The sequence below is a fragment of the Carcharodon carcharias genome, chromosome 2 (genome assembly GCF_017639515.1).
Source record: "Carcharodon carcharias isolate sCarCar2 chromosome 2, sCarCar2.pri, whole genome shotgun sequence".
NCBI lineage: Eukaryota > Metazoa > Chordata > Chondrichthyes > Lamniformes > Lamnidae > Carcharodon > Carcharodon carcharias.
This window is the reverse complement of record NC_054468.1, coordinates 180,858,243-180,919,190: the sequence shown is the minus strand read 5'-3', so window position 1 is coordinate 180,919,190 and position 60,948 is coordinate 180,858,243. Positions and strand designations below refer to the sequence as shown.

General features: G+C 42.8%; 1 protein-coding gene across 5 annotated transcripts; it reads right to left on the bottom strand.

Moving 5' to 3' along the window:
* Positions 1–437: 437 nt before the first annotated feature.
* On the bottom strand, positions 438–29,576 carry taf1a (TATA box binding protein (TBP)-associated factor, RNA polymerase I, A). 5 transcript variants are annotated; one of them, XM_041208562.1, is made up of 12 exons: positions 29,276–29,430; positions 21,183–21,383; positions 19,455–19,615; positions 17,021–17,190; positions 15,611–15,724; positions 14,743–14,941; positions 13,198–13,325; positions 10,829–10,987; positions 8,945–9,011; positions 8,638–8,761; positions 4,605–4,759; positions 438–1,092 (listed from the first exon to the last, which is right to left on the bottom strand). In XM_041208562.1, the coding sequence occupies exons 3-12, from the start codon at positions 19,579–19,581 to the stop codon at positions 977–979; spliced, it is 1,359 nt and encodes a 452-aa protein (XP_041064496.1). In that variant the 5' UTR covers positions 19,582–19,615; positions 21,183–21,383; positions 29,276–29,430; the 3' UTR covers positions 438–976. The 5 variants fall into 5 exon arrangements, with proteins under 5 accessions (XP_041064496.1, XP_041064507.1, XP_041064485.1 ...); XM_041208573.1 differs by lacking the exons at positions 21,183–21,383; positions 29,276–29,430 and adding an exon at positions 29,437–29,576; XM_041208551.1 differs by lacking the exon at positions 21,183–21,383 and having other exon boundaries at positions 29,276–29,438.
* Positions 29,577–60,948: the final 31,372 nt, after the last annotated feature.

Sequence of the window (60,948 nt, the reverse complement as noted above, 5' to 3'; positions counted from 1 at the left end):
TATCAAACCCATCAATTCCTGTCAAAATCCTAATCCCTCAATCAAAATCACCCCTTGACCTTTTACATTCCAAGAAATATAAACCTAGTTTATGTAATCTTTAATTTAACCACTGGAACCCTTGTAACATTCTGGTGACTCTGACCTTTCAAAACTAGTGCATTTTTTCTAATGGTGTAGTGTCCAGAACCGTACACAGTACTTCAGCTGTAACAAAATCTCCCCTTTATACTCCAGCCTTCTAGACATAAAAGCTAACATTCCATTAGCCTTTTTGATTATTAGGAGCTAGATTATGAATGTCAAAATCCATTGCATTTAGCATTTAAACCATTAGTTTTGGCTGAGCTTTATGAGCCCACAGTGCCGCCCCAGGCTTCCCATCTGCCATCCCCACCAATGCACGACACCTCCCCCAATAAAAATCACTAAAATCATTAATCTTGTGATAGAACTGGTCTTTTCAGACAAGCACTATTGTTTTATTTAATTATTTTTTTTGTCATAAATACATTATTTTGTACATGTTTCATTAGAAAAAAAAGTTCAATGTTTGCTTGCAAACTATTTATGGGTTTGCAAAAGTACAAATTTGTCAAAGTTACACATTTTTATAGCTTTACATTTAGCATTTTTATATACAACTGTTATTTTACGGAATGTTCTTCAAAACAATGCCTCACACTGAAGAAAATCTGGGCCTGTTGGGAGAAGCAGTAGCTCAACCCTCCTGATGCCGCCCTCACTTTTCCTTTCCCCCATCTTCCCCGCGTCACACTCCTCTTTCCTCTTAACAAAAAGGAACATGCTAGCCAATAGTTCCTAAATCAGTGCAAAAGATGAAGCAGCAGTTCTCTTACAAGTGGAGTTAAAACACTTTCGTTCCCTTTTAATTCAAAGAGAGATTTCAAATGTTAGAAATTCTTGAAAATTTCAGTTTCAAGTTTTATAAAGTGGAAATGCAAACTCCCACAATTTAACATTCACTCAGCTGCAGCAGACTGTGATCCTTTACATATTGCTTCATCTTCTTCATCTTTGCATTCTGAACTTTATATCCCAATCGGTAAATGGTGATGAAGTATTTGCAACCTGAATGAGGAGATAGAAACAGATTCAAAATGTTGGAAGGATTAGTTAAGTTCAATAAGATGTATGCACAAATCTTTATTAGCACAGAAAATAGAGGCCAACAAGCCCAAGCTGCTCTTCTGTAACCCACAATAGCTGGATCACTCCCACTTCATTCCAAGGTGAGGCTCAGGAAATAAAACACTCGGAATTTCAGAGTTTCAGAAAAAAAAGTTATGTTACTTTATTCAAATGTAAGTACTGAGAATTTCCCATGCTCATTAACCCAAACCTTCAGTGTAAGAATACAGATGGATAAGACAGGAACGCAGTCTGCTTTCTAATCATTCTTCCACTCTGACTGTGAAAGCCATAAGTAGTAAAAAGATTCATGCAAAGAGAGAACTTTTTCTGTATCATTTCAGTAGCGGTGTCATCCAAAAAATATGCTTACGTTACCAAAATTGCTTATGGCTAGTTACTTCAAGTTTTACGTGTTACTTAATTACAAACAGCAGGATCTGAAGGAGAAAATGCTTTGGCAATCTGCGTCGATGTCGATAGCTGGTTAAATAAATTGATCTTTAGACTGCGAAAAGACGTTTACAATTGTAAAATAAACAGGATGTTACATTTTATTTGTCCGTCTGATTTACAGTGTAACATATTTTAGCCACAATTTAGAGATAGATTTGTTGCAGACTCTGTATTTCAGTTTTACAGTTTACTCAATTGTTTTTAAAACAGAAAATTACTTCTGGGGTTAGTTTGTTTCCTCAACCAATTTTAGACATATGCTTTGACATCCTATTATTTTTCCAATCTGCTCTTATAACGAATTTTATGATCTTTAGCAAACATCTAATCTAATTCAACTGATTGACTGGAACGTTTGGAAGGGGAAGGGTGAGGGGAACAAAGGGGGTGGAAAAGAGAAAGAAAGAGGGCAAAGGTAACTGGGGACGGCATGAAGATGGTTAAAATAATAAAAATTATATATGTGATGAGATGATGACATTTTTGAACAAAGGCCTGAGGTAAACTGCTCCACAGTAGGAGGTGACGAGAAAAATCAAGCATTTTTCAGTATACGAGGATGTTGTGAGAAGCAAAACGAATAAGACAGTACAATACATTGCAGAAAAATTTAGAGGGGCACTAACTTCAACAAGATGGCTAGGAAGGACAAGGGCTATTGCCATAGAGAATCAAGAATGTTGAATAAAGTCAGGCCATGAATAATGTGGAGATGCAGAGCAAAGCAAGAGGACGTAGCAGACATGGCTAATAAGAACCGGATGCCTCAGAGATGTGGTGATTTATGATGCAATAGCTTGTGTTTGGATGATGATCACAATGGCAATAGACATGGAGAAAAACAGATTAAAGGCCATTGCAATACAGGAATGCTCCAGGAGATTCTACCCTGTAGTTCACCTCGCTTACCCATGGGCCTCTTGTGTACATACGTGGCTGCAACCTGTAGTCAGGGCAACTATGCTGGGAATTATACCCACTAATGGAACTAAGTTCCAAAGCTCCACAGCTCCACTGATCTGTGCAGGTCTGTGAAGATCCCATGACTACCTCTAGATATTACTTATGATCACAGTAGCCTTTCCTGGCACTTTGCACAATAAAATAGACATAGGGAGGAGAAAAATAGATGGGTGGGGGAGTGTGTGTGTGTGGGGAGAGAGCAGGCATGAGAGAGCGCAAGAACAGGTGAAAATATAAGCACAGTAAGGTGGTTGGGAAGGGGGTGGGGAAAAATTATATAAAATAAATTTATAAAAGGAACTCCTAATTAAAAGTGTTAAAAAGAGCTCTCTATGACTCAGTTAAATGTAGCATATAATGGACCAGATTATCTGATCCCTGCTGATGAGTGTATTGCTGCTGTCTCCGGAGATCAGTGTGTGCTTTACCTTTTGAGCCGGGACCTCCGATCCCAGCTGGAACATTGAAGGCTCAGCGCATTGATCCAGGAGAACACTGGCGAATTGAAAAAGTGCAGAGGACACGCCCATTTTTACAACGTCAGCTGCGATATTCAGGCAAATTTTTAAAGGACAAGCCTTTCAGTGGGTGAATGGGTGGCTGGGTGGTTGGTGGGATGGGGGCAAGCAGTCAGGTCAGGGGTGGGGAGCGGTAGTCAGGTCAGGTGTGGTAGTCAAGTCAGAGGGTGCAATTGGGGGTTGGTTGTTGTGGTGGGTTGAATTATACCAGGAAAAAAAAGGGTAATGTTTCCTGTGCAAGTATCTGGGTAAGTAACATGCACCTAGCCCAAGTCTCCGACCTGAAGTCAGTGGAAGAGACTTTTGCATCGTCTCCAAATGGCACAATAAGCCCATTATAAGTTTAAATGTCCTGGGAAATTACAGCAATTGGTATTAAAGACCAGAGAGAAAGGGAGGGAATACATGTGGTCAGCAGCAACATCTGTGAGTAGCACATTTGTGACTGCAGTGAGTAGATTTATCTTAAACATCCATTTTTTGAATATTTAAACTTTTGTGGCTTTAAATATATTTCTTTAGAATTATAATAAAATAAGGACTCTTAAAATAATCAGACGTACTAGTACATCCAACGTTTAATTATAAAAGAAATTGCCATTGACAATTTGCCACTTACCAAATGTTTCAAACGTTAGCAAATGGCTGTGATTTCAACCCAAAGTAAGTAGATGGAAGACTGGCTATAAATGAGGGCTCAAGCAACAAGCATAACCTTTTGCTGCAACTCAAGCATAATGACTGTATAGTTCCACAAGAGTTTAAATATTAGTTCCAGCTACAGCTGACAAGTTCAGGCCTTCATTCACAAGGCTTTCAGAAGGATAATACAACTTCAGTTTGAGATTCCATGAGCTGCACATTTTGCTTCTCACCACTTTTCTAATTTAACTATTCAAAAAGTTTGAGCAACAACATCTTGTAATTATAGATTTAGTGCCTTTAACATAATAAAACATTCCAAAGCACTTCACAAAGGCATTATGAAACAAAACATGGCACTAAGCCACACAAGGCACTATTAGAGCAGATGACCAAAAGCGACAGAGATAGACTTTGAGAAACGTCATAAAGGAGGAAGAGAGGTAGAAAGATAGAGCTTTAGGGAAGGAATTCCAGAACTTAGGGCCTAGGCAGTCGAAGGCATGGTGAGGTGAGGGTGTTCAAAATTGGTGATGCTCAAGAGACCAGAATTAGTGGAGTGCAGATATCTCAGAGGGTTTTGGGGCTGGAGGAGATTACAGAGTTGGGAGGGGCATGGCCAGGGAGAGATTTGCAAACAGGGATGAGGATTTTCAAGTCAAGGCATTGCTTAACTGAAAGCCAATGTAGGTCAGAGAGAACAGGGTTGAATGGGATTTTGTTAAGTTAGGACACGAGGAACAGAGTTTTAGATGACCTGAAGTTTTTGGAGTTTATGTGGGACCTTATCTTTATCACTATGGGCTTTAACTTTGCAAATAAGTCTGACTCCACATACATAATAATGGCCAAAAAATAAGATTTTTAATTTACCTTTCCCCGTTAGGATTCCTGCAATAACTGCTTTCCTACAAGCATAGCTCTCATTTTCTTCAAAATCCCTATGTGCTCGAAATTTGCTGAAATGAAATGCAGGCCACCAATCTTGTCTTAACTCCCATTGCTCTTTGATCCAGTCAGAGTGACCCCTAAAGGGACAGAAAATAACAACACTAAAATATGATCAAAAAACATCCAAATTGTTTATGATATTAAAATGAGCCAGAAAGTCATGGCTTCAAAGCTCACTCCAAAGCCTTGAGCACATAATATACACTGACACACTATTAACATGACTATTAATTATTTATAAGGCAACTTTAAAATAACAAAACATCCCAAGGCCCCTCATAGGAGCGTTACACGACAGAATGTGCCACTGATACACATAAGATTATATCAGATTTGACCAAAAGCATTGTCAAAGAGATAGGTTTTAAGGAGCATCTTAAAGGAGGAAAAAGATTGACAGAAGCAAAGAGATTCAGGGAGGGAACTCCAGAGTTTAGGGCCTTGGCATTTGAATGCTCAGACACAAATTGTGGAGCAGTTAGAATCATTGACGTTCAAAAATCCAGAATTAGAAAAGTGTAGCTAACTTGGAGATAGGGAGGGGAAAGTTTACTTCCCAATCTTCCAGCCCTCATCAGTGTACTCCAGGCCCTAACCACTCCCATGAGCAGTGACTGAGCTCAGCTGCCCCAGATTCTTTGCCGTACTTAGACCACAACCTCCATAGCCCATTCTTCAGAATTATTCTGAAGTCCAGTCCTCTCCCATGCCCAACCATGCTGCAGAACCCCTCCTCTCATATCAAATCCCAAACCTCACCTCCCCTGCTCAATAATCACACTTCAGAGCTAACTTCTGTCTCAATTGCCCATGCTGCTGCACCTCATTGCCCTGTTCTGCATACCCTCGCCTTAAGGTGAGAGATAGGTACAGCGTGAATAAGAGGGATATATGTGAAAGCTAGAGTAAAGTTAGGCTTAAAGAAAGGAGAGACTCTCAATACCAAAAAGGTGAAACCTTGAAGAGTGTGTAGGACAGCCGTAGGGAGAAGCTGGAGGGTGCGTTGGGGTGCAGGGGCGAAAGAGAATAGATGAAGATTTTTAAAAATACTAGAAGAATTAACAAGAGGGGAATTAGAGATGTGAATACATGGAGACTTTTTTTTGTCTGTATGCATTATTACTAAAGATCACCTCTAAATGTTGCACCAGGCAAATTACAAAGTCCCACCAGTCAATTTAATATCATGGAAAATGCATTTATATTTTCAAAATGTCTCTCAATCTCCACTACGGGATTAGAACAGTTTCCTGGAGTTGGTCCTAGTAGCAGCAGCAATAAAGGGTCATCCCAAATGTGCAATTTGAATATCACCATTAAAACAGATGGTGATAACTGATGTGGTTAATTTTTAAAACATTTAAGTTTAAATAATGCATTTTAATTATTCTACAGATCCAGAAATAAAACCACCAAATTTGAACACATCTTGAATATTTCATCTAAAATTCCTATTTCAATGTTTTACAACTTTCCTCCTCCTCATTACATTCATTTGCAGATAGCTGAAGACGGCACCAGTGAGTTCCATACGCAACAATTTCAAGAACTGAATATATAGACATGGAAAAGCTAGAACTCCTGTTGTTGGTTATTTTTTATACTTTTTGTTCTATTCTGTATTTATGCAGATAAGTTGCTTTCACCATTTAAAAAAAGAGTCTGGATCCAACTTTGTATAATGTGCCTCAGTGTAGAAACATTGGGCAGAACTTTGCCCCTGGCGTGCTGGCTTGGTGGGAGCGGACAGGAATCCGACTGCAGCCCGCAATCGGGCCCGGAATGCAATTTCACGCTGGCGGGCCAATTAAGGTCCATCCAACGCGAAAGGCGAGCTGGGGAAGGAGTGCCAGCTGGGCGAGCGTGACCTTCATGCATGCCCGCGAGTGCCGCTACATAATCTCCTTGAGGCAGAGAGAAGATACATGAAAAAAAAATAGAAAAATAAAAAAAAATAACATAAGCAGGAACATGTTATTAACTAAAAATTAATGTTTTCATTTTATTTTTCCTTGCTTTTAGAAACCTCATCCTGCCCATGGATGAGGTTTCCAAAAAAAGTGCAAAGGCTGCTTGGCATTTTTGCCTGCCCGCCAACCATTAGGTTGGACGGGCAGCGGAAAATTTATTTTAATCAACTTTTTAATGGCCTTAATAGGCCTTTTAATTGTCGGAGGGTGCCACCGGACTCTGCAGTGCGCCCGCCGGCTGAAACATCGCGCATGTGCAGGATGACATCAGGGGGCTCATCCGACATCATCGCATGATATTTTACGCTTGGTCAGGTCGGGCGCGCGCCTGCCTGCCGAGCAAAAATTGTTAAAGGGATTCAGGTTTGAACTTCCTTATGTACAATCAGCAAGTTTTTCCCAGCCCTCAGCAGTAGTAGCTAGAGATGAGTCATCAATTTAAGAACTGCATCAAATGAAGCAACAGTATTTGGAAGCTTAAGAAGAGATCTATCGAGAAGAGGAGATCTATCTTAAGGAAAATATTCAAAGTTATGCAGCAGGTGCTTTGGTCAGCACCTTAGGGAGTATTACATTGCTAAACCATCTCCAGCATCATGACACTTCAAAAGCTAACATTTCTGGATCTATAAAATCCTATAAATTAGTCAAAAAATCTTTACCTCCATTCTAATTGTCTAAGTCAGTGCATTAACTTGGGCTGACAAGGCAGACACTTAGGCCCAGGTTTTCACCAGCAAGGGGAGGCTCTCCATTGTGGCAAAAATAGCAGAAGTGCCCGAAAATCGGAAGTCCCACACCAAACATAGTACATCCCATTTAAACAGGGGCAGGATTGGGGACCAGGCACGTTTTGCGCATGCATAGTTTACAGAGGCAGCTGGTCATTTAAATCATCATTTGCCTGCAGTGGGATTTTGGTAGGCCAGGAGTGTGGTACCTAACATGTGCATACTAGAACAGGTAAGAGAAGATCTGAACATTGTGGAATCATTTGGATAACCAGGGTGTCCCATTGGAGAGGTATAGTACCCCTTTGGATATAGTCCCAGGGCACAATTGGGGGAGGTCAGGTGCCCTCTGGCATATTAAAAGTAGGCATAAAAGAGTGCATAAACCCATTATTGTCAAGCTCATTGGAAATGTCAACAGACTAAAAATCAACTGTCCAAACTGTCAGAGGCACCTGTCCAAGGGAGCTGTCAAGACATTTAAAGGTCTAGCTCTTTTAATTCTTTAAAAGAAAAATGTCTGCAGTGTTAGGGAAAAAAATAATTGCTTGCTATTTCACTCTCTCTGTTCTCATAACCATGAGGGTTTCCATTACTGGATTAAGGCTGCATGACTTGATTTCACAACCATCCATTTTCACAGTGGGGTGCTTGCTATTTCATGGTCTGATTGACAGTTACTAGTGGTTACGGACTCTTTGATATGGGACTATGAATTCCAATGCTTGTTGTTATAAGGGGCTCTACACTTGAATTAAATGTGTGTTGTTTTCAGGCTTTATGTAGCTGAAGGAATATAAATGCAGTAAATGAGTTTTTATGAATCAGAGCATTTATTTCTAAATAGTGAAGTCAGCAATCGACACTTAGTACTTTATTTTATTTCTTCTCTGCAGGGGTCCTGAGGTCTGCCCATGATGGATAAGAGGTGAGCTGGCATGGTAGGCATAAGGGCAAAGGGTGCTATTCTAGCCCACACTTGTCTGCTTTCTAGTTCTCTGCAGCTTCTATAAAGCATTGCTAGGATTCAAAAGTGAAGTCTCTCCTTTGCCACTAATACCCTAAGAAAATTTTAAAACAAAAGTCAATTACATGATTCAACATTTTATGGGATTAATTTTTATCCTGACTGCAATTTCTGATTGTACAACACTTTGCCAATCTGTAAGATTACGACCGAACATACCATTGTCAAGCATCAGTAAAAGCCTACAAGAGGAATAAAATAGTTGCTGCTTTTCCAAGCGTACATACTCAGCTATAGCTTTCTTCATCTGTTTTATTAAACATTTCCAAGTGCGGTAGTTTTCTTTCCAAGTAGGGAAATCCAGAAGACAGAAAAGGACACCCAGTGCTTCCTTATGATGCTTCATTTTTTCTGAAAAGGACCAAGAGCACATGGAATAGCAGAGTGATAGATTCCCTTTAACCAACTTGGTTCACAGTTCAAAAGTGTCACCTTAGTTAGTAGGGAGCATTCTTATCTCAGAGTCAAGAGGTGAGTTCAAATCCCGATTATACACCGCTTTTCAGCACTAACAATTTTTACCAAAGTACTGACCTGATTGCAGCAGCAATGAATTAAATTCCAACATCAGTTCATGGGAAGGAACCAGCTGATACAATATCTAGAGATTCAATACAAACATTTAAGACCGTTTGTTGAAAAGAGCACAACAGGATGCACATATTCAAATCCCCCTTTATTTTATGTTATATATGTTTTTTGAAACCAGAAGGTCAGAAGGCTAACAAATTCCTATTAATTGTTGCATTACAAGCTTGCTGAAAGCATATGCCACACAGGAACTTTTCAAAGGCCTGCTGCTTCCACAACAGCTCACTTGTACTCAAAGATGAAGAGTATATGTCCTGACTAGTTAGCAGTCAGGTATATACGTTTCCACTGGGGTCCGAGATCCTGGTTTCTGGGAAAAAACTTGAATTTTCATGAAACATGTTATGGAATAAAACCAAGGAAAACTGTCCAATTGTCATTAAAGAGAACCAAGGATTTTTTATTGTCTAACTCCTGCACTGAAGCACAAGATAAACCCTTGTAAAATAGTTGAGAATATGGTTAACCAAGAATTGCAGTATCTACAGGTGTATTTTGCACTTCTGCCCAGGATGCCATGGATGATTAGTGGAGGCACATCACTCCTGAGATTGCTAGCTCCACCCTTGAGTAAATGGTCCTTGAAAAAGGAGTGGCAGTGCTAATTTCTGGCCACACAAGTGGTCTACAAGCTTCCACTAGAATTTGGACCTCTGGCCTTAAGCTGAACTTCCAACTCCAACTCAACCATGTCTCAAAAGGGTAGCACTCTAATCTTTGAGTCACAAGTTAGTGAGTTCAAGTCCAACTCCAGGATTTGAGCACATATTAAAAAAAAAATCTAGGCTGACATTCCAGTGCAGTACTGAGAGAGTGTTACACCATCAGAGATGTCATCTTTCAGATGATATATTAAACCAAGGCTCCATCAACCCTATCTGGTGGGTATAAAAGATTCCATGTCACTATTTCAAAGAAGAGCAGGGGAATTATCCCCATTGTCCTGACCAATATTTCCTCTCAATCAATATCACAAAAACAGATTATCTGCCCATTATCACATTACTGTTTGTGGGTGCTTGCTGTGCGCAAATTGGCTGCCAAAATTCCTAAATTACAACAGTTACTAAGTACTTCACTGGCTATAAAGCACTTCGAGACGTGGAGCAGTCATGAAAGGTGCTATATAAATACGTCTTTTTTTTTCCAAACAAATGCAGTAAACACTCTTCAAAATAGTTATCAGATGAGCTACATAAAAGTGCAACAGTTAAAGAAAACATTATTACCTTATGTTTTAGCTTACAAAAAGATTGGCTAGGTTTGTAAATGCCTGGGTAATTTAATGTCTTTGATGTGCAAGTTGACCCAGATCTTCCCCAGCCTCAGGCCTGAGATGTAGGCTAATTCACAACACTGGGATCTTACCAGTCACATGGGCTCTACCACCCTCAAAGCCCAACCACTCAGTATTGGGATATAATGAAGCACACACCATATTCTCCCTGTTCAGCCCAGCTGCTATCTGATGGATCTGTGGCCCAGATACCTCCCCATGCAGAAAGCAGACCAGAGCAGGCAGAAGAGGGCTGACAATTCCATGCAGCTAAGGCAACAGCTCTCGGTGCACCAGACATTCCCTCCATCCCATATAGTGATTTCCCCACAACGTGGGGACTGATCAAAGAACTGACTGAAAACAAGTTTTAAAAGTTTGCAGTTAGATACTGCACACGGACAAGCCCAAGAGCAGGAACAACTCAGCAGGAATATAAACACAGGTTTGTCATACACCCAACTTGGTGTTATGTGGCAAATATGGTTTCTGTGCCCAAAGGAAAATAAAATAATACAGGCTATAAGTCAATTCAGATAAGTAAACCTTACCCTCAATACTTTCAGCAATTTTTTAGGTGAGGTATGGTGTTTCTTCAGAAACTCGTATAAATACACATGTGCATTTGGGTTTGGCGGAAACTTGCTATTATAAGCGTAATCGTTTAACACCTTCAGGGCTTCTTCAAAACCATCATAAAAGTCAAGTAGCTGAAATCAAAAACAAGACAAGTTACCAACATTTACAATAAGGGATACAGTACCTATAGATATTCAAATGAATTCCATGCAAAGATAGATTATCTGCTCATGCACATTCGTGGCAGTTTTTGAAGAGCCAAACTTCAACCAACTAGCTAAGTAATCATTCTGTATCTTCTATAGACTTGAAAATAATACAGCATTGGAAGGAAGGAGCCTGTGTTGCAGCCAGCTGTCAAGGCATCTTCAACAGCAATGACATTTAGACAGGGAACATTTCAAAGACAAAGAATTGAGACCAGGGAATATGATCCAAGAGATGGGAGCTGAAATTTCTAGCATAAATGCCAAAACAGAGCATGCATCTACATCTAAGGGATCATAAAATACATGGAATTAAAAATGGTTTCCTCCTGGTCAGTGTGAACTCTTCATTACTCCTGATAGGAACAGATCATCTACTTCAGCTGACAGTGCTGATCAAGGTCCTACAGGCGATCGAATGTGATCAGCACACTGAATTCAGAGGTGTTTGCGCTTGCAAGCTCAGAGTCATGACTTTCCACATGGCCACACACTTCTGCAGATAGCCCCTGGCCCAGGTAAAGTGAAGAATATCAATTATTGCAGGCACCAAGTGACTGAAAACTACTGTCAGCAGAAATCTCCAAGAGTGAACCTTATTCAAGAGCAAGGGCATTCCAGAGTACAGCACCATGGGAAGGATATGACATGGGCTTTAGCTAATTGAGCAAGGGAGGAGATCTCACATTTCATGCTTCTCCTTATTACTGCACATGTATTATGGTAGTTTTTCTTAAAAACAAGATCCCAGCAGTTTCTCTACCATCACCCTATAAACCATGTTCTTAACCAAACAGTATTTCCAATATCCACTGCTGCAACTGCCAAAGATAATGAGCACAACCTTGCCAAGCTAATCAGCAACACAATGGAAACCATCAGCCTGGCTCAAATTCCAAGACATTTAATCCACTGTTTGCTGCAGCACCAATTCAGAGAGTTGTACTAACATGGGTTGAAAGGTCTCTGTTGGATGTAAGATTCCAGCCTGTCTAACTCTGGATGCAAGCCTGTTAAGTAACTGCCGATCTTGCTTAAGTCAAATCAGTTATGCATACTGTGCTTCAACAGCATACTGATCCCAACAATGTGCGCCAGTGTGTTTTCACCAGAACCTAGCAATCTGAGCTACATCCAATAGTGCATGGAGAACACAGAACGAAGATGAATAAATTCACTAAAAACTTTCATATACTCAAGGGCTGTAAGTAAGTCAGAAAGCACCATCTAGTGGACAAGTGCATGCAAAATTAATGTTCAAAAAGCTAAATGTTTTCCACAAGTAAAGATTAAAGACAAATGAAAAAGAGGGGCAACATTTGGCTAAGTTACTATCCCCACTTCAGTCAGAATTCAGTGTGTTTTCCTCTTTTGCAATTTCGTAGACCATGATCTGCAAGACTTTCTGCTCTTCTTCCTGATCCCCACCTCCCCAGTATATTTCAGACAGAATTGTTTAAATAGCTAGCATTTGTGGCACAGGTTTTCCAATCACCTACTCAGGCTGTGAATATGGCATTGAACCAAAGAAAGAAATTACATTTATATAACATCTCTCATGACCTTAGGGCAACCCAAAGCATTTCACTCCCAATGAAGTACTTCTTTGATGTACAGTCATTTCTGTAATGTAGGCAAACATGGCCAATTCACACACAGTAAGGTCTCACATTAAATGACAAGATAAATCACCAGATAATTTGGTGGCATTGACTGAGGGGTAAATATTGATCGGGACACCATAAGACCTCCCTGCGTTTCTTGGAATTGTGCCATGAAATGTTTTTGTCCATCAAACACAATAGACAGGGCCTTAGTAAAATGTTGTATACAAAAGGCGACGCCCTCTGACAGTGCAGCAGTCATCTGGTATGACACGGAGTGACAGCCTAGATAATGTGCCCCAGTTTTTGGAGTGGGGCTTGAGTCCTTGAATCTCTGACTGAGAGGTTAGTGTCCTACCACTTATCCAAGGCTAGTAAACAAATCACATCATTTCAACTGTTGGTCTTAGTTCAGATAGAAAATAACACTGGGGTAGTAGTAAACTCCTTGCAAAAGGCTACTAAAATAACAGTGAAAACATTGAAGTTTTTTAAGTTTTGGATTAAGCACCCAAGAGGACTGAAACTTACATTTACATAACTGAGTATAAAGGGATCCCAAACACCAGGATGTTCTACAACATCGTGCAGACCAATAGAGGCTTGTCTGAAATAGTTGTGCATCTCTTGTGCTGTGCCTGAATCCACTGCATCATCAGCTAGTTTTAGAAAACAAAATATTAATTATTGTAAACAAGATAAGAGTTTGCATTTGTATAGCATCTTTAAATGAAACAAAGTCTCTGAAGGGGTTTCCCAGGGGCATAGTCAGACAAAACCAGTGCCAAGTCAAAGATAAAGATTCTTTGAAACGATGCATCAAGGAGAAACACATAAATGAGGAAGAGAAGGATTAAGGAGGAATTTTTGGAGAAGAATTGCAAAGATAAAGGTGTAAGGACAAGAAGAGAAGCCATTGTTAAACATATCCTGGCTCCAATTGGACAGGCAAGTGTGACAAGACAAATCCCATTGAGCTGCACCGAGATGTGCTGCAGGAGGATAGGGTGGCCGACGTGTTAAAGGCAGCACAGAGGTAAAGGAGTACAAGGAAGGATGGTGCATCATGGTCACAATCAATGTTATTTATGACTTGAATTAGGGTTGTTTCAGTGCTGTGGTAAGAGTAGAAACTTAATTGCGAGGATTAAACGTGAGGTTATTTCAGTCCTCTAAAAATTAAAAATGCAAAAGGGCACAAAAATAGTAAAATCTAAATTTCACGTAAAGGTACAGTGGGAAAGAAGACAGACATGTTGGGGGTGGGGGTGGGGGGGGGGATTGTGATTTTAACCCCTGAGACAAGCAGATTTGAGTTGGGTGGGATGTATAAAAATCTCAAACCTGAACCTAACCTGTCTCAAATCTGCCCACTTCCGGTTTTTAAATGGAGGGGGGAATGTTGGAAGGGCAACCAACCCTCTCTCAGGAGGCAGGTCACTCACTTAAATATCTCAATGAGGCTGCACACCTCAGGTTTTACCGTAAATTTACACCGGCCAGTCGGGTTTCACAGACCTCAGGAAACACAGCAGCCAGAGGGTTGGTGAAGACTGCTGGTTACAGTAGGCAAGTGCCTCTCCAGCACTGGGTCAAACGGAGCTGGAGCCCTCTGTTGCCCACCACCCCCCCAACCACTCCCACATCCCTAACCATTGCAAATCACGATTTCCCAAGCCATGGCCTTCCGCCAACTCCACACGGCTCCCTAGCTCCAGGTCTCTCCAATCTCTCCCTCAGTCCTCTGTGTTGCCCGGCTGTAACCAGTGTCAAACTACCAGCCTCTCATTCCAACAAGCTGCGGTTGGGTAACAGAGACAAAAAATGTTGATTGGGCCCTGTCATTAAATTCAGACTGTCCTGAGGGGCCCCGACTGCAAAACTGCCCTCCCCCATCCCTACAAATACCAGGGTTATCACTTTTAAAATTTCAATCTTGATATGTGCACTTCAGTAGACAGACAGGCATTTACTGGATTTGGAAAATCCAATTAAAGGATTTCCTGTTATCTCATTAAAATGAATCAAGTCAATAAGAGTAGCAACATATGTTATGGCACCACAATCATCACTTACCTTTCTCCTGAAGAGCACTATTCTTTTTAACCCATGTATAATAGTCAAGCAATGCCCTATAGCCCTGAATGAGTTTAAGCACTTTGTGCTGAGTTGCTGATTTTTCTCCATATCTCCATGTTTCAGCTAAAGATAGTTCCCGGTAGGCTTCATCCATCTTTCCATTGCACATCAGGTGAATAGCATGCTCCAAGCACACCTTGGGGAACAGAGAGAACAAGAGAGATTATATTTTACCAGGTGCAGCAAGTTGAGCTGGTCAGCTAGCTGTTTGAAAAGGTGCACATGCATACTAGAGGGCTTATCGGTAAATACGCACTGCCCAGCAACGGTACTGAGCTATTAAGGTAAAGATGGTTCCAGATTTAAATTTTGATAAAGTAACTAATCTCGGCCATGTACTAAATATGGGTACTGCAACTGAACTCAGACTTCATGTTTGCTGAATTTACATTCTGTAAAAATGTACCAGGCAAGAATCCCTTTTATTAATGACCATAACAATGCTACAAATAATGATAATTGTCACAGGCTAGTCCATATTACATATGAGTCTGAAAACACACAGGTGTACCAGAAGATACTATAATCTAGTTGAACTATAATCAGCAATTCTGCTTCTGTTTAATACACAACTGGTGAATTTTAGATTGCTTTTACTTTAAGAAAAAAAAATATTTTATGAAAAAAAGTGCGGTGCCTATCATTTGAGAACAACAGGATCTTAACATTCAGAATCTTTGAGCCGATCACAATGCAGAGTCAAGTTAACTGCATTTTGAAAGTATTTCACTGGCTGTAAAGCACTTTGGGATGCCAGAAGGTCATGAAAGGTGCTACATAAATCCAAGTCTCCATTTTTAGTTACCTTCAGGTAATGTTTCACTCCAATACTCTTCATTTTCCCAGCAAATGAATTGGCATCCTCAATACAGCTGTTGGGATGATGCTGAAGTATTGCAGTTCCCATTCTCCAAATTACCTATTGGAAAAAGACCACCAGTGTTATTTCAATATTTCTTTGTTATGCTTTCTCACAAAAATAAAAAAAAGCACAACCAACCAGATATATCAGTACCTTAGCAATTTCTTTACTGAAAAATCTTCATTGCAAAATGTTTTCTCAAACAAAAAGTTTTTTTTTTAAATACTTCACAAGATTATCAGTGAAAGGATACAGATATAATAGAGCAGGGGTGTGAAATTATAAAGGAATCACTCTGGGGTACACCTTACATAACATCTGTTCACTTTTTATTTAAATTAGCTGTATTAATTACCATGTAACATGCAGTTATTATTTAATAATACTAGTTATACAGCTATAAACATTCAATCAAGTACACTTCCCCATGAAGAAGACTGAACTTTACGACCAGATGCATTTTTGAAAGTAAGTTAATTTGTCAGTGGCATAAAATGTACACAGCACAGAAAAGACAAGTTAACATCTATAGACCAAGTTCTGACGCTGGATGATCAACTATCTTTGTAATTTGAAGTATGGTTATTGTGTACAAGAGTAGTTCTCCCATGGTATTGCTCACATAGAGTCTGAGAGTCACTGCCCCCTAACATGAGCTACCAAACCCTTATGAATTCTCTTCCTCCCTCACCTTCTCCCCCACCCAATCCCATTCAGAGCCCCAAAGAGGGGCAAATCGTATGAAAGAAACAACTTGTGAAAAAAGAACAGATCATACAGTGGGAATTAACAAAACCTCTACTTCAGGAACCAACAACATTGCAGGTCTGTTAAGAGTGTGCCAGTGTTAGCTTTACTCTAGCAGCAGTGTCAGCATGGGGAACTGACACAACTGCTTTTCATTTGAATCAGCAATAGTCACTAATGGACCAATGCTTCATTTATAATTTACAGCAAGAATGGACAATTAGGGGTATAATCTCTGGATGATGAAATCCAGAGAATGCATAAATACCACCATGCCAATTCAAGAATTTGAATTCTGTTAAAGAAAAAAATAACTGGAACTAAAATGACCATGAAGTTGCCAGCTTGTCATAACAACCCAACTGGTTCACTAACGTCATTGGGAAGGACCCTGCTGTCCTTACCTTGTCTGGCCTTTTAATGGCTCCAGATCCACACCAGTGTGGTTGAATCTTAACTGTCCACTGAAGCTGCAAGGCACTCAACTGTCAAGGACGCCCAACACCACCACCTTTCTGGGTCCACGCCAGGGACACCCACACTTTAAATGTAGTGTCCAATGGTGGACTTTGTAATATTACTATGACTTTTCAGGTTATCCTTTACCTTACTTGCAGATTCCTGTTTTCTGGTAGTGTTGTCTTCTAAGATCTGGAAGTAGTTTGTCATCAGTTCTGCAGCAGTCTGCCACTGGTGATGAAACATGGCTTTCTGAATGCGACTCAGACAGGTTTCGACCGTCCTTCGGAAGCCAGTTTGTTTTCTGTCTTTGATACCTGTACACCAAAAGTGTAGCCTTAAAAATCGCATCGACTTTATAACTGAATGTCCACAGAACTGATCAAAGGCGTACAGACACACAGTTTTACTTCTGAAACCAACAATATTCCCCAAAATAAGTTAGCTTATTACAGGAAATGTTGCTATTTATTGCACCATTACATTTTAGGGCTCTATCAGGTATTTCTCCAGTTGGGTCCCAAACAAAACTCCAGTTTACTTTCTACAATTATCTGGTAATACAGCAGTGCCCAGAGCCCCTGTTACTTTGCATTCATCGCCCAGTCTCTCAGCAGAAGAATAAATATATGACAGCATGAGTTCGGTTATAGACTGCAAAATTAAATCCCATCAGAAAGTCAGAACTGCAGACCTTAATCGTTTACAGAACTTTTCATTTCCATCTCATTGGGAGCATAACTACAATATGAGAACTCAAAAAACTGTCCTTTACAGTTGATCTAACTTGTTCAAATGGCTTCTTGAGCTTCAGCTAGATGCTAGGTATATGCTGGTGTTACCAAGTTACCTTAAACCAAGTGCTTGTTTTATCTTTACTAAAAGCTGTGTTAAATGGGTTCTAAATGGATTGTAATGAAACAAACCTATGGCCACTACCAATTAGAAGGACAAGGGCAGTAGATACATGGGAACACCACTACCTGGAAGTTCCCCTCCAAGTCCCTCACCATTCTGACTTGGAAATATATCGCTGTTCCTTCACTGTCGCTGGGTTAAAATCATGGAACTCCCTCCCTAACAACACCGTGGATATACCTACACCACATGGACTGCAACAGTTCAAGGAGGCAGCTCACCAGTACCTTCTCGAGGGCAATAGGGATGGCCTAGCCAGCAAAGCCCACATCCCTTAAATAAAGAAAAAATATATTTGTAATGTTAATAATGCCTACCTCCCCAAATATGGGTTATCATCTGCTGGCTACATCCCAATCAACCACTGCAGTAAACTGAATTTAAGAAGAGTCTAACCATATCTTAAATAAAGATGGTGTGATTTAAAAATACAATGGATCTCCCTTTTGGTCGCAGGTACTTCGAGCACAGCCATGGACGACAACTCCAACTTCAGTGATAGCCTCGGAGAAGCAAGGAGAAGAGGCAACAACATTAAAGTCTGCAAACATAAATATTAGCGACTCTGCTGGCACCAACACATACAAGACACAATGCTCCATTATCTGGCCAATGCTATCTCCAGACAGCGAAGAAGACTCATGACTAGAAGTGCAATTTGCAAAAAAACAGTGCTTTGGTGTAAACGGGAAACAATCCCCTGAATATCACAGTGGTGCTATTTTTTTCCACTTGCGGATGTGGGTGTCCATTTGTAATTGTCCTTGGATTACTGCAATTCAAGTGGTAAAATTAGGTATAGCTCCAAACCGTGGTGGAATTTCTCCCTGATCTCCAGTGACTTCAATTTTACTGGGAGCAATTCTGTAAAAAAGGTGGCATCAATCCATTTGTTCGATTTGTATTTATGTCCTACAAGTCATCTACTCCAAATACGATCATCCTTTTAACTAAAAAGTGTCCAAATTCCTTTAAATACCTTAAACCATGTCTCTAACCCTCCAATCTTATAACTGACAGAAGAACATTCATTAAGACCACCTCATCTTCATCTCCAGAGAGCAGACAATTCAGCCTTCTAATCTTCCGTAATTCATTCCATGTGTCATCAACATCACGATTTCTTCTATCTAATCTCAACTTAATACACTTATCTACTCTTGACAAATTCCTTCCTGAAATCCAGTTAGATCACATCAAACACCTCACCTTCATTCACCAAATTTATAAAGACTTGAAAGAAATTCAGTCATTTAATCAAAGATGCCCTGCTCCTTCAGAATCATGTTTGCTCTCAATAATCAGAAACAAGTATTTTCCTTATGTTATCCTTCAAAGTCTCAAATACATTTCCCGCAGTCAAGGTAAGACTCAACGGTCTGTAGCTTGTGGTTACAATTCCCCCACCACAGACACCGCCCAAATTTAGCCCAGAGAGCCACTAACCATTTGTTATTGCTATAGGAGTTATTTACAATGGCACTACCTGTAACATAAGTGGGACAGCTCTACAAGTGGGACAGTCTTTTGGGCAGTCTTTTTCCCCCCAGATTTCATTAACCCCTTTTACAGTATTTACTGATGCCACTGTATACAGGCTCAGCACGTAAAAGCTGATAAGAATGTTAAGCTAAGCACAAATGGCTTACTGAGTTGGCCATACTTTGGGATTGAAGTACACTTGTAGGCAGAGGGAAACGGATTTCTGGATGGGAGCAGCTTGTCCAAACACACGGTTCGTCAGAGGAATGATCTTGTTCTGCTACTAGCTGAGCTATCTCGTCATCCATCTTCAGTTCACCATTAAAGTGAAACCAGGATAGCCTGAAAGGTAGAGGTCATCCTTAAAGAAGCAAATCAAGTAAATGAAATTACATGAATAATAATCAATAGGCTGATAATTTGACTTCTGCTTTTTTCTTGGATTCAGACCTAAACCAAACTGGTGAAATCAGCTTAAAGCAAATACAGGCTTTAAAAAAAAAACAAAGCAAAATGTTCATAATGAATAAAGTACAGATTTAAATCTCAGTTTTGGAAGGAATATTAAAAAATACTTCAAACGCTTATAACGTCTCTCAACAGGTCTAATGTTAAAAGGAGTTAGCATGCATCACTAGCTGCATCCTCAACACCTCCTCTCCCATGGGCTTCTGCTTATCAATCTGGTCAAGAAGCAGGTAAAGTTCATACTGACCCTGCCAGTCTGTAGACTGAGAAACACACCCCATGCCCAATGGAAAGCAACACACCAGAACTGCACAACAAAAGTCAGTGGCTTTCGTGATGCAGTAGCATTATTCTGATACAAACCACAGCCAGGATTTTACATTGGTCAGGCAGGCTCAGGGGTTGGGTGCGGTTGGGAACCCGACTGCCGCCCGCAATCGGCTCCGCGCCATTTTACGGGGGCAGGCCAATTAAGGACTGCCCAGCGTAATACGCAACTGCGGCATCAGTGGGAAGGGGTGGTCAGGGGTGGGAGGCGACCAGCGGCCATGGCAGCCATGCGAAGACTGCCAGTGACATGGAGGACCCTCGGTATGGAGCACTTCAGTTCTGAACATGGCAGGCAGGAGGGCAGGTCCCATGAGCTCCCATGATGTTGTAAGGCACACAGGGGTGCAGTGCCATAAGCGGTTCAATGATCTCCTGCGATCGGGAAGGGTGAGCACCATGTTGGCATGGGTCACTTAGCACAGCAGTTAGGAGCAGCTCCCCCCCCACCCCAATCACCCCACCCCCGGACATCAGAGTTCTTAGTGCGTGAGTGGCAAATGTCAACGAGGAAGCATCTGGCCAAGGGGATGAGCCCTGGCTGCTTGGAGTGAGTGTCCTGCAGCTCCAGGCTCACAAATCGGCCAAGCCCTGCAAGATTTCCCTCAGGTGGGGTTAGCCAGGGCTGCAATGGCACTGCAGCTACAGGGTGGATGAATCAATGCTCCTCTCTCCTCTCAGAAGACAGCACGCAATAATGCTGATAGGTTGCGGACTGGTGGAGGACTGCCCCATCTTCTAATCTTGTCAGATACAAGCAGGAGGCACTGGAGCTGGAGAGGCACCATGTGTCTAGATCAACCAGTAATGGTGAAGTTGGGGTGCCACTGGGAGGTAAGAGTGCACTGAGTTCAGAGTGTCTGTCATAGCAACCATTCCGCTGTTGTCTCTATATTGATGTGAGCCTCGAACCCAGAATCCCCATTAATAATGGAGAGATGAGGGCACCCTAATCCGGGTGCCAGGCATGCACAGTAACAGTATAACGTCTTCAACTAATGACATGCCCTTGTTCTTCCTTTCAGGCTCACCAGAGGCCTGTTGGGGTCAGAAGCCTGAAGACCCGCCGTTCACCCCAGAGGACAATGACCATAAAAACACACCAGCGTCACACCTTCTCAGCCAGGCAGGCACCAGCGCAGATACCAGCACCTCGGTGGGAATTAGGTTGTCGGCTAGTGCCCCGGGAAGCAGCGGTGAGGGCACTTCACACTCGCTTGAGGTGTAGACGGAGGCAGAGAACGTCCAGGGTGCCAGCAGTCGGAGGACCCCTGGAGTCCAGGAACATGCTCAGTCGGTGGCTGATGATGTGCCTCTGGAACAAAAACCAAATTACCTGTTAAAACTCAGCAGGTCAGACAGCATCTGCGCAGAGGAATACAGTTAACGTTTCGAGTCTGTATGACTCTTCACCAGAACATCTATGTGCCCCTGGAGTTGTCCCTGAGGCAACAGATGCTGGAAGCGGGGTGTGCAGGAGGATCTGGCAGAGATACATGAGGGAATGCGTGCCATGGTTTCTGTTGTGGAGGAATCCTTGCGGAGCATGAGTGATGCAATGACCCTCATAGCCGAGCGCACTGCCTCTGCCATGGAAAGAGCGGCGACTATCATGGAGTGGCTGCTCCAGGAGCTGAATCAGAGCTTCCTGGGGAGGCGTTCGGACCTGCAAGCCCTCACATCGGCAATGACCTCAGGTTATCATTGTCAGTATGGGGGATGGATTGGGCACCCAGTATCCCAGCTGGGTGCCCGCCCATCAATGGTGAGCAGGGAGGTCCAAATTGACCTGAAGTTGGCACATGAACTGCTTGTCGTCTCTGCGGGCTCCTCTCAGGGCACTCTGGATGATGGCAGCGGCTCCTCTGCCCCTCCGCCAGTGACTGTGACATCCAATGAGGCGGCAGTGATTGGGGAGATGCCAGCTGTGCCACTGGCCGTTCCCTCCCAGGCGGGGCCAACACGGGCTCCACGGGACAGAGGACGCCAAGATCATCAAGGCCAACAGGAGAGCAGACTGTCTCCAAAGCCAATGCCAGGGAGGGGACAGCACCTAGATGTAGCACCCACACACAAAACTTAAAAAAGTACCTTATGCACAGGATGGGCTTATCACTGGTGATAAAAACAAAAAACTGCGGATGCTGGAAATCCAAAACAAAAACAGAATTACCTGGAAAAACTCAGCAGGTCTGGCAGCATCGGCGGAGAAGAAAAGAGTTGACGTTTCGAGTCCTAGACTAGGCACTTTACAGCCTTCCGGACTGAATATTGAATTCAACAACTTTAGATCTTGAACTTCCTCCTCCATCCCCACCCCCTTTCTGTTTCTTCCCCCTTCCTTTTGTTTTTTCCAATAATTAACATAGATTTTTCTCTTCCCACCTATTTCCATTATTTTAAAATCTTTTATGCCCTGCTAGCCTTTCCATCCCACCCCCACTAGAGCTATTCCTTGAGTGCCCTACCATCCATTCTTAATTAGCACATTCGTTTAGATAACATGACCAACTTCAACACCTGTGTTTTTTTGTTCTTTTGTCTGTGACATCTTTTGATTATCTGCTCTTATCACTGCTTGCTTGTCCCTACAACCACCCCACCACCAACCCCCCCACTTCTCTCTCCCCCACCACCTTAAACCAGCTTATATTTCATCCCTTTCCTAAGATTCACTCAGTCCTGTTGAAGGGTCATGAGGACCAGCTGAGTTTTCCAGGTAATTCTGTTTTTGTTTTATCACTGGTGATATTTCTTTCCCCCCACTTTGATGGAGAACGACATTACATTTGATTTGATTTATGTATGCCAGGCACCAGACCAGTAAATGTGTTTGTTTTCAACAAGCCTCTGGGTGGTTCATTAGTTCTGCAGGTGAAGGGTAACCCATGATGTTATGAGCAACTTGTTTGTCATTGAGCTTTATTGAAATGGCACATAGTGCATGTTGTTAACCAAGCAAATGTTCCTGTCAAGTTTCGAGTATGGAGCCTGCAGCCCTGGCATGTAGTGGTGGTTAATGTTTGGCAGGCTAGCTGAAGGAGCGTCGGATCAAAGCCTCCTGGGTGTCCCTGCCTCCCTGGAGGTTGCTCAGGATCAGCCTCCACACCCTCAGCGTTTTCCTGACCATGCTCGACTTCGGACACACTACTGGGCTCGTCTGCTGCCAGAGCAGCTGTGTCAACATCTTCTTCCTCCACTGCATCCCTCCTTTCCAGCACCAGATTGTGGAGAGTGCAGCATGCAACCACTGTCACTAAGCCACGATCTGGGGGAGTACTGGAGTGCACCCCCTGCACGGTCCAGGTATCGGAGGCGCATCTTGAGAAGACCGTTGGTTCTCTCCACCACAGCCCTTGTGGAGGCGTGGCTCCTATTGTATCGCTGCTTGGCCCCTGTTCTTGGATGGTGGAGAGGCGTCATGAGCCACCTTCTGAGGGGATAGCCCCTGTCACCCAGCAGCCATCCATCCAGCCGGGCTGGAACACTGAAGAGACCTGGCACCTGGGAGTGTGTCTCAGGATGGAAGTGTCATGGGAGCTGCCTGGGCACCTTGCACAGACTTGCAGAATCTGCATCCTGTGATCTCACACTATCTGCACGTTCATGAAGTGGAAGCCCTTCCTGTTGACAAAGGCACCGGGCTCACCTGCTGGCGTCTTGATGGCCACATGTGAGTAGTCTATAGCACCCTGGACACGAGGGAACACAAAAATCACAGCAAAGCCTCTGGCTCGCTCTGCCTGGCTGGCCTCGTCCATGCAGTAGTGAATGAAGATCAATACCTGCCTGAACAGGGCATCTGTCACCAGCTTGACACAAGTGTGGACAGCCGATTGGGAGACTCCGCAAAGATCACCGAATGACCCCTGGAAAGAGCCGGAGGCCTAGAAGCTGAGGGCAACTGTGACTTTCAGAGCCACTGACATGGGGTGTCCATCCACACAGTTGGGGCTGATCTCAGGGCTGATTATCTGACAGATGGAGGTGACTGTCTCCCTTGAGAGATGGAGCCTCTTTCAGCATTGCACCTCAGATATATTGAGGTAGCTGCATCGGTGCCTGTAAACCCTGGCAGCAGGATAGTGGCGTCTTCTGCAGTCCCTTCTGCCTTGGACTTCCTGATGGGCCTGTGCCCTTTGTGCCTGCGCCTCTCTTCCCAAAGGTGGCTCCCCTGGAGGCTGAATGTGGACTCCTGGCCTCCTCTCCTTTCTGGCCCTCTCTTCCTCCTCAGAGGAAGTGCTTCCAGCAGAGACCACAATTCCCAGTGTAAGGGAAGGCTGTCTGATACCTGGAAGGCCCTAAGTGTTATGACTCCTCCGGAGTCCTGAACTGAAGCCTCCTATTTCTGTCAAAGCAGCTCTGAAGCTAAATAAAGTTGTCCTGTTCACACAAGCAAGCAACAGCAAGTAATAATCTAAAGTACTAACAACTCGCATTAGTGAGCCCGCTCGCCCCTCTTATCCCACCCGTGGATGAGGTTTTTGAAAATGTGACCTACCCGCCTGCCCGCGTGACGCCCTGAAATTGTACGGGCTGCGCAAAATCACAGGTAATCGGTGCCTCAAGGGCCTTCACTGGCTTGTTAATTAATGGCGGGCACACCTCCATCTTCCTCGCGCAGCCGCCTGGCAAAATATCACGATGGTGCACAGTGACATCGGGACACACGCCCGACATCATCGCACGTCATTTTACAGTCCAGCGTGTCGGGCACGCCAAATGGAAAATTCTGCCCCACATGTTCAGTACCGTCAGATCTACCAGCATCTGGCTGCTTTTTGAAAAAAAAATCCACCATGCTGCTCTTAATCATACACCTCACCCACTGCAGTTGGCAATTATCCTCTGTACAGAAATACTCATTCCTCCCTGTGCTTCCTTGTTCTGAAAGCAATATTTCAGGTTCACTCCATCTTATAAGTAGCTCATATAGCTCTAGATAACCCCCTGTAAGGGGCTTCTTTTCGTGGCACAAGAAATCTAGTGTATTAAATTGTTTCGTGTTAGTTTTCCCTCTGTACCCTGTGTATTGGTTAGCCCCCTCATGTCACAATGCTCACAATGCTCTCAGCCAAGAATGGCTCGGACCAATGGAAGTTATGGAGTAAAGAAAGCAAGCACAAGGAAGAATTTCCCACCATTTCCCTCATTTTCTGGATACTTGACTCCTGAAAGGTGATTTAATAGAACATTAAAAAAGGAAAAGAACCAAATAACTTTTTGCAGTCATACTGTTGAAAATTGAACATGTTAAAATTAGTCACTGGGTTCCCTGAAGAAATGGTATTTTTAAAAAGTAGTAAAGCTCCCTCTGGTAGTAAAGAACAAGTATTGCTATAATATTACAGAAATTATATGGCTTAGTGCTAACATTGGAATGCTCAGAATAACAAAAATACAAACATGCCCATTCGAATTGTGATACTAGATGTCTCAGTCCCTGATTAACAGCTCATGTGAATAGTTGAATAGCTTTGAAGCATTTCCTTTGTTTTGCGCTCTTAAATAACCAGGGACAAAAAAGTGCCAAAACCAAAATGGGTGACTTTGCTCCATCTTGCTCTCTATCTCACTCATGATTCACTTGTACATTTACGGACTCTCAACGAGCAGGCATCGACTCTCAGTGGGTATAACTACCAGATGCTGTGCTGTGGTTAGTCAACTGCTTGTACACTAGTGAGGCAACAAGTGGAAGGCATGTCTAAGGAAGACTCATGCTGCAGGATTTACACCAAATGGAATGACTCACTTGTAGACCATAATCCTTACAAAATGAACTCCAAATCAGGGCAGAACTGTTAAGGTGATGGACAATCAAAGTTGAATAACTTTAGAAAGCATCAATACAGGGATAATACAGGGAAGTCAACTCTGATTGGCCGAGGTATTGCCATAGAGAAAGCGGCGGTGAACTATAAGGTTCTCAAGCTCCCGGGTAATTCAAAACCGACAAAATTCAAAACAATGTCTAACGTTAGATGCGATTTCACGATTAGACAGCAGTTGCTAAACAGTCCTGATTATACCGACAGCCTATTTAAGATTACCAGTCGGGCTTGCAGTGTGGCTCATTTATGCTTGCTAGAAGCTGCATATATTCACACATAGGGCCATGCCCACTCGGCCCTTCAAGCATGCTTCACCATTCAATAAGATCATGGCTAAACAAAAGCTTGGTGGACAGCCAATCCCTTGTTCATTCCTCATGGCAATAACTTGACTTAGAATCAACCTGCCTGGTTTGAATTTAAACAAAAGCTTGGCAATTAACTGTTCCCTGGTACATTCCCCTTGGCAACACCTCTACCAATCAGTGTCTACTTGTCAGCCAATCGGCACTCTCTTCTCATGCAGAATAAATTGTTTTTCCCTTTACAATTTGTATTCTTTTGAATCTGTCCTGATGAGTGCAAGATGAAACGTTTCGACAAAATGTCTATTGTTTCAGTGATATTCAAGCTCTGTACTACCAAACAACTTCTTGTAAATCTTCTCTGCACCCTCTACAGTGCCAGCTTTTTCCTTTTTATAAAACGGCGACCAGAACTGCACACAGTACTTTAAACATGATCTAAACATGGTTCATGACAGGTTTAACATAACTTCCCTACTTTTCAGTGCTATTCCTCTAGAAATATAGCCTAATTGCTTTTGTTTTTTTATGGCCTTGAGTATTTTTACTCCGAGATCCCTTTGTTCTTCTACCTCAACTAGATTTGCGCCTTCCAAGTAACAAGTGGTGTCCATGTACACAAATAACTAAAATCTAGTGCACAAGTGCAAAAATAATCCAAAAGGATAATGGAATCTTGGCCTTACATACAAATTAGGAACAGGAGTAGGCCACTCAGCCCTTCAAGCATGCTCAGCCATTCAATAAGATCAAGGCTGATCTGATTGTAACATCAACTCCATATTCCCTCCTACCCCCGTGATCCTTTCACCCCATTTACCTCAAGGGGAATGAAATTCCCAAAAGATGCTTCAGTTCTACACAGTCTTGGTCAGGCACCTTCTGCAAGGCAGCATTTATTTTTGGGCACTGAATCACAGGAAGGATAAGCTACCCTTGAAGGGTTAACATTATCGATTTGCCAGAATTTTACCAAGGCTTGACGCATTCAATTATAAGGACAGATTGCATAAAGCTGGCTACCCTTGAGTTTAGAAGGCTGAGCAGTGGTCTAATCACAGCATTTAAAATAATTGAGGGATTCAACAGAATAAGAGGCAGATAAACGAGTGTGGGCCCTAAATCATGTCTGACACATCTCCGGCACCTCTGCCCTCACACCTCCCTCCCAGAATCATGAGAGGGTCCCCCTTCCAATCACTTTTCACCCCAAGAGCCTCCACATTCAAAGGATCATCCTCTGCCACTCCCGCCAATTCAAACATGATGCCACCACCAAACGGATCTTCCCCTCACTGCCCCCCCACCACCCATCAGCATTCTGCAGGGACCGTTCTCTGAGTGACACCCTGGTCTACTCCTCCTTCACCAACTCCTCATACCCTTTCCCAGGGCACCTTCCCATGCAATCACAGAAGGTACAACACCTGCCCCTTTACCTGCTCACCGTCCAAGGCCCTAACCACTCCTTTAAGATGAAGCAGCATTTCAATTACACCTTCTTCAATTTGGTCTACTGTATTCACTGCTCCCAGTGCAGTCTCCTCAACATCGGTCTGTCCACAAGCATGACCCAGACCTCCCAGTCGCTTGCCATTTCAATACACCATCCTGCCCTCACGCCTATAAGTCAGTCCTTGGCCTGCTGCAAAGTTCCTGTGAAGCCCAACGCAAACTGGAGGAACAGCACCTCATCTTTCGGTTAGGTACTTTACAGCCTTCTGGACTTAACACTGAGTTCAACAACTTCAGACCATGAACTCTCCCCTCCATCTTTACCCCCTTTTTAATCAATTTTCTTTACAAAAATGTTATTTATATATATATTTATGTTTATCCCCAACAGGGCCAGCTGTCACTTGTTCTTATGTGTTGCTTTCAGAGTGCTGACTCTTATCCTGCTATTAACACATTCTGCTATCTTACCTTTATGCCAGTATCAGCACCTTTATTCTTTAATACTACCATTAAAACTCCCTTTGTCTTGTGTCTATGACATCTTTGTCAAATCTCTCCTGAGCTCCCACCTATCTCTGACCCATTTTACTCCACCTGCTCCTCCCTCTCAAACAGTATAAAATCCATCATATTTCTACTTTAGCTCTGAAGAGGCATCATACGGACTCTGATAAAGCGTTATAGAAAAAAAGATACAGTATTATAGGAACTTATTTGGTCCCTATTTGGAAGGGGACTGCAGCAAACACTTGCAGGAGAGACCAGAACTAGGGGCCATAAATATAACACAATGACTAATAAACCCAATAGGGAACTCAGACGAAACTTCTAGCTAAACAGAGAGTGGAACACACTATCACAAAGAAGTATCTGAGGTCAGTTATTTGTCTTGTATCTTCTCACACCTTTCTTTTGCTCTTTGGGGAATAGCGAGGAAGTGCTGAAAGGATTAATGGCTGATTTCTCAACCTGTTGAGCCACATCACGAACATCTCTTCCATGGCCAACGGGTCCTGGAGGGAGACTTGAACTAGAGCTTCTGGCTCAGAGACAGGGGTGCTTCCCACTTGAGCCACAAGACTTCCTTTGCATCACTGCTATTTATCTCAGATGCTTTTATGGGGAAGTTAGATCAACACAAGGGAGACAAAACAGGAATAGCAGTGATGCATTTAAGGGAAAATTAGATAAACACAAGGGAGAAGAAAAGAGGAGAGAATAAGATGGAGTTAGATGAGGAGGGGTGGGAGGGAGGTTCCTGTGGAAATAAAAATACCAATGATCTTTTGCACCAAATGGCCTATTTATGTTGTAAATACCAGGCAATGTATTTAATTCCCGCACAATAATTTACTTTCTTGATAAGAAATACAATACTGAAATCATCAGTATCTTCCATCGCATCGTTATCTGATTTTAAAAACGTGAAAGCAGAAACTTTACAAACTTTCAGCAACATATATAATACTAAGTATTCCAATAACTTTTCCCAGTTAAGGGTCTTCACCCCTTTGATCTCCCCCTCCCCCTCCTTTGGTTAGTCTGTGACACCGAAAGTGTGTTCTCAGCAGTGAGCACATGTTCAGCACAAACTCCTCCACATCACGTACCCTGTTAAATCCTCAATTTAAACTTCTGCTCCCGGGCCAACATTCCGCTTCCGGACAAGGTTCTATTCCCGGGCCAACATTCTGTTCCCGGCGTTCTATTCCCAGGCTAACGTTCTGTTCCCGGGTAACGTTCTATTTACTTCCCAATTCCATGAACTCACTTAAACTCCTTCCGGGGTCACGCTGCAGGTTGTTGTATTTTCTCTTCAAGTAACCGTCGGGAGCCCAGATCATCCATTTTCCCCATTGTATGGGCGGTAATCGGAAATGTTTATTTTGTGGTCTTGGACCAGGTTCGGTCCTTTCAAACAGTAAAAGTATTAATGCCTTTTCGTCAATTAAAACATTTCATTAAATACATTCAACACTGAGCAGCCCCTGCGGAGTCACCACCTAATGTGTACAACACTTACATTGACTTAAAACAAAAACAGAATTACCTGGAAAAACTCAGCAGGTCTGGCAGCATCGGCGGAGAAGAAAAGAGTTGACGTTTCGAGTCCTCATGACCCTTCGACAGAACTTGCGTTCGAGTCCAAGAAAGAGTTGAAATATAAGCTGGTTTAAGGTGTGTGTGTGGGGGGGGCGGAGAGATAGAGAGACAAAGAGGTGGAGCGGGGGGGGCGGGGGTGTGGTTGTAGGGACAAACAAGCAGTGATAGAAGCAGCTCATCAAAAGATGTCAACGACAATAGTACAATAGAACACATAGGTGTTAAAATTAAAGTTGGTGATATTATCTAAACGAATGTGCTAATTAAGAATGGATGGTAGGGCACTCAAGGTATAGCTCTAGTGGGGTTCTTTTTTATATAATGGAAATAGGTGGGAAAAGGAAAATCTTTATAATTTATTGGGAAAAAAAAGGGAAGGGGGAAACAGAAAGGGGGTGGGGATGGGGGAGGGAGCTCACGACCTAAAGTTGTTGAATTCAATATTCAGTCCGGAAGGCTGTAAAGTCCCTAGTCGGAAGATGAGGTGTTGTTCCTCCAGTTTGCGTTGGGCTTCACTGGAACAATGCAGCAAGCCAAGGACAGACATGTGGGCAAGAGAGCAGGGTGGAGTGTTGAAATGGCAAGCGACAGGGAGGTTTGGGTCATTCTTGCGGACAGAACCGCTTCCTCTTCACCATGGACGTCCAATCCCTCTACACCTCCATCCCCCACCAGGATGGTCTGAGGGCCCTTAGCTTCTTCCTCGAACAGAGGCCCGAACAATCCCCATCCACCACTACTCTCCTCCGTCTGGCTGAACTTGTTCTCACACTGAACAACTTCTCCTTCAACTCCTCTCACTTCCTCCAAATAAAAGGTGTGGCTATGGGTACCTGCATGGGTCCCAGCTATGCCTGTCTCTTTATGGGGTATGTGGAACATTCCTTGTTGCAGTCCTACTCCGGCCCCCTTCCACAACTCTTTCTCCGGTACATCGATGATTACTTCGGTGCCACTTCATGCTCTCGTCAGGACTTGGAAAAATTTATTAATTTTGCTTCCAATCTCCACCCCTCCATCATTTTCACGTGGTCCATCTCTGACACTTCCCTTCCCTTCCTTGACCTCTCTGTCTCAATCTCTGGTGATAGACTGTCCACCAATATCCATTACAAACCCACCGACTCCCACAGCTATCTCGACTACAGCTCCTCACACCCCGCTTCCTGTAAGGACTCCATCCCATTCTCTCAGTTCCTTCGCCTCCGTCGCATCTGTTCCGATGATGTTACATTCAAAAACAGTTCCTCTGACATGTCCTCCTTCTTCCTTAACCGAGGTTTTCCACCCACGGTCGTTGACAGGGCCCTCAACCGTGTCCGGCCCATCTCCCGCGCATCCGCCCTCACGCCTTCTCCTCCCTCCCAGAAACATGATAGGGTCCCCCTTGTCCTCACTTATCACCCCACCAGCCTCCGCATTCAAAGGATCATCCTCCGCCATTTCCGCCAACTCCAGCATGATGCCACCACCAAACACATCTTCCCTTCACCCCCCTTATCGGCATTCCGTAGGGATCGCTCCCTCCAGGACACCCTGGTCCACTCCTCCATCACCCCCTACTCCTCAACCCCCTCCTATGGCACCACCCCATGCCCACGCAAAAGATGCAACACCTGCCCCTTCACTTCCTCTCTCCTCACCGTCCAAGGACCCAAACACTCCTTTCAAGTGAAGCAGCATTTCACTTGCATTTCCCCCAACTTAGTCTACTGCATTCGTTGCTCCCAATGTGGTCTCCTCTACATTGGAGAGACCAAACGTAAACTGGGCGACCGCTTTGCAGAACACCTGCGGTCTGTCCGCAAGAATGACCCAAACCTCCCTGTCGCTTGCCATTTCAACACTCCACCCTGCTCTCTTGCCCACATGTCTGTCCTTGGCTTGCTGCATTGTTCCAGTGAAGCCCAACACAAACTGGAGGAACAACACCTCATCTTCCGACTAGGGACTTTACAGCCTTCCGGACTGAATATTGAATTCAACAACTTTAGGTCGTAAGCTCCCTCCCCCATCCCCACCCCCTTTCTGTTTCCCCCTTCCCTTTTTTTTTCCCAATAAATTATAAAGATTTTCCTTTTCCCACCTATTTCCATTATATAAATAAAAAAAAAAACCCCACTAGAGCTATACCTTGAGTGCCCTACCATCCATTCTTAATTAGCACTTTCGTTTAGATAATATCACCAACTTTAATTTTAACACCTATGTGTTCTATTGTACTATTGTCGTTGACATCTTTTGATGAGCTGCTTCTATCACTGCTTGTTTGTCCCTACAACCACACCCCCGCCCCCCCCGCTCCACCTCTTTGTCTCTCTATCTCTCCGCCCCCCCACACACACACCTTAAACCAGCTTATATTTCAACTCTTTCTTGGACTCGAACGCAAGTTCTGTCGAAGGGTCATGAGGACTCGAAACGTCAACTCTTTTCTTCTCCGCCGATGCTGCCAGACCTGCTGAGTTTTTCCAGGTAATTCTGTTTTTGTTTTGGATTTTCAGCATCCGCAGTTTTTTTGTTTTTTACTTACATTGACTTATTCAATTCCATTCGCATAAAGGTAAAGATTAGGGAGTGAGATGTATTTTTTAAAGTGAAACTTGCTGCCAAATAATTTAAACTTCTAGAAATAAGTCCTGTTTTCGAAAAAAAAGTCTAATTATATCGAAATGAGCCAGTTTCGCATAAAGGGAGTAAGACTTGGCAGATGTATAATATATTTAAATACTGATTATGACCATGTCCTGCCTGACATATACCACACTTATTGTGTTGTAGTTATGAGTATCTGATTTTACAATTCATGTGTTTTGGAAATATAACTTTTAGTTTGAGCATTGAAATATTTAAATCTTAGATAAATGTAGTTTATATAAATAGATAAATGTTTAAACAGCTGGTAAACAAACCTGAAGTGCAAATCAAACAGATCTGGGGTAATTACTGATCAAAGGAGAAATCCTGTTGTGTTGCTGGGATAGTGGTTGTTGTGATATGATGCGCATGTACCTTTAAGGCGAGTATCTACAACTGCTGTCAATCATTACTCCCCTCTAGACAGGATGTGATGTATAGCCCCGTGACTCTAGTCTGTATACAGCTGCAGTCGTAGATGTCAGATGTGTATACACAGCCTTCCAGTTAATACTGTTCTACTCCTGGGCCACGAAGAACCTACATTGTTGTTTTAACAATCCATGTCATGTGATTGGTACGTTTATGACAAATAAAAGAATATAACAGCGATGAGAGGTATTCACACCTAGGCCACTCTGGATCTTTCTGGATGAGACAATCTGTTTCAAGACATCTCTGAAGCTTTTTGTCTTGCACTCAGGACAAACGCGAAAGATTGTTGAGCAAGTGCTGCCCAATCATGGAATCACATCTAACTAGATATTTTATTTTGAGTTTTGCAAGCACGGGCTGATTGAATACAGTCTGTACTCTGCCTATTATGAACAACCGAAGGAACATGCTTTTTGATTCGATCAGCCAATTGCTGGGGCTTATGGCCTGTGAACCTGGCATTGCACCAGCACTGAAATTCATGTATGACATTGCTCAATTGTGTGGTAGGCAGAAAGTCCTGTTGGACTGAAGGCAGCATCCTGTTAGTGGGAAATATATTGGTAATCAGTCAAACCCATTATGTGACTCATTTACATCTGTTAGAAACAACATATATTCATATGCAGGGACCTGCCTTCTGCAAAGAAAAGGAATATATTCAAGCCTTGTGCCTTTTTTGAGTTACCCATTGCTTTTTCCATTGGCATCAACCAATCAAGAGTCAAATCGCCAACTGGAATGTGTAATCCAACTTTTACCTTTCACTGCGATATAGGGCGTCTTAGCAACAAGTCCCATATCAGGGTATGTGCCATTTCTTGATCTGGGTATTTATATTTTCAGCATTTACATTTCAAAACAGATTTTTGTTCAGATAAACAAGTTTCAATTTTCCTCTTCCTCTACATGTGCCTAAAAATGCTCAGGGAAAGGATGCTGATATACATTGTCCATTTAAATCATCATAAAACCTTCTAACACCTCCCAAGATGGCTCTCATCGAAAAATGCAGCTTTAACCCCTTCTGTCCTTGCCATAGTAGCACCTTCAACCTCCCTTCCCTCTCCAAAGTCCTTGAACATATCGTCAGCTTGTACATCTGTGCTCATTTGCCTGTGACTCCGTGTTTGAACCTCTTTAATTGGGTTTTTGCCCCAACCACAGTACTGAAACAGTCATAATCAAAGTCACAATACTATCTATTTGTGGCCGTGTTGCATTATCCTCATCCTTCTCCACCTGTCTGCAACCTTTTGACCATATCATTCTCTTCCAACATCTCTCCTCTGTTGTCCAGCTGAATGGAACTGCCCTTGTCAGGATCCACTCTTATCTATACAGTAGTAGTCTGAGAATTTTCTGCAATAATTTGACTTCCCACACCTACACCAGTACCTCTGGAATCTCCCAAGTATCTATCTTACTCATAATTCTTCTCTACATGCAGCCTGTCAGCTACATCATCCAAAAACAAAACATTAGCTTCCACATGACTGCTGATGACACACACCACTACCTCACCATCACCTCTGTTGACCCCTCTGTGTTGTCAAAGTGCTTGTCTAACACCCAGTCCTGGATGAGTCCAAATTTTCTCTAGTTAAATGTTGGGAAAACTGAAGTCATTGTCTTCAGTACTTGCTAGAAACTCCGTTCTAGCCATCGATTCCATCAGCTACTTGGACAGTTGTCTCAGCTTCAGACATACTGTTTGAAAGCTCAATGTCGTATTTGATCCTGATTGGAATTCTGGCCTTCTTATCCTCCCTATCACATAGATTATCTATTTCCATCTCCATAACATCATCTGCCTCAGTCTGTGCCTCAGTTCATCAGCAGCCTGAACTATTCCACTTGCTTTTCTTACCTCCAGACTCAATTATCTCAGTGTTCTCTTCTTGGTCAGCTTCCCACCTTACATTCTTCATGTTGTTAAGCTTCTGTTTCAAAACTGCCGATTATATTTTAGTTCACACCAAGTTCTACTCACCTACATTGTCTCCCATTCCAGAATGCATCCATTTAAAAATTCTCATCCTTCTATCCATTGCCTTGTTCCTCTCTGTTTCTATAACCTCTTACAACCCTCCAAGAAATTTATGCTGCTCCAACTCTGAGGAAAAAATGTCTGCAATTTAAAGTAAAATATGATGGAAGCTTGAATGATTCAGAATGGTTCGTTTATCAGTATTTTGGCTAATGGTTGGCTGCCAAGCTTTGTTTGAACTCAAACCAGGCAGTTTTGAGCAAGTTTTCCACATACACGGTGAATGATTCCTTCACATTTGCAAAGACCATACAGGTCTTGCATATCAATAGTGATGCTGTGTCCATGTGCACATTTGACATTGCTAGCCTATTCACCAATGTACTGCTCAAGGAAGCCATTAGACATTTGCTATAATTATAGTGCCACAGTGCAATCTAGAACCGCCACCATTGTCTGAATCTGTATTCATTGAAGTTATGAACTCAGAAACTCACGCAGTTGAGTTCAGTTTTCATGACACCTTGTATGCCCAAATAGGTGGTATTGCCATGTGATCCCCCCTAGGCCCAGCTCTCGCAAACATATTTGTTCCACAAGAAATGTTTCTTCAGTGGAAAGACACCTAACCTCCTTCCTCTTCCATATTTCTGATATCCATCTCAGCCCCCTCCAGGGGTCCCCAGCGTCATGGATGCCAGTCTTCAGCCAATTCAATTTGCTGCACATAATATCAAGAAATGGCTGAAGGCACTGGATCCTGCAAAGGCTATGGGCCTTGACAATATTCCTGCATTGTTCTGAAGACTTGTGCTACAGAAATTGCCATGCCCCTAGCCAAGCTGTTTCAGTGCAGCTACAACACTGGCATCTACTTGGCAATGTGGAAAATTGCCTAGGTATGTCCTGTACACAAAAAGCAGGTCAAATCCAACCCGGCCAATTACTGTCCCATCAGTCTACTCTTGATCATCAATAAAGTGATGGAAGGGGTCATCAATAGTGCTATCAAGTGGCACTTGCTTAGCAACAACCTGCTCACTGATGCTCAGTTTGGGTTCTGCCAGGGTCACTCAGCTCCTGACCTGATTACAGCCTTGGTTCAAACATGGAAAAAAGAGCTGCACTCCCGGGGTGCGGTGCGGGTGACTGCCCTTGACATGAAGGCAACATTTGACTGAGTGTGGCATCAAGGAGCCCTAGCAAAACTGGAGTCAATGGGAATCGGGGTAAAGTCTCCGCTGGTTGGAGTCATACATAGTGCAAAGGAAGATGCGTATGGTTGTTGGAAGTCAATTATCTCAGTTCCAGTGCATAACTGTAGGAGTTCCTCAGGGTAGTGTCCTAGGCCCGACTACCTTCAGCTGTTTCATCAATTACCTTCCTTCCATCATAAGGTCAGAAGTGAGGAAGTTTGATGTTGATTGCACAATTTTCAGCACCATTCGCAACAACTCGGATATTGAAGCACTCCATAATATCCAGGCTTGGGCCGACAAGTGGCAAGTGAAATTTGCACCACAAGTGTGCCAGGCAATGACCATCTCCTAAACAGGGAATCTAACAATTGCCTCTTGACATTCAATGGCATTACCATCACTGAATACCCCACAATCAACATCCTGGGGTTACCATTGATCAGAAACTGAACTGGACTAGCCACATAAATACTGTGGCTACAAGAGCAGGTCAGAGGCTGGGAATCCTGTGGCGAGTAACTCACCTCCTGACTCCCCAAAGCTTATCCACTATCTACAAGGCACATGTCAGGAGTGTGATGGAATACTTTTTCTTGCCTGGATGAGTGCAACTCCAACAACACTTAAGAAGCTTGACACCATCTGGACAAAGCAGCCTGCTTGATTGGCACCCCATCCACAAACATTCATTCCCTCCACCACTGATGCACAGTGGCAGCAGTGTGTACCATCAACAAGAAGCACTGCAGAAACTCACCAAGGCTCCTTAGGCAGCACTTTCCAAACCCACGACCACTACCGTCTAAAAGGACAAGGGCAGCAGATACATGGGAGCACAGCCACCTGGAAGTTCCCCTCTAAGTCGCTTACCGTCCTGACTTGAAAATATATCGCTGTTCTTTCACTGTCGATGGGTCAAAATCCTGAAAATCCCTCCCTAACAGCACTGTGGGTGTACCTATACCACATGGACTGCAGCAGTTCAAGAAGGCTGCTCACCACCACCTCAAGGGCAATAAGGGATGGGCAATAAATGCTGGCCTAGCCAGCGATGCCCACATCCCACAACTGAATTTTTTTAAAAATTACTTGTTTTTATATTGCAGATTCCTCATTTCAGTGACTAAATATGTGGTGGTTGAAATAGTAAGAACACAAGGAATAGGAACAGGAGTAGACCATACAGCCCATGCTCTGCCATTCAATACAATCACAGCTGATCTGCTGCCTCAGTTCCACTTTCCTGCTCACTCCCAAATCTCTTGACTCCCTGAAAGACCAAAAATCGATCTGTCCTAACCTTGAATATATTCACTGATAGAGCACCTACAGCCCTCTTGGGTCAAGAGTAGAAGTGGGAATGAGTCAGTTTGCCCCTATTTGACATGGTTACCCATCAACCTGAACTTTAAAGTCTGATCAGTAGGAGTCTAGGCTAGAATTATTTTAGGCATTGCAAGAAGCAAGAAGTAACTGGAATGTAGGATGTTTATCTCCATCTGTTACATCATTCTTATTAAAAAAATGTTGGGTGCTAGGTGCATACCAGATGTCAGTGCATGATTAATTACAACCATATCTAGTTTGCACATGGCAAGTGGAATTTATCAGTTATTAATAACATAATTTTGCAATGTTTAAATGAAGTTGTTTCATCAGTAATTTGAAAACATTTGCAAATGTTCGCAATTATTAACGTCACTGTAGAGAAAATGTGTGGCACTCATAGGAAATGACTTTTATAATTCCCTAAAATAGAAATGAACCATTATGTTTTGGGACATGAGTCAAATAAACTGCAATGAAATGTGTGTCAATATTGGTGTATGTCACAGCAATCTGCAACATTTGCAAAATTCAACACATTCTGATAGGTGGGACTTTTCAGCTGTTAGATGTTTGCATTGCTCCAAATGACTTCACATGGTACTTAGAAAGAAAGTATTATCTCAAAGCAGAATGTGTCATCAGTATCCATTTAATGTATGAGGACACTATTGCATTGTGTTGGTATGTTATAGCTTCCAGCCAAATAAAACTTTTCATACATCAGTTATTCCTGTTGGATACTTTTAGATAGACAGACTGACAGACATAAAGATAGCTAATTGGTTTATTGAAAACTCATGGTGGCAGGTGCCAAATTGTGAATACAATACAAATAAACCAGGTAATCATAAATCATAACATAGAGGCAACCATTAAAATAAAAATAAAGCATTAAATAATAAAAGGATTGCACAAATATGTACATTTCAGTGTACAACTAGTTATAGTTCTTTGCAAAATGCAGGTCTCCTTAATTTACAGAAGAAAAATGAAAGGTCTACTGCATTCTGCATTTTGTGTTAAAGTCCATAGATCCTATGCTTTCAGGTTGAGTTCATTAAATTCTCAATCATTTATATACTATTTATAAGTTTTATAAAGTAGGAGATATGGCTGTCTTCAGAGTCTATTCGGAGTCCATATCTTTTTTTGCGGAATGGGGTCTTTTCTCCTTAATTCAATTGCACATTTACTTTTGTGACAAGAGATAGTGGCAATGGGAGGTGGGATTGAAGAGTTTCCTAGTGTTGTGATAAAATGACTACTCTCAAGCCTGAGGGATTCAAGCAAGCTAAGATTTTATTCAAGCGTATGCAAGGGAGAGAATCTCGGTAACCCAAAGAACCTCTCAATGATACAGATTTTACAACGCATATTTATTCCTACTTTCACTACAATGATTCACAACAGTCATTACTCCTTAACCATACTATTCCATCAGTGAACTAGGTCATGCAGGCTCAGCAGATATTCCCATTATCTCAACCTTCAGCCTTGGGTCTGCTAGTTTCCACTGTGACTCAACCACCTTGTCTAGCCTTCAGTTCCCCTTATCTCCTTCTTCTGTATAGCAATGAATATGTTTACACAGGTTGTTATGGCTGTTATTGCTAGATACTGAGCCAGCATCCTCAGAGCCACTTTTTATCAAGCCTAGGAAAGGAATCCTCATAACTACAGTGCTTATTTTAACATTAGTAAAGCATTTTAATATTAACCCTAGCAGTATAAGGTCCTTAGTCCCTACTTCACTAGCAAAGTCTAGACAGAGTTTATTCCACCTTTCAAACAGGAACATTTATTCAATTGTTTGATTGTGTCAGAGTATCTTTGGTAATCATTACCTATGATCAGTTTCAGTGTTTGTTTCTGATCTTTTGAGTGTGTTCAAATGCTCTTTGGTAAGTCTAGCATTCCAACAGGCACTGCATAATGAGTAATGGTTCTTGCATAACTATTCCTTAACTTTTCACATATTCCAATGACCATGGCTCGTTTAAGCTATAAAAACGGAATTTTGTTTGAGGGAAAGGGATAACGGAAAATGAATTTGAAACATCTTGATTGAAGCTTTATGATTTTTAGGAAACCAACCCCATAACATTAATTGGAGGATAACTGAAAACTTTAATGTTAAACTTTCTAGCAAAGTATGTAAGATTATATGCCAGTGGAGCTCTGTTACAGTTAAGTCCTGGTCAACACATCTTGACCTTGTCAAGAAGTAACTATCCAATGTTTGACTGCTGGGTGATAAGGGCTTTCTGCTGATCACATGACTGATACCTCCAGTGCACAATCCACACATGGGCAGCATACATATAATGGCAGTCATGCTGCCACATGAAATATGATAATGTAAACTATTGGTGTGCTGAAATAACATTTCACTACTTTGATTACTCTGGAGGAGGCCTGTCGTGCTCAGCAAAGCGGGTGTCAACATTTGTCAAGGTATGCTGTACAACCATGACATCTTGAGGGTGCAGCTCTTGCTACCAGCTATATGGTGAACAGCTCAGAGGAGGCTACCTAAGACAGCTCTTTTATGGCTGTGCTGTCTGTGAAGAGCTCAACTGAGTAACCTCAATTCCAATTCACACACCATCCTGACCTGAAACTATATCGCCGTCCCTTCACTGTCGCTGGGTCAAAATCCTGGAGTTCCCTTCCTAACAGCATTCTGAGTGTACCTACACCACATGGACTGCAGTGGTTCAAGAAGGCGACTCATCGCCACCTTCTTAGAGGCAATTAGAGAAGGGCTATAAAAATACTGGCTTAGCCAGCGACACCTAAGTCCTGTGAAATGGTTTTTTTTTAAACCCCTCATCCACCAACAGTCCCAGAGATTGCATTCCCTTTTTCACTGACCATCGCAGCACCTGCTTGGCTACAATGCAAAATTAAAAGCCACTGAAAATAAACATTCCAAACCAAATTTATGAATGAAATATTTCTATAATGTATACCAGAGTTAGCCTGTGCATTCCCTTAGTGCCTGCCTTCTGTGTGTCTTTACTTGTCTGAGTGACCCTATGTAGCACTACCTGAATGGCTGCAGCATGGCTGATGAAAGGCTGCTGACTTACAGTGGAGGAGACTACAGATGACCTTGGAGGACAACCTCAACCAGCCCTGAACCTGTAAGACACTGGCTGGGGACTGCACTATTCTGCAATGCAATAGTCTGGGCTGGTTGGTTGATAGGCTCTGGATACCTGTGCTGAAAGGATGTCACAGAAGTTTAGTAATCTCTGACAGATTACTGGATTGCTGAGGCACAACTCTGGGAGAGTGGCAGTAGCTCCACACAGCACAAGCCTGCTGTCCTCTTTCAGGATGATGGGTGTTCTTACTCAAACCTCTTATCACTCCACCATTGTCCATGCTGTTGCCTGTCAGACAGCCCATGTTAATTCCCATGTCAAGATGCCTGGCTGTATTGGCCCTGAGCTGCTCAGGTTGCCCGTCAAGCCCACCTGCAATGCATGAAACACAATGATTCTGATTTTGAGGCCTGGGGGCCATGATTTGCAGCATGTTCCTTTCTGTTCAGATCGAGGTGGACACAACACAAAGTTGGTCTATCCACTTCACCTGTGTGCTTTCTGCACAAAAATCTGGGCTTCCAGCATTGGTCTCCTTTTCTTGATGCTGCCAACGTGGTCTGCACGCAGCAGATGGCACTGGCAGCATTGTTTCTCAATGATGTGGCTTTTTCTTAAAGGAAGGTTGTGTCTTAAAGGGAAGGCGGAGAAAAAGATTGTCACAGTGGAAATTCTTGAGAAATGAACTCCAGGGGGCCTAGAAAGATCCAGGCTGATGGATACAGTACTGGACACGTTAATGCAGGTGTTAAGCAGAGCCACTGTCAGATGGGAATGGGAGCTCGGTGACCAGAGGGTCGATTCCTTTAGTCTAGTAGAGTTCTGATCAGCGCATGATGAGTCATCAGGGTATCAGTGGGCTGCAGCCAGGCTAGGTGGAAAGGATGATTCATTTTCCAGCTGTCTGGAGGGTGAGGGGTGCAGATGACTTCTGCTACAGAGCAAACATGAAGCTCTCGATGGGAAAGTACACAGGAGAGCATTGAATGGGCACACACAACAAAATGCTGAGTTCACAGGCCTGCGTGCCAGACAGCATCCTCCCTCTGCCAAGGGGCACCAAACTTGCCCCCTCCGCAGCCTCTGCTTTATCTCTGCATTGTGTTGCAGACCCAGGGATACTGCCTCCCCTGTCTCCATATCTTTTTCAGCCTTATTGTGGACAGGTCACTTACTCTTCCGTCATCCTTGTGAAGCTTTGGCAACACTGGCAAATATAGCAAAACTCTTCCAAAAACACTCCCAAGTGCTTTCAGACATTTAAGTTCCATAAATTTTACTTTCTTGCAATCAGGAGTGCCTGACCCTTTAAAGAATGCTGCTGCAGGGCCCACCTTGTTGCTTGAAACTTTTTGTAATCGTGGACAAAGCAGCCATTTCCAGCACCAGCGTTGTCTAATTTTGGTAGCCTAGCATCACATCAGCCGGCTGAGCTGTGTGATGTCAGGGTGACACCATTTCCAAATGTTTGGGCATAAGCAGCTGTATCCCCTTCATGTCCCTTGCATATCAATGTTGGATGCCATGCAGGTAGCAGCCTGCAGCACAACCTGTTCCCAAAGAATCAAGGTAATTCAGCGATATGCAAGTGAATTTCTCACCCACAATCAGGAGCCTTTCACTAGCTATGTTATAGTCAGTGGAGTAGCACTATGTAGGAGCACTAAGACAATCAAAGACAGACAGGAGAGTAACTAAAGGAGTGCAGAAGGGTGATTATATTTTATAGCATATGGAATTACTTAATACATAGGGCAGGATATTTTGGATAGCAGGGTTTCCTGTTCAGTGGGGAACGCATCCCCTCTGATACCCACTGCCCCACAGTTATTTATCATTCGGAGGGACGTTAATTGGTCAAGGGCAAGACTACCATTACCATCTGGCGAGGCAGTCCAATCAGATGGCCAGTAGTGCTGTAGTCCGAGCAGCGCCATGCTCGAGTAGTGGCCACTGCTGAGACTACAGCCAGTCCCTGAAGAAGAGGATCTAATGGAGACTGGGCTGAAGATAAGTCCGAGGTATCAGCGGGACTTGGCTGGTAGGCCCAATGGGAACTGATTACCCCCCACTGCCTGCCTTGCCTGATACCAGCCTACCCAGTAAAAGCTGTTGGGCTACCTATTCGGCATGGGCCTTCCCCTGCCATGGGTAAAATAGCGGTAGGAGCTGGATGAGGCACTTAAGTGGCCATTAATGGTCTGCTTAAGGGCCTCAATAAGCCCAAGGGCGGGCTTGCAGTTCGATGCCTCCACTACCCCCTGTAAAATAGGAGATAGGTCAGAGGCAGGTGGGTAAGTGGTGGGCAGGTCATGGGCTACATTTTATGAGCCCCCCCACCACCTCTGTCCTCCCCCCACCCCCCACCAGAGGGGGACCATAAAATTCTGCCCACAAATCTGGATTGGAAGGCCAATTTTGTTTTAGCTTTTATTTTTCCATGGTGGCCATGAGGACACTGATGGTTCGTGACAGGTGGAAAGTAAGGACTGTGGGACTGTTGGTGAATGGGTAATTATTGATATCAATCTTGAATCATTTGTCCACAAACACACACACACAGCCCCAATAGAAAGCAGTTGCATTATCCTTCTCTCTTCCTCTTCCAACCCTCCTTCCTCAGTCTCCTCCTCATGCTCCTGTTAAAGTTGTGCAGCACACAGTATACCACAGCAATCTTGGAAAACACTCAGCTCCTCACTGCTGGGCTCATCCAGAGTGGTCTTGGCAGTGGAATGGTTGGCTCAGGATGCCAGTGGTCCGATCTGACTGATTTCTTTGGCAGCATGGCTCTCGTAAGCCTGCTACACGTGTTCATGGGTTGTGAACCAGTCATAACCCATGCTGCCGGCAGAAAGCCCTTGTGACCCAGTGGCCACCCGTTTGTTTGCCATAATGGTTGAAATACAGCAGGCACTGAATCTGCTGCAGAATTAATGCATTGTAACTGCTACCAGAATACTGGGCATTGACCTGCATGATGCTCTGCCTCTGGTCACACACCAGCTGCATGTTTTGGTTCAGGTACATGGGGAAACCTGCAATCTTTGAAAAACCTTGTGCTCACTCACTGCCTACAATAGGGAATGAGGTGAAGCTGCCTGTCTTTGCATAGAGAGCTTCAGTTAGTGCCCTAACACTAATGCCAACTGCAAGATGTTGCTAATATTTTGAGCAGTAGCTTGGAATGAGCCAGATGCATAAAAGTTCATAGTCAGGGTCATCTTCACTGGCAGTGCCGTCCTTGTCCTGCTCTGATGTTGGAGTTGTGGCTGCAGCAGTTGGCATATTTCAGTGACGACATCTTTAGTGAAGCATAGAGAATTCAAACATTGGTTGTTGCTAAAGTTCAGATTGAAGAATTGCTCCCTAAAAACCATGATAGATAGATAGATCCTCCTACTGAGAGCCCTATTCCCCCCTCCTCTGCCTACTACCCACGGCTTGTCCTGCTCTGTGTGACCTGTTAATTCTCACATCATGCTCAATACCAAGTGGAGGGTCTACTAATATACTCAGGTCTGGGAGTTATTAGTTTGTGCAGAAGTCTTGGAATCAGCAGAAAAGTATTTCAGTATCTGCCAAACCATTCCATGCAGACTTTTGAAACTTTAAACAACTACATTGTTTATAAAATTCATAAAATTGCAGCAACAACCAGAAGAAATAAACCAACATCTAACCCATATGTAGTTGAGAATCCTTTAGATTGATGGGGGTCCTACATCACTGAACATGTGTTCAGCTGTGCGAGGTTAAGAAAGGCCATAGCCTGGAGCGTGGAGCTCCAAAATGGTAGCGTTGGCATCAAATCAACATGCCTGCTATGTATGTTTCCAGTGAGCATTAGGTATGTGCACGCTCACCTCTTTATCAATATGGTGTCCATTGCACTTCACATCATTTGTGCGCATGCACCATGGATGTTGTTTTGGAACCTTAAGAGGTCTCATGCTGCCCAAAAAACAGGCCCTGCTGAGCTCAATTTTACTTGCCTTGTAATAAAAGTTTGTTAAAATGCTTAAAGAAAAATCACATCTGACAACTGTTGTTTGCTTCTCACATTTTAGTTCAGAACCTTAATTGTATCATTAACAGTGAGTTTTCCTGCTCTAGCAATTAATTGCAGGGAAACTGTTTGGAAAACAAGTATAGGGTGGGAAAAGTAGCTGGGCCCACCATGCTTGCTTATTCAACAACTCTTGTACAGTTTGCAACTTGAAACTTCTCCATAATCCAGAACCTCAAACAAACATAGAGGTTTATGTTCTCAAGTCAATTACATTCAAAAGGAAACATTCCTGTAATTCCAACAGGATTAAAATCAATTTTCCGTTATTTAATTATTTGTACTTCCTATTATCAATTTTATTCTTAACTAGATGTTCCTGAAAATTCTTGAAAAATTATTTAATGTAAGTTAGATGATTTTGATGGGAATCTATTCCACATGTCTACTGTCCTGTGAGGAAAGCTAAATGTAATTTGTAGGCCCATTTAAGGCCTACCAATTTTAGAATTGTCGAGATAAAAATTGGTTTAAAGCCATTTTCAGGCATGAAATAAATGATGGCTCAGAGCAAATATCTGAGAGCCCTCAACCAAAGGCTCACCCAAAATTGGGCGTAGGATCCCATCAGCATATTTCCAGCAAGCCCTAGATTTCAAACGAACGACCAAAGCTTGCCGATTTGAGGGGGGCCAATTCACCGGTAGTAGGCCTTAGATAAGTCCTGTGGGGTAGGAGGGAAAGGAAACATAAGGATCTGACCTGCAATGACCTGCAGTGCTGCTTTGGAGCCAGGAATCTCACTTCTACTCCTCCTGGCTCAATATGAAGGTAAATTTAAAAAAGCAAATTTACCTTTTTGTTGGCTGTCACAAGTGATCTCTTTATGCAATGCTTGTTCGGTGGCCACTAATAAACTGAGCAGAGTTGGCCCAGCGTATGCTCTACCCAATGATAACTCATTTCTGTTTTGGGCATCTGCCAAGGTGCAGGAAATATTTCAGATGCCCTTGGGGTGCAGAAGCCAACATCAGAAAATTGGTGCTCTTTGCTCCTGTTGTGTGCTGGGAAACCAGTTGCAGCTGAGTCCAATTTGTATCCTATGTTCTTCAGCTTTGAGGTCTCAGTTTCAAGTTAAGTAATTATTGCACTCATATTATCTGTGCCACTGTGCATTATCCAGCAAAGCCTGATTTTCACTCCCTAACAATATCCACAAGTAGATAGTTCAACTGCCTTTTGTCATAATATAACATTTTAAGTACAAGATTATCATTTTTGCTCACCTTTGAACCTTATTTAATACATCAATGTCATTTTGAAAGCATTCAATATTCCAAATATGCTTTTCCGGGTAGAATTAAATGGGATTAAAAATGACTGCCTTGACATATAATCAAATGCAATTGAGATGTATCCAGCATTTGATTGACCATTGACTTATGCAATGGACCTCCATTGATTTGTGCATAAAGTGAAAAATCTGAGTACAATTTCTGAAATACAGTTTTCATTTCTGATGAACACACCTGAAATTTCATTGTTTTTCTTTACTACCGCTGACTGAGGTATTGTGCATTTTTTGAGTCTTTTCCATTTCTACAATCTCTGATAATGCTTATCACTTTTCTACATTTGAACAGCCTTTAAATGGCTTGACTGCATTATAAACATGCAAATAATATTCAGAATCCCCTTGAATTCATGTTAAAAAGACTTGCACATGTCAAGTACTGTTATTCTCAAAATAGTGCATCTGAGCCTGGTCTTCTGAGGCACAATGTCAAGTATACCAAATATGGAACTCTCAACTAACCTCCAACCTTTAACTGACATGTTCATTAATTAGGTGATTCACAGCAGCAAACATTTTGCAGGTTTGCTTTCATAAGAAATTTGGTGAGGAAAGTGAAAGGCAAATATTATGAATACGTTAATAACTATTGTCCAAAAAGTTTCAATCAGCTGAACATTTACTGAGATTTTGGGCAGAATTTAATCTGGCCCATTGGAGCTGTCTAGGAGGCAGATGGTGAGGCAAGGAGGAGAGCGGGTGCCATATAAACAGGAGTGGCCACCCCCTTCCCTACTCCTTGTGATTCAGCCAGGGATGGAGAAGGTCAGGGACAGACAGCCTGCCTAAAAGCTAATTGAGGCCCCTGGTGACCAGTTAAGGACCACTTAAAAGCCCTGACCCACTGCCACTGGCATTCTGTCAATGGCGGGGATAGCCCTATGCCACATGGGGAAACTGCCCACTAAAAGCTGTCAGCCTTCTTTGGGGCTTGAAATGGGAGTCGTCCTCCAGTGGGAAGGGCTACCCTTGATGATACATACATCCTGCCCTCAACAATGACAATGACCCCTCTCCCACTGCTGGAGCATACCTGACTGGCCGTGGTGAGCCCAAAGCACTTACTTGGGTTCTGAGGCCACCTCCATGGTTGCTGGTCCTGGCTGGCTGCAGTAACAGAGGTGGTCACTGCTCCTGGTGGTGCTGCTGGGACTGATAAGTTGCCAGCCCTCCTATTGATTGGCAACTCTTGGAGGTGGGATCTTTGCCCTTAAAGGAACAGATTGCAGATTTTACATGAAGAGGCGGCAGTTTTCCGTTAGTACCTTCTTTCTGAAATGGAGATGGAAAACATGCAGCCGCTGGCTTAGGTTGAAGTCAGAGCATTGTTCTCAGAAGACCCTTGGAAGATAAGGACTCCTGCTGAGAGCTATCCTCCCCTTCCTCCATCTCCCTCTCTGAGCAGCTTGTCCTCTTTTTTGCTGCCTTTGCTTAGTCTTCCTCTCATGCTGTAGCTCAATGGAGATGGTAACTATAGCACCCATGATTGAGAGCAAGTGGTCTAACCAGAACTCTTGCGAAGTTTTGTCCACGTGCAGTACCACTTCCTGTCGACTTCACCAACTTTAAACTCTGCAAACCACCAAGCTCTTCTCCATACTCAGACAAAGCCACTAGAAATCAGCAACTAACTTGAAAGTACTTGATGATGCCTATAAATATCAGTTGTAAGGGCTGTCGAGGTCAAAAAGCCAACACTGGCATCAATACAGTTTTACACAATGATTGACATCCAATTCTGCCTTCTCTGCATACCTCTAGCACAGTCTCCTGACATCCACATGACTGACCTCATTAAAATGCCAGACATGCATGCACAGTGTGGATGCTATTTTGGTATCCTTGGTGCCAAAACTATGGGTGCTATGGATTGGATTTTTGTGGCCTGGGAATTAAGGTAGGATGATTCACAATTGTCTCAAGATGAGAAAAAAATGTAGGTTTAAATCTATTTAAGTGTTGTCTAACAAAGCAAACAGTTAGTGAGAAAAAACATCTATTGTTGGTTATTTTGTAAGAGCTTTCCAGGAACTGATGATATTATCCAATGACTTTTAATAAATTTGATAACAGTATTCTATTCATTCATGCCATTAAAAATAGACAAGTTCTGTAAATTCTGTTCTTGCACAAAGTAAATGATAAAAAAACAGGTTGACTGAAGACTCCATGAGATCCCTTGATAATTGAGATGGTCTCAGGCTATAATAACTTTTGTTATCTACTAGCAACATGCGAAGCTTTAAGAAATTATTGTAGGAACGTAACTATTGTTATGACCACGTGAGAAGGGGTAAAAATTACTCCCCTATTCTACCACTCCAAGTTTGACCATAAAATGCTCTTTTTTGTGAATATTGAAAGGGTGTACTTTGCCGTTACTACTTTTGCTTTACAAGGGGTCCCACTATTTATGCTTTCAAAGAACAAGATAAGTTTATTGAAACTACTTCCTGATTTAAGAAAAACCACCATTTATACGTCACACACATTCCCTTGTCTCCCACACACACAAGTACAGATGGTCAAATAAGAGAATAGGTTTAAAGATTTTTTTTACAGTTCATGAAGAACTGATGAACAAAGGAGTATAGTGATAAAAACAAAAAACTGCAGATGCTGGAAATCCAAAACAAAAAATAAAAAATACCTGGAAAAACTCAGCAGGTCTGGGAGCATCGGCAGAGAATAGTACAGTTGACGTTTCGAGTCCTTGTGACCCTTCAACAGAACTAAGTAAAAATAGGAGATGGGTGAAATATAAGCTGGTTTAGTGTGGGGGGGGTGGGGGGGCAGAGAAGGGGGGTGGTTGTTGTTGGGACAAGCAAGCGGTGATAGGAGATAACCAAAAGATGTCACAGACAAAAGAACAAAGAGATATTGAAAGTGGTGATATTATCTAAAAGAATGTGCTAATTAAGAGGACAAGCAAGGTACAGATAGCTCCAGTGGTGGTGGGGTGAAATAAGACTAAAAGGGCATAAAAGGTATAGATTTAAAAATAATGGAAATAGGTGGAAAAAAATTATATAAATTATTGGAAAAAACAAAAAGGAGGTGGAAGAAATGGAAAGTGGGTGGGGATGGAGGAGGGAGTTCAGGATCTAAAATCGTTGAACTCAATATTTAGTCCGGAAGGCTGTAAAGTACCTAGTCAGAAGATGAGATGCTGTTCCTCTAGTTTGCGTTGAGCTTCACTGGAACAATGCAGCAAGCCAAGGACAGACATGTGGGCAAGAGAGCAGGTTGGAGTGTTAAAATGGCAAGCGAAAGGGAGGTCTGGATGATGCCTGCGGACAGATCGAATGTGTTCTGCAAAGCGGTCACCCAGTCTACGTTTGGTCTCTCCAATGTAGAGGAAACAGCATTGGGAGCAACGAATGCAGTAGTCTAAGTTGAAGGAAGTGCAAGTGAAATGCTGCTTCACTTGAAAGGAGTGCTTGGGCCCTTGGACGGTGAGGAGAGAGGAAGTGAAGGGGCAGGTATTGCATATCTTGTGTTAGCATGGGGAGGTGCCATAGGAGGAGGTTAAGGTGTAGGGGGTGATGGAGGAGTGGACCAGGTTGTCATGGAGGGAATGATCCCTACGGAATGCCGCCAGGGGGGGTGAAGGGAAGATGTGTTTGGTGGTGGCATCATGCTGGAATTGGCGGAAATGGCGGAGGATGATCCTTTGAATGCGGAGGCTGGTGGGGTGATAAGAGAGGACAAGGGGGACCCTATCATGTTTCTGGGAGGGAGGAGAAGGTGTGAGGGCGGATGCACGGGAAATGGGCCGGACACGATTGAGGGCCCTGTCAACTACCGTGGGTGGAAAACCTCAGTTAAGGAAGAAGGAGGACATGTCAGAGGAACTGTTTTCAAAGGTAGCTTCGTCCGAACTGATGCAACGGAGGTGAAGGAACTGAGAGAATGGGATGGAGTCCTTACAGGAAGTGGGGTGTGAGGAGCTGTAGTCGAGGTAACTGTGGGAGTCGGTAGGCTTGTAATGGATATTGGTGGACAGTCTATCACCAGAAATTGAGACAGAGAGGTCAGGGAAGGGAAGGGAAGTGTCAGAGATGGACCATGTGAAATGATGGAGGGGTGGAGATTGGAAGCAAAATTAATAAAGTTTTCCAGATCCCGACGAGAGCATGAAGCAGCACCGAAGTAATCATCGATGTACCAGAGAAAGAGTTGTGGAAGGGGGCCGGAGTAGGACTGGAACAAGGAATGTTCCACATACCCCATAAAGAGACAGGCATAGCTGGGGCCCATGCGGGTACCCATAGCCACACCTTTTATTTGGAGGAAGTGAGAGGAGTTAAAGGAGAAATTGTTCAATGTGAGAACAAGTTCAGCCAGACGGAGGAGAGTAGTAGTGGATGGGGATTGTTCAGGTCTCTGTTCGAGGAAGAAGCAGAGAGCCCTCAGACTATCCCAGTGGGGGATGGAGGTGTAGAGGGAATGGACGTCCATGGTGAAGAGGAAGTGGTTGGGACCAGGGAACTGGAAATTGTTGATGTGACGTAAGGTGTCAGAGGAATCATGGATGTAGGTGGGAAGGGACTGGACAAGGGGAAAGAGAAGAGAGTCAAGATAGCGATAAATGAGTTCCATGGGGCAGGAACAGGCTGACATGATCAGTCTGCCGGGACAGTCCTGTTTGTGGATTTTGGGTAGGAGGTAGAAGCGGGCCTTCCAAGGTTGGGAGACTATCAGGTTGGAAGCTGTGGAAGGAAGATCTCCAGAGGAGATGAGGTCAGTGACAGTCCTGGAAACAATGGCTTGATGTTCAGCGGTGGGGTCATGGTCCAGGGAGAGGTAGGAGGAAGTATCTGCGAGTTGACGCTCAGCCACCGCGAGGTAGAGGTCAGTACGCCAGACAACAACAGCATCACCCTTGTCAGCGGGTTTGATGACAATGTTAGGATTGGACCTGAGAGAACGGAGTGCAGTACGTTCAGAAAGAGACAGGTTAGAATGGGTGACAGGAGCAGAGAAATTGAGACAACTAATGTCACGCCGACAGTTCTCAATGAAAAGATCAAGAGAAGGTAAGAATCCAGAGGGAGGGGGTCCAGGTGGAGGGAGAATATTGGAGGTGTGTAAAAGGATCCGTTGAATGGGGAGAGGACTCCTACCCAAAGAGGTGAGCACGGAGTATAGTGAGTTACCCTTTGGCTGGCCCCGATGCAGTGATTCCACATTGCAGCTGTTTTGTTCAGTTGTCTACCTGGGTGTAGTTGCATGGAGCAGATTTCCACATTCTATTCCCAAAAGAGTTTGGTTTGCAGTAGATTTCTCTCCTCAGAATGGGTAATGTGCAAATCCTGCCACAAGAGAAAGACAGAGGGACACCTTCTTTGTAGCCTAGGTTAGGGTTAGGGGTAGGTTTAGGGTTAGGGTTAGTGTTAGTGTTAGAGTTAGGGTTCGGTTTGGGGTTGGGTTTAGGGTTAGGTTTGGGGTTGGGGTTGGGGTTGGGGTTGGTTTTGGGGTTGGTGTTGGGGTTGGTGTTGGGGTTGGGGTTGGGGTTAGGGTTGGGGTTAGGGTTGGGGTTAGGGTTAGGGTTGGGGTTGGTTTTAGCATTAGGGTTGGGTTGGGGTTGGGGTTGGGGTTGGCGTTAGGGTTAGGTTTAGGGTTAGCATTCTGATTTCTGATCCCTGAACTCTCTGGCTTGGGAAATAGTTCTTAAAGTCCTGCTGGCTGTACATTCCAAAGGGATTCGATTAATTCATGTCTGCTATAGTCATTTTTTTTTAGAACAGGTAATTACATTTTGCCTTCTCATCTCCGAAACTTTTGAAAAGTTTCAGGACAGTATAAAAGCCAACAGAAGATGGGGTCTTTCACATTCCCCAGGGGGTTTGAGCATCTGTTCCTTTTCAACCCACTTGGTGGAATGCAAGTTTGTATATTGTAGCCGGCTGACAGTCTTGCAGTGTCTTATTGCAGTTTATTGTTCTCCTTAATCCAGCCAGAAGAGGAAGAATTGGAAATCATACCTTTTTTTAAAAAAAGAATACACCCTCCTAGCACTATTTATTCTTCTATTAACATCTACTCTGAACCAATGCTTTGTGCCTTTAATACTATCATTACTACCCCCAATTGCCTTGAATTCCTTGATATTTTTGTCACTTACTCTCTGCTGGCCTCTAACCTATCCCTGACCTTCTCTTTTGCTCCATCTGCCCCTCCCCCTTCTTCAACAGCATGGAACCCATCACATCCTTACCTCTCTTCAGCTCCAAAGAAGAGTCATATTGGACTCAAAATATTAACTATTTCTCTCTATACTGCTGCCAGACCAGCTGAGTTTTTCCAGCACTTTGTTTTTATTTCGTATCTCCAGCATCCACAGTATTTTACGTTTATAACTATTTATCTGTTCGAAAGACATAATAGACTCTGTCTCTTCCTTATTTGTTAAATGTGATGGGAGAAATCATGGACAGTGAAAGGAAGTGAGGTTGTTGCCAAAGACAGCCTTCTGTTATAAAGCTCTGAATACACCAAGCTCTATTGCTTAATCCCAGTTGGATTGCAATAACATAGTGCTAGTTGTTAACAAAGATACTGTTGAAATCCATGGTTTGCACTATCAAATGACTGTTGAATGTGAGAAAGCAGAGTGCTGCAAATAAAGACTCAAACAAAAGTATGTTACATATTACTGGCTTTCAGTCACAATTGCCATCTCCTCACTTTCCATTGTTAATTCCCCAGACTCACTTTCTATAGGACCAACGCTCACTTTGTTAAAAACAAAAACAGAATTACCTGGAAAAACTCAGCAGGTCTGGCAGCATCGGCGGAGAAGAAAAGAGTTGACGTTTCGAGTCCTCATGACCCTTCGACAGAACTGTCGAAGGGTCATGAGGACTCGAAACGTCAACTCTTTTCTTCTCCGCCGATGCTGCCAGACCTGCTGAGTTTTTCCAGGTAATTCTGTTTTTGTTTTGGATTTCCAGCATCCGCAGTTTTTTTGTTTTTAGCTCACTTTGTTAACTCTTTTCTTACTTAAATAGTTATACAAACTCTTACTATCCACCTTTATATTTCTGGCTAGCTTTCTCCTGTACTCTCTCCTTATTAATCTTTTTGTTATTCCTTGCTGTTCTTTATAATCTATTCAATCTTCTGACCTGCCACCCATCTTTGCGCAATTATATGCTTTCTCTTTAAATTTGATACTGCCTTTAACATTTTTATTTAACCATGGATAGTGGGTCCTCCCTTAGAATTTTTTTCTCATTGGAATGTATCAATTGTGTGTATTCTAAAATATCCCTTTAAACGTCAGCCACTGCATTCTATGGACCTATTCCTTAACCTCATTTGCCAATTCACTCTAGCTAGCTTTGCTTTCATACCCTCATAACTGACCATATTTAAGTTTAAAATACTAGTCCTGGACCCACTCTCTCCCCCTGAAACAGAATGTAAAATTCAATCATATTATGATCGCTGCTATGTAGAGGTGCTTTCACTATGATGTTATCAATTAATCCCATCTCATTGCCTGCTTGTCTTGTATAGCCTGCTCTCTGGTTGGTGCCAGAACATGCTGTTCCAAGAAACTATCCCAAAAATATTCTATAAGCTCCTCATGTAGGCTACCTTTGCCCATCTGTTTTTTCCAGCCTTTCAGTAAACTAAAATCCTCCATGATTATTGCTGTACCTTTCTGACAAGCTCCCATTATCTCTTCCTTCATACATTGTCCTACCATGTAGTCACAATTAACGGGGCCTGTACACCACTCCCACAAGTGACTTTTTGCCTTTATTGTTTCTCATCACAACCTAAACTGCTTCTACATCCTGGTTTCCTGAACTTAGGTCATTCCTCTCTAATGCATTAAATACCATCATTAATTATCAGAGTCACCCTTCTACCTTTTCCTAACTTCCTGTCCTTCCTAAATGCCACTTACCTTCCAACATTCAGATCCCAATCTATGTCATCCTGCAGCCATCTGTGTAATGGTTATCAGGTCTGAAGTGTTTTGTCACTTCTTAACAATTAAAAATACATGCACGTGCACGCACATGCACACACACACACACACACACACAGCTATCTGTTTCTGAACCCCAGCTTCCTGTGTAAAAGACAAAAGGTTCCTTTATTCCTTATTCTATACCAAAGGGCAATAAATCCAGGACTTAGCACACTCTACTGGCAAGTTTTTTTATATAACATTTCTTTTTAACTAAAATGTCCTTTACAAAAAAATCATAAATGTTAAGCACAAATATCGCATCTCCTCTCCCTTTGGCCAGGAACAAATCGATCAGGGGGTTTGCAGATTTGCTTTGGTCTAGAGAGGAGTGTTGGTTTAGGTATCTCAGTTTGTTTGCTTAGAAATGGAAGGTTCTGCTGTTCCACTTGTTTCTGTTCAGGTTCAACAGTTGCAGCAACAGGTGCTACCGGTCTGTCAGTTGAATCAAGTCAGGTTTCACCAACTGGAGCAGATATTTCCCTGAAATTTTCCACTGTGACTGGAGATCCCTGTAAATTTGGTTCCTTAGATTTGGCTTCTCTAATCTGGTCAGTGTGTCTCTTCCATATTCCACAGGAAGATTCAACATCAAAGGTCAGTGGTCCTCAACGCTTGATGATTCTTCCCCCTTTGGTTTTCCATAGTAATTTCAGACCCAAACAGACAGATCCAGATTAAACTCATGAGCTGGTTTACTTGTGTCATGTGACCTTTTCTGATCAAGTTGCCTTGAACCAATCTTTCCTTTCAAATCCGGACACAGCAAATGCATTCTGGTAGGCAGCTATCTTCCAAACATCAGCTCAGCAGGAGATATGCCTGTTGTTGAATGTGGATTGTTACGATACATCATCAAAAAGTTCTTCAGCTTCAACTTCCAATCTGTTTGGGTCCTCCCCTTCAATATGGCCGTTTTGAAGTCTGGACAAAGTGCTCTGCTTCACCATTTGAGGATGGGTGGTAAGGCGAGATAAGAATCTGCTTGATCCCAATGTTTTTCAGGAACGTTTGAAATTCACAAGGTATGAACTGTGTGCCATTGCCAGACACAATCTGCCCCCGCAATCCAAAAGTAGTGAATTCCAAAGAGCATTAATGGTCTTTGTTGAAGTAGTTGACTTAATGGGAATAACATGAGGCCACTTTGAGCTGGCATCCACCACAATCAGGAACTTATGTCTGAGAAGTGGTCTGGCAAAGTCAACATGAAGTCTCTGCCAAGGGTGGTCAGGCCAAGCCCCCGGATGTAATGGGGCGGGTGCAAGAGAAGACTTCATTTCTTGGCATAGAAGGCAATCACTGACCATGCCTTTGATATCTTTATCCAGGTGTGGCCACCATACATGTAGACAAGCTAGTGCTTTGATTTTGACAATTCCCATGTGACTGAGGCAAAGTTCTTCTAACACCCGTGGCTGGAAGTTTGGAGGAATAACAACTCTGATTCCTCATAACAAACAACCATCTTGCAGAGTCAGCTCAAATCCATGCATGTAGTAAGCTTTAAGCTCAGTAGTCACTTCTTGAGGTACATGCCAACCTTCTTTGTGTACAGGTAAATTTTGGAGAGCACAGCATCCCTCTGTGTTTCAAGTCGAATTTGACCCGCTTTAACAGGTAACATGTCCATCTGGTTCACATTGAAAGTAGTGAAGTCACTTCAGGTTGTGGAGCTGTGGTGTAATGGAAGTCTGGAAAGTGCATCCTCATTTCTATGATTCTCAGTAGAGTGAAATGCAATTTCATACTGGTAGGCAGATAAGACCAGTGCCCGCTTTTGTAAGCGTGCAGCGGCAAGTGTCGGGGTTTATGACTTCGGGCTAAACAACCAGGTCAAAGGCTTGTGGTCTGTAAATAATGTGAATTTATGCCCATACAAATGTTGATGGAACTTCCTGACTCCATAGATTAGTCCAAGAGCTCCTTTCTCAATTTGGGCATAATTTTGTTCTGCCTCGGACAATTTGTGTGAGGCGTATGCAATGGGCCTTTCACTGCCATGAGGAAATGTGTGGGAGATGACAGTTCCAACACCATATCACGATGCATCACAAGCCAGGCTGACGGGTAACTTTTCATTGAAATGTGCCAGGTCTTTAGCAGAAGTGAGCTCTTGCTTGAGCTCCTTGAAACTTTCCTGACAGGCTTGTGAGCAAACCCATTTTGCATTCTTCTTCAGCAGATTAATCAATGGTGCTGCCTTGGTAGCCAAACTGGAAATGAACTTGCTGTAGTAATTCACAAGTCCCAAAAACGAACAAATCTCTTTAACATTTTTGGGCTGTGGTGCATTCACCACTGCCTCCACCATTCTGGGTGAGGTTGGGAAGTCATTTTTGTTGATCACATGTCCCAGGTACTCCACTGAGGGCTTCAGGAATGAGCATTTGGATTTCTTACAGCAGATTCAGTATTTTTCCAGTCTACGCTGGACCCTGCCTAGGTTCTCTAAATAAGTTGGGAGGTTTTTCCCGCTGATAAGCATGTCGCTGTGGAAGCAGGTCACACCAGGGAGGCCCTGCAGTATTTTATCCATGGCCTGCTGGAGGAAGGCTGGGTGATGACGCAGTTCCAAACGGTAGTCGTTTGTATTGATAGTTTATAGCTGGTTGCTTATTTGTATTTGGCAGCTTCATCTTTGTTTGGGGTTTCATTCTTAGCATTTCCAGGCTTCATTTCAGGACTCATTGCTGTCTGCCAGGCCCCCAGAGGATTCAGACCATGTGGACCCTTCCAGGTGTCAAACACTTCAATATGTCTGAGGTGCAATGCCTAAGGAGGCTCAGCCTCTCGAGGGAGACCATCATCTCCATTTGCCAAATGATTGGGCCTGAGATGAGCTCTGACTGTGTGCGTGGGCAACACATGCCTGTGGCTCTGAAGGTCACAGTGACCCTCAACCTTTATGCCTCCGGCTCTTTCCAGGACTCAGTGGAGGATCTTTGTGGAGCCTCCCAATCAGCTGTCCACAGTTGCATCAAGCTGGTGACAGAAGCTCTGTTCAGGCGGTTTCTGACCTATATTCTTTACTGTACACACTCGGCCAGCCGGGCTGAGCGAGCCAAAGGCTTCACAGTGATTGCTGGGCTCCCTCGGCGTCCAGGGTGCCATCAACTGCACACACGAGGCCATCAAGGTGCCAGCCGGGTGCCTTTGTCAACGGGAAGGGATTTCACTCCATGAATATGCAGATTCTGCAAGTCTGTGTAAAGTACCCTGGCAGTTCCCATGACACTTACATCCTCAGACACTGGTGCCAAGGCTTTTCAGTGCTCCAGCTGACTAGATGGATGGCTGCTTGGTGATGAGGAATATCTGTTGAAGAGGTGGCTTATGATGCCTCTTTGCCACTGTTATGACCGACGCAGTTGGTAAAGCAGAGTTATTTTAAAATCCCAGAGGGAAACTTTAAACACCTGTCGTAACCTATAATTTTAAGTGTTATGTTTGAGATGTGACCCTAAACTTAGGAATCAGACCACTAGTTCTTGAGGTTTTACATTAAACTACTTGAAACATTTTATTAATTTACACAGGGTAAAGATATATATACACATGGCTACAAATTACTACTATCATAGCTTTTAACAAATTCCCAAACTAATCTCCATTAAGGCAACAACAACCCATAGATTTAACCAAACACCAGGCAAAGCATTTACACCTTACAAATTCAGAATGAGGTTCTTTTCACTGTGGAGCCTGTTGGCAGCTTGCAGTTGCCTTTTGATTTTGCATTGCCTCTGCTTTGCACACCCAAAAACTATTGAAGTTATTGAATTCAAATTCTCATTGTATCACCAGCATCTTTGAACTCCATCATTTAACAATGAAACCCCTTTCATAGTACTCATTTTATTAGTAATAAAAACATATTGCTTGGTAGCTGTTAGAAAGGTGCCAATTTTCACCCCACTACTTGAATGGTCTATTCCAGAAATGCAAATGCACACTATCTCCCTGTTTACATCTCAAACTAGTACATCAGAGCACCCAGTTTAGCTGCATTTAATCCAATTAAGACACACCCACAGACTAAATCTCTATTTTAAAAGAAAAATATTTTCCAAAATATTATATACATTAATTACTTCATGACATCACCCTCCTTATCAGAAAATGAACTGTCATAATTCTAAAAGATGGCTTCATTTAAATAACCCATCTCACACCATCTTCTATACTTATTATATTATGACATTGCCAGATGCATGCATTAACATAACTATATATATATAAAAGTCCTTGGTATCAACAGAAATCACTCCAGTTCAGTGTCCAGGTTTTTTTTTAAATGTCCCAATTTCCTTTAATCTTCAAACTCTGGATAATGCATCTGCAAACACATTTTCTCTTCCAACAATATGTATAATAAGTAGATTAAATGCTTGTAACAATAGACTCCATCTGAAAAGCTTTGCACTTTTGTCTCAAAATTTGTCCAAAAACCTCAAATGATTATGGTCTGTATAAACAATTGTTTCTGATGAATTGTTTGTCACATAAATTTCAAAATGCTGCAAAGCTAAAACCAAACTCAAAGTCTTTCTCAATCTTTGAATATCTTCTCTGTTGTACATTCAGTTTCCGTGAAAAATACTCTTATTGGTTTTTCAATTCCAGTGTCATCTTCTTGTAACATTACAGTCCCAATGCCGATATTGCTTGCGTCAGCGGCCAACTTGAATTGCTTGGCATAATTGGGTGCTGCCAATGCTGGTGTCATAGTTAATACAGTTTTCAAACTGTCAAATGACTTCTGACACTCTAGTGTCAATTGAAATTTCTTGTTCTTTTTTAATAGTTCAGTCAGCAGAGCAAACACTTTGCTAAAGTTTGATGCAAATTTCCGGTAAAATCCACTCATGCCCAGAAATCTCAAAACTTCTCTTCTTGTTGTAGGCACCAGGAAATTCATGATAGCCTTGACTTTCGCATCTCTCGGGGCCACCTTACCATGTCCAATGGTATGGCTTAGATACGTAACTTGCGCTTTTGCAAATTCACTTTTAGCCAAGTTCATCACCAAATTAGCTTCTTGTAGTAGAGTAAATATTTCTTCCAGATGCTGTAAGTGCTCCTCCCACGTCTGACTGAAAACTATTAGATCATCAATATAAACCGCACAATTGCTTAGACCCACAATTACTTTGTCAGTCTTTGAAAAATTGCAGATGCATTCTTCACACCAAATAGCATGAATTTAAACTGATGTAGTCCACTTAGTATTATGAAAGCTGATATCTCCTTTGCCCTCTCTGACAATAGTACCTGCTAATATCCTTTTAGCAAGTCAATCTTTGTGATAAATTTCAATTGTCCCACTTTCTCAATGCAATCCTCCAATCGTGGAATGGGATATGAATCCTCTTTTGTCACTGTAAGACCCACTAAATCTTGCATTTAATGAATCCCCTAGTACTGGTAACGTAACTAATACTTTCTCTCCAGAAACAAAACTGCGAATTTTAATCTTCTTAACTGCTTTCACTTTCATCATTTGTTGTGATTTTCCTGTTATTTGACATATATGACAGGTTCTACTGAATTTGATTACATCCCTATGCAATCCTGGCCGAAAATAAAACTCTGTATCTATTCCTGTGTTTTCTTAATTCCTAAACGTCCCCCCGTTGGAATTTCATGAGCAATCCTCAGAATCTCAGTTCCAAACTCCAATGGGACAATAATCTGATGCACCTCCCTCCAGCATTCATTTGCTGAGACGTAATCCGACGACCATTTTCTCATCAATATATTCCCTCAAAGATAATAACATACTGGAATAGATTTTGCTTCGGTTTCTAAATGAGCTTTTGATATAACTGTTTTCATTGCAAATCATTTTTCTATAACTCCAGTAACCTCTTTGAGTTAAACACTTCAACTGAACCATCCTGCATTCCTTCTTCCTGAACAATGTTATCAAATACAGTTTTTTGTTTTTATCAAAGTCAGTTCTAGTTAATTGGATTTTGATACCTTCTTCTTGCCTTTGAACTGCCTGTTTATCTTGTTTATTCTGTTCTTCCTGTTGGGGGGGCCTTTGATTTTGTTATTGCGCAATCAGGAAACAAACCAGGATGTTCCTTTTGTCGCACTTCTGTTGAAAACACTTCCACAGACTGCTCAACTACCACAGGCATCACCCACACTGGTGATCCAGCTATATCATTACCAGGAATAAACTGAACTCCTGCAATGGACAATTTTTCCACCACTCCAACTATAACTTCATCATTCTTCCATTTGCTCTTTAAATTTTATCTTCCACAATGGAATAGATTTAGCATCTCCATGAACCCAACTTATTATTACCTTGGCCTGCAACACTCCCTTGAACAACAAATATCACTATCTCACAACATTAAGGATTGACTAGCCCTTGTGTCTCTTCATATTTTAACATCCTTACCTAGTCCATCGTTGACAGCTTTTGATGATCTGCTTCTATCACTGCTTGTTTGTCCCTACAACCACACCAACCCCCTCCACCTCTCTGTCTCTCTATCTCTCCGCCCCCCACACACACACCTTAAACCAGCTTATATTTCAGCTCTTTCCTGGACTCGAACTCAAGTTCTGTCGAAGGGTCATGAGGACTCGAAACGTCAACTCTTTTCTTCTCCGCCGATGCTGCCAGACCTGCTGAGTTTTTCCAGGTAATTCTGCACTTAAAATAGCTTTTCTCACCACATCATAATTCACCGACATTTCTTTTGAACGCGAAGCACATATCTCAAGCCCCCTAACTAATAACTTAGACGTAATAATACCGTCCAGTTTTCCTATGGCCATTTCATCTGTTTAGCTAGCTTCTCAAATGAAAAAAAGAATGCTTCAATATCTGTTTCCTCAAACTTTGGAAGAGCTTGTATAAATTTAAACAAATCCCCACTGGGTTCTCCTCTCGAGATAAATCATTCCTCACCTACTGACGTCTATTTTCTAATTGCCAACATTTTCAGGTGGAATTCTCCTTCTCTCTCTCTTTCTCTTTTATCCTTCTTCATCATTGCAATTTCTAATTCTCTTTTAAAAGCCATTTCTCAGACCTTTGCTTCTAATTCAAGCTTTTTCTTTTGCAACTGAAGTCTCACTACCTCCAGCAGTGACTCACTAGTGTC

Coding starts and splice junctions, on each gene's coding strand:
- taf1a (XM_041208543.1), bottom strand. CDS start 22,270: ATGCTGCCAGACCTGCTGAGTTTTTCCAG. Junction 9,012..10,828: donor AATTGCTGAAAGTATTGAGG/GTAAGGTTTACT, acceptor TTGAATCTCTAG/ATATTGTATCAGCTGGTTCC. Junction 4,760..8,637: donor ATGAAGAAAGCTATAGCTGA/GTATGTACGCTT, acceptor CTGTCCCTTTAG/GGGTCACTCTGACTGGATCA.